This window comes from Pinus tabuliformis, chromosome 1_2, assembly GCF_031772625.1.
Source record: "Pinus tabuliformis cultivar Carrire ecotype Pingquan chromosome 1_2, CPIR1, whole genome shotgun sequence".
Lineage (NCBI taxonomy): Eukaryota > Viridiplantae > Streptophyta > Pinopsida > Pinales > Pinaceae > Pinus > Pinus tabuliformis.
In genome coordinates this window covers 20,848,533-20,920,621 of record NC_142298.1, presented here as the reverse complement: position 1 = coordinate 20,920,621, position 72,089 = coordinate 20,848,533, and positions in this window count along the sequence as shown.

Below are 72,089 nucleotides of genomic sequence, written 5' to 3'. Positions count from 1 at the left end.
GACTCATATTGCAGGGAGTTGCCCCTCCCTTTATACTGTTGTGCATTTCTCTTGTATAATGTTGTTTATGTGAACGTTATGGGCTTTCACTTGTATAAAGGAACATTAATAATACTTGGTAACAAGAAATATACTAAGTATGGAATGTTACGCGTAGTCTACAATTGTAAGTATTGGTGAAAAGAAATCGGTTGGTAGTGCCGCACCTTGCTATAAGCAGTTGAAAGACCACCGCAAGTGTAGGGGCATGACAAGTGGTATCAGAGCTAGTGTTGGGGAGCTGGTGCTGGTGTTGAAGCATTGACGCTGATACACACTTGCACTTTGTGACAGGTGGTATCAGAGCTGGTCAAAGTTTTGCAGGAAACTTGGTGATCTGAATCAAGCAGTTGATTCTACGAAGACCGCAGACTTGGCAGGGAGTTCAAGTTTTGCAGGTAACAGGTGGAATATCAGGGTGATTTAGGTAAATGGTGAAATAGGTTTAGCAAAGGTGAAGCTTAGTGCTTAGACCAAGCTGAATGATAAGGCATGGCAGGTTTGGAAGAATGTGAAGGGAAGCTCTTGCTTACCTTATACAGGTTGAAGCGGATGAAAGAAGAGAACCCCCAGATTCGAAAGGAACTTGAAGTCTTCGAAAAGAATGTTGAAGACAAACTTCTTCAACTTGGTTGGACAATGGAGCAAGATGAAGTTGCAGATTGTGCTAACAAGGAAGAGGAAGCTATGATAGTTGAAGATGTTGCAGATGTGACAACAATGGAGGATGGACTTGAGATTAATCAAGTTGGACCAGGATCGTGCAGTTTGCAGACATGGGTGGATGAGGATACTCACATGGAGGAGCCTCATGATAATCATGTAATTAATATTGATATTTGTGTTTCATTTGAGCATTAGGTGGATGGACCGTATGCAGGAAAGGGCAAAATTAGTTTGCCAATGCTAGGGAGGATCTTACCATGGATGCCTATGATGAGACCTTGTATGGAGAAGCAAGGATTGTTGACAGTTGCAGGACTTGTTGGGGTTGTTTGTGACCTTATGGTAGAAGGTACAAAGGCCTGTGACAAGGGAGGAACATGATGATCATTGCGGAATATTGGGTCATACTTTAGCCACATGGAGAATTGGCTAAGTGCCCAGCATGACTCATGGACAGATTGAAGGGCGCACACTTGGGTATGATGATGCTTGGGTGGACTTCTCATGGATGAGACCAAGAGCAAGTCTTGGTGGAACCTTCAGTGGGGGAGCTATGATGGATGGGACTCGTGATGATGATGACATGGTTGGGTGACCGAGTTCACTAAACCAGAATTGCAGGCTTGGATGGGATGACCGATTATTGTGATGGTCTACTTGGTTGGACTACATGGGCAACTTAGTCATGGACATCAGGCTAGAGACATGGAGCATGGCAGTGTTATGCAGGGACATTATGTAGAAGCACTTGTAGAGGTGTAATTTATGGGCATCCAATGAGGAGTGCCAAGGCAAGGATGTTGTGCAGATGGATTTGCTGACGTGACATGGAGATGTTTTACTTATGAGCCGATGGAGAGGTTGTGCACTTATGTACAACAAGGCCATGGACTTGGATGGAGTTGTGAGCAGACTATGGAGCATTCCTACTACATGGAGAGCTGAGGCATCTTACAGAGACCTTTGGGCCGAGACTTGTATGCTTGCTGAGATGTTAGTTGGAGATGACTTATGGAGCTCACGATGACATGAGGTTGTGACTTCCAGGGAGACTTCATATATGGTGGACTTGGAGGATCTGATGCATTGAGGAGCTGAGGTCAGAGACTTTGATGCAGAATGGGATGCATACTTCCGAGTACATGTATGGGTGTGGCTTGGAAGAGTGACTTGATGTGGAGGATCGATATGAGACACTTTGGAGTGATGGAGTTACAACGATGATGATGCCTTGGTGGCAACACTTGGGCATGGGTTGAGCCAAGACTTAACCACTTTTGACACATGGGAGCTGATTGATCTATGATCATGGGTAGCACATGGATAGATGAGACAAGTGTATACTTGTTTCTATGGCAGACTTGAGGGATGGCACATTACAGATATGATGGAGGTTGCTTCATGGACCTGGATGTGGCACATCGAGAGTCGGGTGATGATCTCTTCACTTTGAGGAGATGGATATTTTGCAGATGGATGATGATGTTGGATAGAAAACATCATGGACAACATGTTGCAGATGAGATGGAGACTACTTCATGGACCTGAGCATGGCTTATACTTGTATGGAGATGGATTCTTGATCGAGTTGAGGATGTGACAGGATGTTCTGAGAAACAACTGATGGTGGCATGAGGATGTTCACTCTCATGGTTTGAGCGTGATAGTTGGACTGATCACCCGACTAGTTCAAACATGGGGACTGGTAGTGCACAGAGATGTGTTAGCATTATGTTGGAGTATCATGGCAGCAGTTCACATGAGGACGACACATGATGAGGTCGACACGAGATGTTGCAGGAAGCATGTAGCTTGAGATGGAGGGGCCAACCTTCCACGATGGGGAGTAGCATGTGGAGATTGTGACAGGGTGCTTGATGGTCATGGATTGAGATGATTTCTGATATATGACATACTGATGGGGTGTATACCTTGGTATGGTGATCTTAGTGACAAGTGGTTGCCAGGATGAGATATTGTCAAGGACGACAATGATTTTAAGTGGGGGAGGATGTAAGGACCTGCGGTCCTTGGCATGCCCACGGGCATGAAGTGCGAAGACTTGTTGGAGAACAAGCGGCTTGAATGAACAAAGTGTGAGCTTAGACTTAAAGTGCGATGGACTTAGGTGATAATGCGCACGAAGGAAAGGAGAGCGAGGAGTTTATATGGCGTGGGGAGCGTTTGGACACACCCACGGCCGACCTATGCTTACAATGCATTAGAACAAAGGCCGACATGGTTGGAGGGCGTTTTGTGATGGAGGTATAGGGCATTGGCAAGTCGGCTGGGCAGCCAAGACTTGCCCAACGCACCTTATATATATGCGATAAGTTTGGAGCGAAAGTTCATCATTCAAACTCGACCATTCATGGAGTAGTGCGAGTGAGAAGTATATGATAGCGAGGGAAAGGTGCGAAGGGTGGAGCAGGTCGTAGGAAAAGGCGCAGGTCATAATGCACCCACTCTTGGGCAGGCAGACACGGTAATATCGCATGGGTTCTAGTTATCGGTTGAGGTGTGCGGGTGACCGGTGAGGGCGTCCGGGTAGGCGTGCACGACGGGCGACCGGTGAAGGCGTCTGTGCAGACATGCATGACGGGCGACCCGAGTAGGGCATCCACTGAACGAACAAACTGAGGTGTTGAACAGGTGACCCGGGTAGGGGTGCTATGCACGGAGGTGAGTTGGTTGACACGGTGAGGTTGTGTGAACGGGCGACCGAGATGAGGGCACGTTGTGCATGACGAAACAGTGGAAATGGTGAAGTGTTGAGATTGTGAACGGAGGTGTGATTCGTGCAAAGGCGCCTATGTGTGGCGACTTTGTTACGACGAGGCGTGCCCAAGTTGAGAAAACAACACGATCATGCGACAAGGTGAACGAAGGGTTGATGAGTCGTGTGGCAACCTTGCAGAGGTGCTGACAAGCTGGGCAACCGAGTTTGTGAAGTTGAAAATTAGCTAAGTGTAAATTTGGGGTTTCCCAAGATTTAACTTGTACTTCTAGAAAGGATTATATATATTGATTCGGGTAGACTCGTATTGCAGGGAGTTTCCCCTCCTTTTATACTGTTGTGCATTTCTCTTGTATAATGTTGTTTATGTGAATGTTATGGGCCTTCACTTGTATAAAGGAACATTAATAATACTTGGTAACAAGAAATAAACTAAGTATGGAATGTTAGCCGTAGTCTACAATCGTAAGTATTGGTGAAAAGAAATGGTTGGTAGTGCCGCACCTCGCTATAAGTGGTTGAAAGACCACTGTAGGTGTAGGGGCATGGCAACCAACCTCCTTGAATTGTTCAGTCAAGAGAGCTACAGTGACCTCAAAATGCTTCTTTCTCTCCTTTTTATCAGAAAAATAAAAGTAAAAATAATATCAATTATCCACTTCTTTCTTAAAATACAATAAATTATATTAGTTTTAACATATGTTAATCATCATTATCGTCATCAATATCTATATATAATTTTATATTTTAAAAATCAATGTTAAACTCAACGTTAATATTATAAATACCATATTATTATAATATTATTTCAAAATTATTTATTTTTAAATAAAGTTGAACGACTTTGGAAAATCAATGAAATATACTAATTATTTTTATGAGTTACCTATTAATGGGAAACATGATTTGAAAAATGAAAATCATATAATATAGTATTTCATATTATTCAGGGCTAAATAAAAGTTAGCAATTGCGTCATTTAAATTATAATTATATCACCGTTGGGATAAAGGCCTTCAATATCAATAATGAGTGATTTCCATTTTTATCTCAATATAGTAACATGCGTTGTCGAAGCTCAATGACCAATTTCCTTTTTTAGGTAAATTTAATGTGTTATTATTTTTTTGAGTCGAAATAAAAGTTTAAAGTGTATATTTATTTAAGAGTAATTCATAATTACTTTATTTTCAATTTGGGGAATTTAAATTGACCTAATTAGTTTTTTATAATTTAAATCTATAAAATTACAAACCTTAAACTTAAACTTAAACGTATAAAATTTAAATGAGAAGAATCATACAAAATTATCCAATCATTTGATGTAAATTTATTAGCCATTTTTTTATATTAGAGTCCATTGGTTAAAAATTAAAAATTTATAATTTTTTCTATATGTTTTTTCCCAATCATCTTATCATTAGAACCTTGATGCATTCAAAGATATTTTCACCTTAAGTTTTAATAAATGAACCTACATGGATCAAGGAGCTGAAGAGATGGGGAACCCTAGATGGATGACACCTGATACGGGCTATGGCTAGCTGCAGAACCTGCCCTGACGGACGCTGCCCTTTCACCGTAACGACCTGAATGGAACCTGAAGTTGTTTACCTCTTAAGCCATCACCCGAATCTCGTTTGGTCTATGTGGCTGCCCTATTATCCCGTGACCTAGTCACGACTCCCTTGTTTCTTTTCTCCATAGCTCGGTTATGATATTATCGACAGATGTACTACTCCCGGTGGTAGCTGGTGCATCACTCTCAACAGGAAGTTATGGAGTTGGATGCGGTTGACTATTTTGAAACCCTCTTGCTGATGTCTCCATCTAGAAAAGCCATGCCATTAGCTCAAATGAAATGTTTCCCCTCGGCAGCAAACTATCAGACGTTATTGCCCATCTACCATCGATTTCGAGCCCCTTTTGTCCTGTTGTTACCCTACCGGAGGACCCCCCTCCTGGCCCGTTTTTGCTACTCGTTCCCCTTCGTCAGCTTCCCTACATTTTCTGGCCCATTGCATAGGTCTTCACCACATCGCGGGCTCCTTGGGTTACCCACCTCATATTCTGTCTACTGGCTCACATTTTCCCTCATCCTCCCATTCCGGTGAACCCTCGGTCCCTCCTCCTACTACCTCCCATTCTACTCCCCTCTCTAGCTACTACACAAGATTTCCCCCAAATCTGGGATCAAACCCTACTGGACCTGGACCGAATACACCTAACCCTAATCAGAAACCTCTTCACTATGGCACACAGGCAGATCGCAACGATAAGGATCAGAGGTCAGGGAAGAAACAAAAGTGCGTCAAGCCCAGATCTTAGGATGTTGCACTCTGACTGGGAGAAGACATAGAGTGGGGTCAAACCATGGATACTGCTTACAGAGTCTTGGTTGGTAGGGTTTGTGGGAGAAGCTATACTGTGGTGAGGCTTAAATAGTAGACAGTGGAAATATGGGGGCAACACATGGCATATCTCCCCTTTGTGCAAACTTTCATCCAGGGATGGTTTGCCCAACGTTTTTTTAGAGCCGAACATACCAATTGGGTCCTATCATCCTTCTGGCACATTGAACAGGTCCCCATTCTTCTCCGTCGATGGGATCCTCTGTTTGATCTTGAGAGAGAACAACTTGGTACGAGACCACTACAGGTAAGATTACCTCGACTACCCATGCATTTTTGGTAGGAGGATATCTTCAAGTGCATTGGAAACACCCTGGGCACCTACTTGGAGCACGATAAATAATATCTAACCACAGGCATCATGGCATATGTGAGGATACTTGTCTATCTTGACAGCATGGATGGGTTGCAGGGGCATATTACTTTGCTGCGGAGACACTTCTCGTGGGTTCAGATCCTCGATTATGAAGGGGTTCCTTTTAAATGCAAACAATGCCACAAGGTGGATCACTTATTCAAGGACTGTCCCCTGAATGGAAAAGAAAGGGCAATGGACAAGGGCAATATGATTCCCTCCAAGGTTACCGCGGAACCTAAGCACCATACTTCCACAGAGGTAGGAGTGGCAGTAACAGTCAAGGGAACACTAAAGAAGCATGGAAAATATCCATATTGACCTCCGTCTCCACCTTTGACTAGGGCTAGGGTGGCTACAACAGCTGTACTTACTTCAGGTATGCTCATATCAACCCCCTATACTTTGAATTTCTCTAATTCCTCATGTTTTATTGCATCATCCATTGCATCATCTATTGTTGATCATCGGGGCATCGCTTTTTCCTCTCTTCTCCTAAAATATTTGGCATGTTACCTACAACCTCCTCCACCCACCTTCTCCTGCACCCCCGCATCCTTTCCAGATCTGACCCCATTTGTCCACTCCTCGGACTCTGACCAAGGGTCTTTCACCCACAGTTACCCCCTCCACTCACTCTCCAAATCACAACCCCCTGGTACTATTGGCATTGGCATGGTAACTCCTACCATCCTACCGAAACCTCCTCAAGGCAGAACCTCCTGCTTATCCAAAGAAAAGCAACAGGCAGGGGAGGAGGATGTCTCGAGTAGACAACTCACTATTAACCAAGTTCTTAGAGCACAGAACTCCCTGGTGTCATCTCCTCCATGAAGCTTCTCTCCTTTAACTATAGAAGGTTAGATAGTCATGAGAAAAAACTAGCTCTTCGTAGGCTCCTGAGTACTAAATAGAAGAGGTCATTCTCCTTCAAGAAACCTTGGGCCTAGCCGAGGTCATCACACACCTTCTAGAATCCATGTTACCTAGTTAGACGTTCCATGTCCTCGATGTTAATGGACGATCTGGTGGCATTGCTTTGGGCATCAATTCTAGGACTATCAGACTATGTAATATTTGGGGAGGTATCAGACACATCGGGGCAGACATTTACTCATCTGAACTTGGCTTTGACATCAAACTCCTCAATGTTTATGGGCCATTTCAAAATCGTGGAGAACTCTGGGATCACCTTCTGAATACTAATCTATTGCGAGTGGATAATCTAATACTTAGAGGAGACCTAAATTTCTCAATGGGATACTATGAATCCTGGGGTGATCATGCCCAGATCAGCCCTCTGTCTACTTTCTTTGAGAACATCTTGGAGGACCACAGTCTCATTGATATCCCATCTATGAGAATTCAACCTACATGGAGGAGAAAAAGAACTGGGAAAGAGAGGCTTGCTAGAAGACTAGATTGCTTTCTTACCAAAGAGCGATTGTTGAGCATGGACTATAACTTCAGATAGTGGGTTGGATCAGGGGGTATCTAAGACCACTCCTCGATAGTCCTCAATATAAGAGGTGGCCTAAGTAAGCCAAAATCTCCTTTCAAGTTAAACTCATCATGGCTAAATGATGCAACCTATATAAATATGGTAACAGATTACTGGAGGACACACCCTCTTGCCACCTATGGGAATATAGTTCAAGGTTTTTCTCATGACCTTAGAGAACTGAAAATATTATCAAAAATTTGGGCACACAACAAAAGACTGAGGGATCACCAATACCTAAGGGGCACTGAGGTGGAGATAGCTACTATGGAAGAGGAGCAAGGGTGGGGTCATTCAATGCCTGAGAAGAAGGAGAAACTATCAACCTTAGTAGCACAGAGAAGAAAAATATTAACGGACAGGGAAGAAACTTGGAGGATGAGAAGTAGAGCCATTTGGCTTTTGGAAGTAGATGATAATACTAAATTATTCCACAAATATGCAAATGGGCATAAAGCCATCAATACCATCTGGCATCTGACAAACGAGCAGAGGATCTGAGTAAACACTTTCCAAGAATTAGCTACCATGGCCACATCCCATTTCAAGTAGCTATATAAAGCACCCCCCAATGCTACGGTTGCTGAAATCATGAGAGTGGCACAACACTTACCTCGATTCATGGATCAGGAGGATGTAATGGAACTCAACAAGGAGGTCACTATGCGCAAGCTTGAGGCTACTTTGAAATGGTTAAAGCACGACAAGAGCCCTAGACCAGATGGATGGTCGGTGGAGTTCTATATTGCCTTCTTTGAAATTTTGGGGGCTGACCAGCTTAAGGTTAATGAAGATTATAGAATCTTTGGGAGAATGTACGAGGCATTCAACTCCACTTTCATTTCCCTCATCCCCAAATCGTATAATCCTGGTTCATTTGATGACTTTCACCCCATCTCCCTCTATAACTGTGTTTATAAAATCATTGTGAAGATCATTGCAAATTGCCTTCATCCCATATTTCCTCAGAACAGTTCGCATTCCTCCAGGACCGAAAAATACATGAAGTTGTTGGAACCGCTCAAGAAGTGATGCACTCCCTCCAGATAAAGAAACTGAAAGGTATGATCCTCAAGGGATATCTCTCCAAAGCATTTGATTGTACTAGCTTGTTATACATCCAAATGCTCCTAACACACCTCGACTTTCCCGTAGACTTTATTGAATGGATTATGTGCTGCATAACCAACATATCTTTCAGTGTACTCATAAATGGATCAGCATCACCATTTTTCCACTCAGAAAGAGGACTCAGACAGGGATGTCCTTTGTCCCCGATATTGTTTCTGCTTATTATGGAGGGGCTCAATAGACTGATAAGGGAAGAGCACAACTTGGGCAGACTACAAGGAATTAGGATTGCTAACAGATGCATTCTCACTCACTTACTTTTTGTAGATGATGTAATGACTTTTTTCAACCGTGGCATTGGGGACTTGACACACCTATAGAACACCATGGCGTTATTCAGAACTTCCACAGGAATGGAAATCAATAACTCCAAATCCACGCTCATAGCATCGGGGTGCTCACCACATGAGATTTAGTTTTCATTACATAGATTTCCATTCACTCTACTACAAATGGAGGATGGACTCAGGTACCTAGGGTACAAACTGAAACCAATTGGATACAAAATAGATGATTGGACTTGGTTAATCTCCAAGCTTGAAAAAAGACTCAACATTTGGCATCATAAATACCTCTCAAGAGCAGGTCGACTTCTTCTCATAAAAGAGGTACTTGAAGCTACCCAAGTATATTGGATGTCACTGGCATGGATCCCTTGGGGCATTCTCACAAGAATACAAAACCTTTGCTACGGATTCCTTTGGAAAGGAAAACAGGCTGGGAGAAGTTTTTCTTGGCCAAATGGGAATCTCTCGCCCTACCTAAGAAATGGGGAGGATGGAGAATCGAAAGGCTAGATGATTTATCAGCTGTGCTGGCAACCACACTTGGATGGCACCTGATTACATCTAGCAGCTTATGGAATAGAGTAACTTTTTTGAATTACATATCCCCCCTCAACCTGATGGATTGGATCCGACTACCAAGTTGGAATAAGACTGGAATCTCGCTCATATGGAAATATGTGATAAAATCCATGCCAATTATACGTGACGGTATCACATGGAAAATCCAATCAATTACATCAGTCTGCATTGGAATTGACCCCTGGATTGGTTGTGGTAATGCTCACAGACTTCCACAAGATCTTCTGCTTCATCTCAACAATTCTGGCATCTCTCTTATCAGTCACATAGCAGACCAGGAACACACCACTATATTCCAACATGCATGGAAATCTGCTCGGAGGATCCCTTTGACCTGGCACAACCATTGGAATCAGTATATAACAGCACTCACAGAATTGAATGCCACAGTCACTAAAGGGGAAGACAAAATTATTTGGGCTCACACAAATAATGTCTTATACTCCCCTAAAGAGGTATATATCTGTATTATTGCTGACCATCAACCCCCGACAGTATATCTATGGTGGAAGAACCTTTGGAAATTAAAGGAAACCCCCCAAACCAGATTATTCATGTGGATTTTTCTAAGAAATAAGGCACCCATGGGGAACAATCTAAATAGACGAGCTCTTGAAGGACAATCGTGGTGTTTTCACTATAAAAATAGTTCTGAAACTATTGATCAACTTTTTCTCACTTTTTCGATTATTCTAGACCTCTAGGACTCCATCGTCTCAACCATCAACTCCCAATGCTCATGGCAGGGTAGGACTGCACTTGATGCATGGACTGCATGGTGGTCCACTGCGACCTCGAACAAAGCAAGGAATCGCCCCATTCTCACTTTCTAGGCAATTTGGGTTCTCGTAACCATTGCATCTTTCATGATATTATTCCACATTGGCCATCCATCATTGCTGGCTTGTTCGCTAACTACAACTCCCTCCCAAAAGATGATAAAATACCTCCTTCCAGGAACATTGTCCCTCAGAACATAAACAGAGAACAACCCTAGGCATACTTTGATGGCTCATCATAGGAAGATTGGTGTGGGGGCGAGTGCATTACTATACCTTACAGACTCTCATTTTTATAAAATACAAATGGCTCTAGGAAGGGGAACCAACAACTTCACTGAGCTGCTCACTCTAAAACATCTCATACATTTTTCTCTTCAAAAAAATTGCAGGAACATCCAAATTTTTGAGGATTCAAAAATTGTATGCAATTGAATAAACAATAAATCAATCTGCACTACATACTCTCTGAGGCCCATTTAGGAATAAGCTCATACACTCATTGCACACTTTGACCACTTTGTTTGTCACCATATCTACAGGGAAAGGAAACTATCGACCAACTTTCCTAGGAAGTTGTGAACCGGCCTCGTGGCTCATGGCTGATCCTGGAGCAGAGGGATGGTGTACACTACTAGCACTATCATCGTCCATACATGGATTTTACTGCATAACTAGCTCTGAAGGAACCATTTTATTTACTTGTTTATAGTATTTGTATTAAGTTATCAAATGTACATAGATGACCGATATAAATACTCCCTACGTGGCGAATTTTTTTATCTTTATTTTGAACACTACAAAAGAATTATTTTCCATGTGAAAAGAACATAGATCCACATTTTTGATACTCTCTATGTTGACACTCAACAACCACTCATACAACATATGCAGAATGCATCTACAATATGTAATTTTCTATTATTAATAAAAATTACAATTTTTCCAAGGAGAAAAAAATTAGAACCTCGAAGATATCTAAATATTAATTTTGGAGCCTTAAATTTAAATCTCTAAAATTTAAAGGAGAAGAATCATAAAGATTTTATCCAATCATTTGATGTAAATTTATTAACCATTTTTTTATATTAGAGCACATTGGTTAAAAATTAAAAATTTATAATTTTTTGATATATTTTTTCTCAATCATTTTATAATTAAAACCTCAAAGATATCTAAATATTAATTTTGGAGGCTTCTTCTTGTGGATTTACCAATTTTCATGTGAACTCATATTTAAATAAAATTGATAGAGAATATGAGGTGGAATTAAGTTATTCTGGAATTTTCATGTGAACTCGTATTTAAAGAAAATTGATAGAGAATTTGATATGGAATTAAGTTATTTGAGTAATTTATATTTTATAAAAATATATTAATAACTTAACTTTTTTAAATCAATGTTGACATTACTATTTCAACACCTAATCAAATTTAGTACCTAATCACTAGCTGCACTAAAACAAAATGATTTGATAAGCTAAATAGAAGGAAAATGGTTTATTGTAAAAGAGAAAATGGTTTATTGTAAAAGTTTTATAATCTAAAGGGAGAAATTTTCATGAGTTTAAAATAGAAATAAAAATATTTCATTGAGATAATGAAAAATATAAATATGGAGAAATCCAAAGTAATTGTTAAAATAAATTATGGTAAAAAAAGATTTTGCATGATCATTTGTATATATCTCAATAATACTTACATGAGTTATATATGTATGGAAATTTATATGTATATCAAGTTTATTCATTTATTTTTTAAATGCAGACAATTGCATGTTTTGAAAATATACTTAATTGTGTACCAATATCAATTGTATTCATTTTTTTTTTAAATTAAGTGTAAGTTATGGAAAGATATTTAGTTTTGTACTAAACTCTATTCAATGAGAATTATATAATATAAAATTATAAAATATTTTAAAATATCTAATAACAATTATACAATTGTATAGATAGTTTAAAAAACAAAATCATTTTATAATGGTAAGGGATTTTCAAATAGTTAATAACAATTATACAATTATAAACATAGTTTTAAAAGTTAAATTTCATTTTAAAATTATAAGGTATTTTAAAATAGTGAATAAAAATTATACAATTGTAAACATGGTGAATAGGAAAACCATTTTCGAAAGCCTAATGCCAAAAATTATTGACGGTATGGTCAAAAATCTATGGTAGAAGAAAGAATATATGTAAAGTGAAGGATCATATGGAAAATACTTGTGGTAGGGTATTACAAAATATGAAAATTACCCCTTACAAAGAATGGTAATTAATGAGACGTAGGCCTCCCATGGCAGCACTCCTTTGCTATTTGGGCCAAGTATCCATTCTCCCTTATGCATGTTATTTGGACCAAGTCTCCATTGCCTCTTGTGCATGTTATTTGGACCAAGTTTCAATTCCCTCTTGTGCATGTTATTTTCTCCTGTAGCCTATCCAGATTCACATCCCTCATCCTCGCCCATTAGTCATGATTGAATTCTTTTATATATTTTACCAAATGAAAAAGGTTTTGGGAAAATGAGAAAACTATATATTTAACTATGCGGAAAGAAAACAAACTATATTCATTTCAAATACAACTCAACAAATGGTGAAATTGATTATAGTGGTCAAAAGGCATTCTTCTTTATCTCATTTTCTTCGAAACCTGAAAATAAAGCTCAAATAATACCATTAAGAAAAAGACAAAATAAATTATTCAAAAGTCAAAGTATTTTTTACGGCGTTGGTGGCATTATTGAAACACAAATAATTCACTAAGTGAATCAAAATGAAAGATTTCGATGGTATTTGTGTGCTTCTCACCTTTATGGTAGATCATAAATTAAGCTGATAGAGTACCTCAAAAGCGATTGTTTCTCGTCTAAGAAATGTTGTTGTGCGGATATTGTAGATTTTTTCGTGGTCTTGTGTGTCCCTTAAGTCCTCCACTTTCCTTCTACTATGAGCTTTGAGAGCTTCCACTGCAACACATTGCATCCAAATGCTATAGTGTCCCTATGGTTATGAATGCAGCCATGATTTGTAACGCAAAAGCCAATGTGAATTTGTAATATGGCCAACATATGTGAGGAGGAAGTCTTGAATTTGTAACACCAAACATGATGCTAATTATTAACACCAATGTAATTATTAACACCAATGTAAGAGGATAGAACGAGAGGAATTTCATATGTCTTTAATATATATAAAACCTCTAACCGGCATTTCACATTAAAAGCATGTGCTATTATAATTACATTAAAATTTAAACCCAAATATTATATCTATTACATCTATGACCACAATAGTTCAACCATAAGCTGCCACAACATGGAATTATTTGAGCTGTAAGGCATGCTTCAAGATAAGAGGCACATGTTTTATGTAATGAGAACCGCTTTTCAATGTATTTCTCATTTCTAATTTGATTTTTCTTTAATCTTTATTACTGTCATTATTTTTCTTTAATCCCGATTGATGGTGATAAATAAAAGGTATAGTAAAATGATAATTATAATTTAGTAAAAAAAATATTTGTAAAACGATAATTATAATTTAATAAAAAAATAATTTAAACATGGTTTAAATATTTAAGGAAGTTATAACTTTCAACTACATTCATTGATAGGGTGGTGGAAATGAAAATACACTGCCATCTACCAATTTAAACCATTAGATAAAAAATATGACTCTATCAATTTAAACCATGAAGTAAAAAAGATTAATTAGAAAAGTGATTAAAGTGGGTAATTTCAATAGGGGATGCCTATTGCGAGAGTAAAGAATTTATGAAGAAAAAACCTGCAAAGAGTGTGATGTATAGATTGAGATGTAGTTTAGTGTGGGTCATATTGTATCTTCCATGATTACTTCTAAATAGCGAGAAAACCAAGATAAACAATTAATTTTGTTTCTTTTACCAAATTCTAAAATATTTTTAAAATATACAATAAAATTTTCATTGTAATTAACACATTCCAATTAACTTATTATTTTTTTAATATGGTTTGCTTCATCGTTAAACTCGCTATCTCGACCTCTTCGCCATTTTCTATGTGAAACAATCGATTATTATTGATAATACTAACTATATATAGACTATATATTTAACTAAAATATAATACATTACTTAACATTAAAAACTCATTACTATTACAATGAATTAACCCAAGGGATTACTAATAATATAAAGCCAATGGATTGATATTATAAACCCTTGGGATGAATATTATAAACCCAAGAAGTCAAAGGAACTTAACCAAAGTGGAATGGTTCACGATTAATTCTATAAACCCAAAATATTATTAGTAACATAAACCCAAGGGATTAATATTATAAACTATATTACAAACCCAAGGTATTAATATTAAACCCTAGGATTCATGTTATAAACCGAAGGGATTATAAAAAATAGGATTAATATTATAAACCCTACAATTACGAACCTTGAGATTATAAACCCTAAACCAAGTATTAAAAATAAGAATAAACACTAAACTCAATATTATAAAGCATAATCTGAAACCCTAATTTATTCGATTTCACAATCCGACATTGAATATATTGAAATGTAATGTATCATTGTGACAATGATTTTCGCATCATTTTTCATATAGAAACGATGCATGTCACACTCCGACATTGGACAAATTTTTGCACCTTTCCAACATCATAATATTACACCCTAATATTAAACAAAATATTATAAAATCTAATATTATAAAACCAAACATTTTGACCCTTCAAATTATTATTTAATCCATAGAATTGATATGATAACCCTTACGAAAAATATTATTAACTATATGATTAGTATTAGAAATCATAAGATTATTATTATAAACCAATATTAAAAATCTCATTATTATAAATGTAATATTAAATAATAATATTATTAAACGTAATATTATAAACTCCAATATTATAAACACATTATTAGAAACCCTAATATATCCCCCTTGGGTCAAAAAATGGAAGAGGTTAATATCATAAACCCTTGGGATTGATCTTAATATCTCAAGGAACTAATTATATAAACCCTTGGAATTAATATTATAAACCTAAGGGATTGGTAAACCCAAGAGATTAATATTATAAACCAAAGGAATTAATAAACCCAAGATATCAATATTATGAACCCAATGGATCAATAAACCCAATGCATTAATATTATAAACCCAAGGGCATAATGAGACAAACACAATAATATTATAAACACAAGGAATTAATATTATAAACTCAAGGGATTAATAAACCAAAGAGATTAATATTATAAGAACTTGTGGTTAATAAAACCAATAATTTAATATTATAAAGACAAGGGATATTAATAAATCCACGTGATCAATATTATAAACCCAAGTGATACTATAGACCCTTGGGATTAGTATGATAAACCCAAGGCATTAATGTTATAAATACTAGGTATTAATATTATAAACCTAAGGCATTGGTCAACCCAAGCGAATAATATTATAAGACCTTGGGTTAACAAACGCATGAATTAATATTATAAATCCAAATGATATTAATAAATCCAAGATGTTAATATCATAAACCTAGGGGATTATTAATAAACCCAAAGGATTAAGAAATCCAAGGGAATAATGGTAAATCCTAGGATATATCTCATAAACCCAATGAATTATATACCCTAGGATTAATATCATAAAACCTAAATTTATAAACCCTAAGCCCAACATTATAAATGAGAATAAACCCTACACTCTAAAGCTAATATTGTAAACTAGAATATCAAACCCTAAATTTTATAATGTCACAATGCAACATTGAAAAAAATTGCAATATAATGTATCATTATGTCAATGGTTGTTGCATAGCGATGGTGTTTTTCACACTGTGACATTGCATAGATTTCCATACCATTATAATGTCACAATATTAAACCAAATATTATAAACCCTAACATTATAAAACATGACATTTTAAACATTAAGATTAACATTATAATTCCCACGATATATGTTATAAACCCTACAATAAATATTGCAAATTGTATGATTAATATTATAAATGTTATGACTAAGATTATAAACCATTGAATTTATATTATATACCCTAAGAACCCTAAATTATAAGCCCAATATTATAAACAAGAATATTAAACCACTAATTTATTTAATGTCATTTGTGTCATTGAATAAATTGCGATGTAATGTGTCATTGTGACATTGATTTTCACAGTACTTGTTTCAAAATGGCAATGCTTATCACACTATGAGATTGGATATATTTCCATACCATTTCAAAGTCACAATATTAATCCCTAATATTAAACCAAATATTATAAATTCTAACATTATGGAACCCAACAATATAAACATAAATATTATAAACTGTTAAACACACATGGACAGCAAACAATGTGAAAGATAAATCATGTGAGTTCATTTTTTTATTAACATCAGATATACATTTATAGTACAACATATGACTCTTGGGTTTCAGATCCCAAGGTCTCTTGGACTGCTTAGTCTTTTCGGCTTCCACACTAACCCTTTAGGATTAGGTGTCCAACATTCCCCCCCTTAATCCGAAGGGTTATGTATGAGTCCAAGAAAAGAGCTGTAATACAAAATGTGCAAAAAATGCATGGCAGCACTAGGCTGAATGTGCTCTATGAAATGTTGGTATAAAGGGCGGTGGTTTAAGGATGACCACCAACACTGGAACGCTTAGTGCAGTTCCCGGAACTCTTCCAAAACTGGCAAGAAACTGAAGTTTTCTGCTAGAGGAAGTGTTCTCAATCTGTGATGGTTTAAGGATGACCAACAACTCTGGAATGCTTAATGCAATTCCTGGAACTCTTCCAAAACTGGCAAGAAGTTGGAGTCTTCTGCTAGAGGAAGTGTTCTTAATCTGTGATGGTTTAAGGATGACCAACAACTCTGCGATTCCTGGAACTCTTCCAAAACTGGCAAGAAGCTGGAGTCTTCTACTAGAGGAAGTGTCCCAGATTGCCAACTGAAGGCATGTTCAGGCATCTTTGTCTCTGGCTACAACTCTGAAACTGGTGTGGCAGGTTGTGGCTCAGGCTCGCTTGATGTGACTTTGAAGCTTGTAGATGACCATCATTTCCCCCCCTGTCAGGTACAAGGTGAGAAGATGGAGAAAACTCAACTGCAAGACTGTTCAATATTCTGGAACAAGTTCTGACATGTGTTTGGAATATCTTCTTGGCTGTTGATGCCCATTGCCAAGAAGCGATCCATCCAAGATGAATCTTTGTTCTTGCAGGACGTTTGTTTTTGAAGCATATGTTTGAAGAATGGCTGGTTTTATGACAGTGCTCACATGGATGAAGATCAAAACAGTGATCTTTCAAATGGCCAACTCGGTCACAGTGTTGGCATTTCACGATCTGTTGTTGTTGTTGTTGTTGTTGTTACAGAAGAGGGGCAGATTCTGGAATAGTTGAAGCTGAACTGTCATGAGAAGCAGGTGAACTGTCATGAATGAATCCAGCACTTTGAAACTGAATGGGCTTGGCATAGTCTGGAATATGAAAGGACAAGTCCTTGTCATATCCAAGACCAGTTTTGTGCTTGTTGTGGACAAGTTGTTCCCAAGGTCTGATGATGGGCTTGGGAAGTGCAGACTGAGTTTCTGCATCTGCATATACAACTGCTGCTTTATTTGAATGAACTGTACCATTATTGATTTGCTGTTCATGGGAGTCTGTTTCATTGTTCTGGACAGAAACAGGTTCAGAATGATGACTCCACTGCTGTAATTCTTCCTGCTGCAGTTGTGATTCAAGCTGCAAAAACTCTATCTTTTCTTGTGCATATTGCAGACATGTTTGAATGTCTGAAAGAGAGGCTTTGTTAATTTTGACTGTGCTGTTAGCAGTGGACATGATTAGAGTTCTCAATAATTCTAATATTCTTTCAAGCTTAGCCATTTTTCTACACCTTAAAAATCTCCAAATCCCACAGAAAAATGTAAACTGCTAAATATCTTCAAGTTGCACAAGAGAGCCCTATAGCTTAAAGGGAAAAATCAACCAGAGATATCTTGAAACTGTCAAAATTGTACAAATATCACCAGACTTTTAGAGATTCTGTTCTTTAAATTCAGCAAATGTTAGGAAGAACAGTGGCTGTAGATAAGTGTAACCACAGAAAATACAAGTTTGTAGCCTTGGGGCTAGATCATTCTTTATGGAAGTCGCTGTAGAAAATACAAAGTTGGCCTATGCAGGTCACGAACCAACTTTAGAAAGATTGCTTAGCGCTGCTCAATTTTAACGTTACAGATTTAATGGAGCACGAAATATGGCGATCGGTCCCTCCTTTAGCGCTGGGTTACCTCGCGTTCCGAGGTAAATGGAGCAGGTACTGTGGCGATCGCTCCAGCCTCCTTCAGCCGAGGGGTTACCTCTTCAATCTCAGTTTTGATGTCAATCTGTTGAGTCAATAAATACACTTATAATGTTGCAGGAAAAATTAAATAATGAAGTGAGTTGTATGATCTAATAACGTGCATGTGTGAGCAGAGGATGCATGATTAGAGCGCCAAATATGCGTCTGAACAATTTGATGACCGAATTGTTTACCGAGATTCGGACTGCCTGGAATCACACAGAGTTGACTGCTGATTCAGAGTTCACTGCGCAGTGTTTGAGCCGCCGAGATGTGCATGCATGGGAGCGTGAGGCTCCATGTGTAAATCTCAGAGGGCACGAAGAAGAGCAGCAAGGACGGGTCAAGCCTCCATTGCTGAACATACGTGGAAATTTGGCTAGTTGTTTGAAGTCGACGAATTTGATCGTGGATTATTGGAACATTTCCCTTGAGCCAACCACAAGTGATGGGTGTTGCAGAGACCGGTCCATAGTGTGTTGGATGCTCTTGTGTAATAAAAAAGAGATATGCCACAATTTAGGTGACTTGTGTATCAATGTTTTTGCTGTGTGAATAAAGGATACACCGGTAGGGAAATGTGAGCACAGATTTGGCATATCATCATTATATACTCTACTTCAACTTCTCATCGCTTTTCGATTCAAACATTTATCCCTCCATTTCTCCCCAATCCATATTGCAGGCAAGAAATTTAAGGGACTACAAAGGTTCCTCAAAATAATTAGTGAAAATTTTAAATTGCTTTAAAGAACGGCCTGAACAACAAGACTTCGATGACCTTGCTTCTAACAATCCAACTGCAACCAGAATTGCAGAAAATCTTCACAAGTACTCGTCAAAACAGAGATCCCTAAAAATCACGGATTTGAGCTCGAAATTTAAAGGAAAATCTTAAATGCCGAGAATTATCAGCTTCCGATAGCTCAAAAGCTTTGCAAACACAAATTTCACTCAAAATAAACAACCGAGACTCAATTTCTCGTAAAGAAGCCACTCAGCAGACGAGATTTTCACCAGACCTCTTTCTTCCACCACGATGAACTGCAATATATCTCCTCAAGAACTTCACACCTCGAAAAAAAACGTTCAATAACGCCTCAACTCCACAAAATTTTCAGAAAAATACTACTTTCCAAGCTTCAAAGATTGAAACTTTCCTCAAACACAAAACCTTCCCCAAGCGGAACGGTTCAAACCACGAGAAAAGCCAGTGTCTGTGCTGGGAACAAACCCCAAAAAAATTCCTAAAAGGCTGTTACTTTACGGAAGAGATTCAAAACAAAACACCGCGAATTCGTAATCTTGCATCCAAAAACAAGAAAAGCTCAAGGCATAAGCAGCGGATTTTACCAGTAATTGCGTGCTTTCTTCTTCCTCTTGTGCTGGAAAGCCTGAGAAGCAAAGTACACCATAATAACCCTACAGCATGCAATGAATGCCTTTGCCTTTGGCTTTGCTATACTGTTCTTCGAGACCTTCGGCCACAGCTATGAATGTAGAGACCAAACCCTTTGAAGCGCAGGGGCCTCTGAGACAATGAAAATTGAGCAGCGTATCATTAAACACAGTTTTGTCAGGGAATAATGATAAATCCCAGGTGGTGCAGCGCTTTTAAATGGTGCGTATATGGACAGAGAACGCAGGTCTCATAACGGCTTGGACAGATGCGTTATATGGCAGAGGCAGAGGCAGCATGTCAGGAGAGGAATATGCACAGCCCAGGGAGTGCAGAGGATATGAAACGGTTTTGGAGTCAGAGCGCATTCAAATGAATATGTCAGGGCAACGCTCAGGTATGAGCAGCTCAGACACATAATTATGTGCAGAGGTGCAGGACAGGCCACAGAAAAACAAGCGGCTCACAAAAGATTGAGCATATTATGAACGAACTAGCTCTGATACCATGTTAAACACACATGGACAGCAAACAATGTGAAAGATAAATCATGTGAGTTCATTTTTTTATTAACATCAGATATACATTTATAGTACAACATATGACTCTTGGGTTTCAGATCCCAAGGTCTCTTGGACTGCTTAGTCTTTTCGGCTTCCACACTGTGACATTGCATAGATTTCCATACCATTATAATGTCACAATATTAAACCAAATATTATAAACCCTAACATTATAAAACATGACATTTTAAACATTAAGATTAACATTATAATTCCCACGATATATGTTATAAACCCTACAATAAATATTGCAAATTGTATGATTAATATTATAAATGTTATGACTAAGATTATAAACCATTGAATTTATATTATATACCCTAAGAACCCTAAATTATAAGCCCAATATTATAAACAAGAATATTAAACCACTAATTTATTTAATGTCATATGTGTCATTGAATAAATTGCGATGTAATGTGTCATTGTGACATTGATTTTCACAGTACTTGTTTCAAAATGGCAATGCTTATCACACTATGAGATTGGATATATTTCCATACCATTTCAAAGTCACAATATTAATCCCTAATATTAAACCAAATATTATAAATTCTAACATTATGGAACCCAACAATATAAACATAAATATTATAAACCCTTAGGATTTATATTATAAACCCAAGGGAATAATAACAAACCCTAGGAGTTATGTCCTAAACTGAAGGGATTATAAAACCTAGGATTTATATTGTCAAGCTAACATATTAAAAATATTAAGACTAATATTATAAACCCTAAACCAAATATTATAAACCAAAATAAACCCTAAACCAAATATTATAAAGAAAAATATTAAAATGTGATTTACTGAGTGTTGCAATGTGACATTGAATAAATTGCAATGTAATGTCTGATTGTGACAATGACCTCTAATCTGCATGTCGCATAACGATGATGCTTGTCATGCTGCGACATTCGAAATATTTATGTACCATCCCAATGCCACAATATTAAACCCTAATATTAAGCCAAATATTATAAAGCTTGAGATTAATATTACTTTCCCTAGCATTAATATGGCAAACCTTATGAAAAAGATTATCAATTGCAGGATTAATATTATAAATGATAATGTTAATATTATAAACCCATTATTAAAAACCGTATTATTATAAAACTAATATTAAACCTTAATATGATAAACCCAATATTAAACACAATATTATAAATGTAGCATTAGAAACCCTAATACTAATCCCTTGGTTTGACTAGTTTTCCCATTGTTGACTAATTTTCCCAATATAACATTCAAGATATATTATAAACCCCAATATTACAAACTCGTTACTAATCCCTTAGGTTTATGTATAAATAGAAGGGATTAACATAATTAATATTATAAACCCTAATATTATACCCAAATATTAAAAACCCTCATATTATAGACCCAAATTATATGAAATCTAGCACAAACACATTAGTCAATGTGGTTGAGACATATTGCAGTGTAATGTAATAATCTAACAATTTTTTTCGCTACGTCACAGTGTTTGTCACATTGAGACGTTCAATATATATCTTCAACAATGTGACAATGTTTGGAATATTGTGACAATGTTTTTCATATTTCCTAAGATTTATAAAACAAGGAAACATAGATTATTCTAACATCCCAAGCCTATTATGCTAAAATGCATGGTCATTAAAGAAATTGTTCGATGAACTCCTAAACCTCCATAGCATGCTTGATTTAGAAGCATGCTTAACTAGAAAATGTCAATCACCAAATAAGCATATGATCTCTCTAATTTAATATTATTAAATCCCTAATGTTGTTATTATACTATTCATTGTTATTATACCCTTTGTATGTGGAAATTTAGTAGATGTTATCTAATAATGGGAGATAAGAGACAAATGAAGACTATCCATGAGATGGCCATTGCCATCGTCACTGCTATGTGGTGCTCTATTCAAAACAACACGAGATTGATGAACACTAAGAACTATTTGCTTCATTGAATATTTTTTCTATTCTTTGTACATTACTATAAAATGAGTTGTCTTCACCTCTCATATAATTATCTCCATGTATCCTCAGCAAAGTAAAACTCGAACTCTTTGCAAGAAAGAGTATGAGAGCATTCAGGGATTTGAGAATTAAAAACCTATGGAAGTATACAATCCTTCAAAGTGAAAAAGGACATCAAAATGCATCCATGAATTAATCTCCATTGACTAAAGACAAATCTATAAGTAGTAGATAAATAACGGTAAAGGGAGATATTAGGACAACTCCCGCTATAGGTCGAATATCTTATCCATAATGTTGGCTCTGTGGGGACTCCTTTTCTCAGGGGTTTCAACTCCCTAGAGATGAACATTAAGTACATGCACCTAGTGTTGATCCTTAAATTATGGAGCAAGGTGATAACGATAATGGAAGTATCTTCTAGGACATCATAAGTGCAGGGAGTAAGGAAGAAAGTGAAAATTGGTAGTGTTTTGAAAGGATTTGAGCTTCTCCCATAACATCCCATGCCAGATAGTTAAGAAAGTGTTAGTCTATTTTCTGGTGTATAGGGTGTCTTCATGTTGTGGAATTTCTTTTATGTACCCAAGATTTTATGGTTGTTCAACCCTTCCTCACGAGTCTCTTTATTTTTTTATCCCTTATCTCAATATGATAATCTAATTTCTAGAACTTTTTGGTTGGTGAGTGTTAAAAATTTTCTATTATTCTCCTAGACCTTATTGACAGTTGTTTCACTAGTTCTCCCTTCTACTAGGGGATATCTTTAACTAGGAGTTTCATATCCCTCAGTACCACACTCCACAAAAAAAATGATCTCGCCCTGGTTCTAGAGGCCAAGGCCCTCAGGGTTGGCCTCACATTCAATCGTAACCATATAATGTTGCAAGAATATTCCATTCCTCCACGCTTACATAAATCCAAGAGGACATCTGATAGTTATAAGACTTGACTACAAATGACTACCAAGCCTATTATCATTATGAAAATCAAGAAAAAGTAGGGAATTGGGTTCTCAACCCCAATGAAACTAATGGATAATAGAGATAATGTCTCAATTCCATTACCCTCCATTGGTAGATGAGAATTCTCCTAGGTGGCACCCTTAAGGAGAAGAATGAGGACCATAGTGACATTATCTCTTGTCTTAATGAATTTAAATGAGTCCAATGCCACCAACTCTCCAAACGTTTCAGGTTGGACACTCCCCTTGGCCCGTATAGAGGGGTATCCCTAGTGAAACCTGAATAGGTAGGAACAAGTGCCAAGGATCTAGCCCCAATCACTTCATCAGATAATCGGTGCTTCTTCTAGCCTCTCAACTTATGTTTTTCATTTCCAGAAGCATATATTATGTAAGTAGTTATGTAGTTGGCAGTAATTGGCACTTCAATTTCTGTATATCTAGACTAGGACATGTTAGCAAATTTTATTGTAAGTGAGTTTTCTTTAGGATGGTTTTCATTGATAAGATGTTTGTGAGCAGTTTTGGTTTCCCTTGATGGAGACTCGGAAAAGACTTAGGATAAATAATGTTCTATGATTTCATATGATGATATGATAAATCAATAGAAATATTAATCAACAAAGAAAAAAAGTGGCCACAAATGAAAATGATATGTGAGCACCATTTTAAAACTAGGTACACATTAAAATAATAAGTATCCACTACTTTAAAAGTGCACACACATTATTTTAATGCATGTGCACTACTTGCACGTTTGTTTATGACAATGGATGTATGTTCCTAAAAAGTATTCCTTACATGCTCCCTTTGCACCAAAATTGGGCAACATCTTCATGGAATCTCCTAGCATCTATTTTAACTCTTGTCATGTGCTAATATATTTCAGTGGAAAAATGATGCTTGTCATATGTTGCCTTGCCTCTAGAAAATGATTTCTTGTTGCTTAGGTGTTGAGTCCCTCCTTAAAAATCCATGCTTTTAGGCTTGCATCAAATAAGAGAAGTTGGTGGCCAACTAAAAGATCGAGGAACTTTCAACTAAGGAATGGGGTTTCCCAACTAAATTAACAAGTGGACCTTTAGATAGAGTATGATGAATTTCAAAAAAATCAAAAGGGATTGCATAAGCTGAAAGATAGTTTGGGTCAAAAGGATAGAGTAGTGAATCTGCTCCTAACAATTTTGACAGATTGAAAGATTCACTACCAGAGATTGATGCCACCATGGGCCATATATAAGTGTTGTAAACCTAGGGAACCATGATTTGAAAGAACTAACGATGCCTTCAAATAGGATAGGTGAATGAAGCTACATAGAGTTAGTCTTCGTAAGAAAAGAAAGTATTGAGGTATCTCCACTATTATATATATTAATGATAATTAATTGTGAATCTTTTTAATACAAGGAAATATATTAATGATAATTAATTGAAAATAAGATTCACAATAAATTATTACTATTAAAAATATAGTAATTATAACAATTTAAAAAACATAACATCATATAAATGAAAAATATAACTATATCAAATTAAAATCCACTTAATTTTTTCACATCATAATTTAAAAGAATAAAATTAAATAAATTGATTATAAATGAACAACCTATAATCTATATAATCATTTCCCTTATTTTTAGATAAAAACATTTATAAAATTATCCATAATTATCTCTTAAATCATTTAAGACCAACTAATCTATATATACATATAAAGATTTCCGAATTGATCCATATACACGTTGAAATATATCCAAAATAACATTACTCATTTGGCAACTAAAAGTAAAAATATTATAAAAATATGTATCAATTTCAACGACCTTTGCGTGTAAATAGAACTTCTTGCAACCATGCACGTAATGGTATTCTTATTATAAATATGATACTACAATCAACATGAATGTAATACTCTTATTATAGATATGATACTACATAGAATTATTCGGTTTACTAGTGATGGAGTTTATGTAACGAATAGATAATTCAGTATGATAAACTTATCATAAAGAGAAGAATATAATGTTTTAAGCGAGTGTGGGTTTTAGTGCCATCAACGGGATATAGGTAGGCATATGGGCACTCATCCATTTTGCAAGTGGGTGCATAGCAACTATCGTCAGAGGGAGTTAGGGAGAGAGGGAAATTGAAATCATCAATTACAGATATGTCATAGTAATCTTGATGGTTTCCCCCATTCAGAGTATATTCAAACAATGTTGTAGGAGACTGTCCTAAGAGTGTACAGCTGAGCACGCCGCTGCGGTCACCAATTTTCAGCTTCCTTTACCAGAGGCATCGAAGGAGAAGTTCGTACGTCCCCAAAATCTACCTGAGCTTGGATCTCCAGGAACTTCAACAATCCATGATTGTCCCTACCCCAGTGCTTGACCACCACCTATAAGAATTCCTACGACCCATACCGTGTATCGACATTGGTTTTGCATCACAAACGTCGCACCCATAGCTCCTGCACTTACCGAAGCAAACAAATATTTCTTTATCATATCTTACCTCATTTATGTACATCAAATACAATGCAATGTAGTCAAGGGATTACTGTAACCTTACCTTGAAGATAAACATTAAATATTAGCGCTAGTATCGCTGTAACATAAATCGAAACTGCTAATATTCTTGCCCCCATTGCAACATCCACCAGCAAGTAATTAAAGACAACTAGAAATCAATGCAACACAAGAAAGGAATGAAAGTTGAGATTATTTCATGTTGTATACCGTAGGTGAGACTCTTTATATATGCGGGGCTAGGTCTTAGGGTAGCGAATACCACACTAAATTCTTATGACGGTTGACCACCACCGCCCCCAGTTGGATGATGTGGGAAATTAATTTGAGTGTGATGTATAAGAAGGCGTGCTAATCACTCCCAGACATCCTGGTCATGTCCCTTTATTGTTCTAGATGTTTCGGGTCGTCTTAAACTAGCACTCACGAATATACCAAGAAATGCTTATCGAGACTGACAACGTGAAATATTTACTAAAAGTGTGACGTACAATAGGCCATGGCAGTAGCTACTAAATAAACTGGCGTGGTAAAATTCTGAAGAAAAAACAAGAACCAGAGTGGAAGGAAATTTCCTGAAGAAAAAACAAAGAGCACAGAGCGTCATGTAGAGAGGAAGTTGTAGGTTAGGTTTCATATATCTTGGCACATTTCATGCATATTTCCGAATACGATCAAACAAGGTTAAATAATTAATTTTGGTTTTAATCAATTTTTAAAATACTCTTAAAATCTACATTGAAATTGAAATTAAAATTAATAAATTTTAATTAGTTTATTATATTTTTCCATTTTATCAAATTAAAATTAATAAATTTTAATTAGTTTATTATATTTTTCCATTTTATCAAATTCTAAAATACTCCTAAAATGCACATCAAAATTAAAATTAACACATCCCAATTAGCTTATTCTTACGATGTTATGCTTCACCCTTAAATTGGCAATTACAACCTTTGTCCCCCCTTACTGTGTGAAACGAACGATTTAATTCTTGTCTCCATATTCAAGACTAACATGTGGATTTTGTTCATCTAATTTATTTAGTCGCCAAAGATGATTAACGAGTAAATTTATTTATCCTCTACATGCAAAGCAAATCCAGTCCAAAGATAAACCCTTTGATAATGCTAACAAATCCAGTCCAAAGATAAACCTTATGTTAATGTTTTTTTGAACACAAAATTAGAGTATTCCTAAACCAATACCTACCTATCTTCATGTCTCAGTATTCTCATATTTATCTTCATGTCTCAATATTCTCATATTTTACAATTTTGGAGGTCACTGTGATGAATTCAAGGGAGCTCAGATGACCATAAACAAAATAGAAGACTTGAAAATTTTAGAGATAGATCAATACATTATCAATGGACGACATAATACATTATCAATGGAGAATGAAATCACACAGCACATTACAGGAGAAGCCTTGGCTTGGATTTCTCAAGCAGAGGAGATAATACAAATTTATAGATGAGGGAAGCTCTAGAATTCTCCAATTCTCTCATGTGTAATACATGACTAAACATTGAAAATCTAGAAATCAATGGGCGGTGTGGTAGGTTTGGGGTCGGTGTGGCGGTGATGGCGAAATATGGTGTCGTAAGTAAATTTCGGCATAAGACAATGCCAATATCTTCATTATGGCTTCATGTTTAATAGTCTCCCACTTGAAGCCAAGTAAAAATCATAAATCAAGTAAGACTGAGTCTTACCATCCCTCTACATAACTCATGTTTATTTCTTGGTAGAAGCTTAATGCGCATATCAGCAGGGTTCTTATTTGTATATATATTTTCCAAGGATAATTGTACTTCCTCCAACACATGCTAGATCCAATGATACCTTAGGTCAATCTATTTGGTTTCTGAGTGAAATGTTGGGTTTTTCGGCAAGTTAATGACACTATGACTATGAAAATATAGCACATACTTGTCTTTATTTATTCCTATCTCTTCTAGTAATCGATGCATCCACAACATCTCTTAACAAACCTCTATTACAACTATGTACTCTACCTTTGTTGTAGAGAGATATACTATTCTTTGTAGCCTTGATACCCAAGATAATGTTGCCCTTGCAAATGTATACAAATAACATGTAGTAGATTTTTTGGTGTCCATATCTCCAGCAATATTTGCATCTGTAAATCCTTCAAGCACAGTCTCATTATGGCCAAACATAAACAATAATTACTAGTACCCTTAAGATTCCTTAAAATCCATTTTACTACTTGTTAGTGTTGTTTTCCTGGATTGCTAAGGAACCTGCTCACTACTCCCACTAAATATGCAATGTTTGGGCTTGTGCATACCATGGCATACATCAAGTTGTCAACTATTGAAACATAAGGAATATTACTCATTTCTTTATTTTCCTTGTCATCACTAGGATATAACTCAGTACTTAGCTTGAAGTGAGCTACAATGGGTGTACTAACTAGCTTGGTATCCTTCATATTATACATATCAAGCACCATCTTGACATATTTTTCTTGTGACAACCAAAAAGTTTTGTTTTTCCCATCACGAAAGATGCTCATGCCCAATAGTTGTCATCTTGGACCCAAATCCTTCATTCCAAATTTGTTGCACAAATCCTTATTCAACCTATTGATCATATTCTTATCATGCCCAATAATCAACATCTGATCCACATATAACAATAGTATTATATACTTTCCTTGAAGGAAGATGCATTTGTGAAGGCTTATGAGGCCAAGAAGATCTACGATCTAGTTGTGGTGGTGAATTATCATGTTGAATCTCATGTAAATGTTCCTGCAATATTCCTTCTTCTTGGTGTTCATCATTTTCCACTTGGTTCCCTTACTACTCTTTACTTTGTTGTTTGTTTTATTGCATTGGTGGGATGTTATCATGCTTCTCTTCAAGCCTTTCAATAACTTCCTTGACCTCCAACTCACCTACAATCCTGTTAAACATTTATGACTCATTAAATATAACATCCATGCTTCTAATAATTTTATGTTTGATTGGATCCAGTAGACGATAACCAAATTCTCCATCTCCATATCCCATAAAAATGCATTTCATAGATTTATCATATACCTTAGTTCTATTTTCTTTGGTAATATGTACAAATGCTTCACATCCAAATATTTCCAAATGAGAATAATTCAACCTCTTATGAATCCAAACTTCTTCAGGGATGTCACCATCCAAGGCTGTAGTGGGAGATCGATTTATAAGGTAGCATGTTGTCCTTACATCCTCTGCGAAATAATGTTTTTCCAAACTAGAACTAGATACCATACTCCTCTCTTTCTCCATAATAGTGTGATTCATGCTTTCTGCAACACCATTCTATAAAGGATTACCAGGCCCAACCTTCTCATGCTTTATGCCAAACCTATTAAAATATTCCTTTAATAGATCTCAAAAATATTCTCCACCATTATCTATTCTCAAGAACTTGAGCAATTTGTTAGCCTCTCTATCAACAAGAACATGGAATTTATGAAATATTTCAAAGACTTCATTTTTACTTTTCATAGGTTAGGCCCAAACATTCCTAGATGCTGTTGGAAATAATACTGAGAGTGGGGGGGGGAGGCGGGGAGGGGGTTGGCGGGTGAATCAGTATTAGAAAATCAATAACTTTTTATTTTCATAATCAGATTCATATATGCTACTTCAGTTAAGTGAACCCGCGTGTACACACAAGTGCATTTAATGCAGCTAGCGTATATCCAGCAAACTTATGATTCAGTTAGTTCATCATATGTTGATCTTCAATCAGTGCATTAGAACTTCGTTAACCATGTAAACAGTAACCAGGTGTAGTAAAAAATAGAACAGATCATCACACATAAGAAACACTCATGAACACCATGATATAAGGTGGAAACCCAATGTAGGACAAAAACCACCTGTTGCCGTCTTCCTTTAATATAAGAAAAACCTGTTTACAATCTTGTACTGGCACAGACTCATACCAGTACGCAGGCACCCACCTGCAGAAGGATGCAAGCTTCTCTCATTCTCCAACTGCTACTGGAAGGGAGCTACAACCCCCTAGTTCTTGTACTAGCTGATATGTTTACTAGTACGTAAGCACCGGCCTACTGAAGGCTACAACCTTCACTCGTTTTCCAGCTGCTACTGGAAGGGAGCTCCAATCCCCTGGCTCTTGTACTGGCCAATATGGTTACCAGTACGTAGGTGCCAACCTATAGAAGGCTATGACCTTCTCTCCTCCTCCAGGGACCACGTTTCATAAATTTTCATAGTGGATACTCCTAAAGCACAACACCATAATCTGAAGGCCACATTTCATCCAATTTTCATACCAGACCCATCAACAACATTGAGGCACAAAATCAATCACTAATGCAATACGACTATTGCATCAACCAATCATCAATCTTTGAATCACCCAATACTGAATCACGAAAAACCTGTCAACAAAACACAGTCACCAGAACATAGAACAAACCACAGAACTTTGCAACAAAAACCAGATCGAATTGCAATTTCAAATATCATACTTCATATTGTATATGCTACTTTGATGAGTCAAACCAGTGTCTGTACATGCTTTTACAAAAGTGAGCCTGCGTAGAGATCTGCAAATATTTACTCATAACTTTGAAGATATTCCAGACATCAGTTATACCCAGATCATAACATTTATACAATAAAACATGTGTCAATAATTCAGATCTAGTCTATCCATGATCTAACCACATAATGATAATACATTCCAAGCCTTATGATCCCGATCCATCATCCATCATCAACCGCATAGGTGCATCCTTGGTTCAGATCAAGCAAAGCATCACAAACCCATAACCAGCATACTAGATCTCGCACTTCATCAGATATTCATCACTTGCACACTTGCACTTTGGCCTAATGATCTTCTTCTCCTTATATAGGTTTAGGCTTCTGTCAATACCATGGCCTAAAACCACGTAGGACTGATACCTTGGACCCAATACCTGGGGTCAATACCTCGAACCAAATACCATGGTCCAAATACCATGGACCAAAACTCAGTTTTCCAACATGTACGCGCCTTTCCTTTTGTGAAAGTGCATGTGTACATTATACGTGCCTTTGTATATAGTGAACCTATGTGTATATGCAACATGGTATATAGGAAACTTGCATATAACTTTCTTTCTTCATTCTTGCTGTTTACCTGTTATACTGTGATCTTTCATCTAAGAGAGTTGCCATCAAGGACAACACTTGTGTCATACCTATATCATAATGCCAACAATCTCCCCCTTTGGACTTGATGGAAACAACCACACCAAATTACTCTCCCCCTTTGACATCAAGGGCAAAGAGCGGACCAAGATATTCTCTCCCTTGATATACATTCTGCTGTCCATACTCCCCCTAGGTACATGCTGAAATCTTTGATTGAGCTCCCCCTTTGTACATGCTAAGATGTATCAATCCATCCATGCTCCCCATGAGCACATGCTGAGTCTGCAAAAATGTTTTTCAAAAGAATAACATGACTCAAGAACTCAACTAAGTGAGTATGACCTTCCTATCACCAATGACTCATACATACATCAATCTCCCAACTAAGTGGGGATACACCATTTTGACTCATCCACCCAACCAAGTGAGGATATACCAAATGTTTACACATGTCAAAACAAGAACATTACTTTATCTGTCCCATGCATAGTGGGGTAACAAAATAGGTTGTTTCAAGACCTTTACATCAAATGATATACATGACTTTTATAACAAACACCAACTACACCATATATGATCTGGACCATAAGCATCTGTCAACAGCATCCAAACCTGTAACCTACAATACCATTCTCTTGACCAACCAACAATAAGTAGCAAGATGTATCATTTAGCCACATAAGCATTATCACCAAAGACTTCTAACCATAATTCCAGCAATTCATTATTCGAAGCATATCCTCCTCCCTGAACCTATTCCATCTGTTCACTATCAGATCTGATCATGCATATAACAACAAGAAGTATAAAGACATCATCATCATCAAGTTAGGATCAAAAGTACTTCTAAACAACATCATATGATTACCAACATGTTTCCACAAATCATCAACAGATTGTACCCATTATCAAATAGAGCAAATAATTGACTGAATCATATCAGACCCATTTTCTTGAGTCTGTCCCACTACTTTTTCCTCAAACTGACATATACATGACTATGTAGCTTCAAACTCGCGTATATACGTGACTTGTCTTCATGAAACTTGCGTATGAGATTTAGAACATTGAGGTTCCACAATTTCATCTCCATCTGAGTCTATCATGTCTGTATACTCTGCTATGCCACATCTTTCTAACTGTACTTCCCTTTTCTTCCATACCTTCAACTGTGATGATGTTTTCTCCTTTTGGTATGGTGCCCAAAGTCTTCTCCTGCATTCCTTTGCTATATGTCAAAGTTTGTTACATGCATAACATCTTACATGTTTCATATTCCTTCTATAACAGTCAATAGCTTTGTGACTAAACATATTGCAAGAAAAACAATACCCCTTAAAGTACTTGGAAGGTGATGCTCTTTCTGTGTGATAGCCTTGAACCATTCTACTTCTGCATCTTGCTGCAACATGTCCAAGATTATGACATACATGACATTCAACATTATTCATCGGAGGAAATAACCATCTATCATCTCCACATTTAGGAGCAAAAGATTTTCTTTGAAGACTATCTTTCCTTGGTTGTTGATGGGTTTGAACTCTCATCTCCTTTCTAAGAATTTGTGATTTTGCATTAGAGTTCCTTGCCTCACCTTGTGAGCTAGATTCACCTTCAACAGATTCATAAAAACCAAGACTAGTTTTAATAGCAAGCGACCTTTGACTACTAAGAATATCATCCAAAATCTTAGTACTGTCTTGAAATCGTAATAGTCTTTTTTTTTTCTTCTAATTTACCTTTCAAGATATTTACCTCAACCTGGTGTTGTTCTTCCTTTTCTAGATATTGCTTCTTCAAGATTTCTTCAAACTTTCTTCCTTCTTCCACTTGTTGCCTTAGTTTGAGAACCTAATTTTCATGTTCTTCATTCTGCTCCTGCAGCATTTGACGTACTCTGAAGGCACACTCCAGCTAATATTTTAAGCTGATAACTTCTTCTTTGAGGGCACTCTCCCTTTTGTTCAATAGATCTTGTTGATCTATGATTTTATCTGATGCTTCATTTTCTTGTTCAACTTCAATCTGAGGTGATTCAAAATCTGAATACTTGCTTCCACCTAATGGTAGGCTGTCACTGTTCCTTTGAGTTGTCTTCTTCTTCTTACGTGCTTTCTTTCCCATTGTTCTACGGATCTCCTTCAAGCGATCAAGCTTCTACCAAAGGACCTACTCTGATACCAATTGTTGGAAATAATACTGAGAAGGGGGGGCTGAATCAGTATTAGAAAATCAATAACTTTTTCTTTTCATAATTAGATTCACATATGCTACTTCAGATAAGGAAACCCGCGTGTACACACAACCATATTTAATGCAACTAGCGTATATCTAGCAAACTTATGATTCAATTAATTCATCATATGTTGATCCTCAATTAGTGCATTAGAACTTCATTAACCATGTAAGCAGTAACCAGGTGCAGTAAAAAATAGAACAGATCATCACACATCAGAAACACACATGAACACCATGATATAAGGTGGGAACCTAATGTGGGACAAAAACCACCTACTGTCGTCTTCCTTTAATATAAGAAAAAACTGTTTACAATCTTGTACTCGCACAGAATCATAGCAGTACACAGGCACCCACCTACAAAAGGTTGCAACCTTCTCTCATTCTCCAACTACTACTAGAAGGGAGCTACAACCCCCTAGCTCTTGTACTAGCCGATATGTTTACTAGTACGTAAGCGCTGGCCTATTGAAGGCTACAACCTTCACTCGTTTTCTAGCTGCTACTAGAAGGGAGCTCCAACCCCCTGGCTCTTATACTGGCCGATATGTTTACCAATACATAGCCACCTACCTACAGAAGGCTACGACCTTCTCTCTTCCTCCAGGGACCATGTTTCATAAATTTTCATACTAGATACTCCTGAAGCACAACACCATAATCTAAAGGCCACGTTTCATCCAATTTTCATACTGGACCCATCAACAACATTGAGGCACAAAATCAATCACCAATGTAATACAACTATTGCATCAACCAATCATCAATCTCTGAATCACCCAATACTGAATCACTAAAACCTTGTCAGCAAAACACAGTCACCAGAACACAGAGGAGACCACAGAACTCTGCAACAACAACCAGATCTAAGTGCAACTTCAAATATCATACTTCATACTATATACTCTACTCTGATGAGCCGAACCAGCGTCTATATGCACTTTTACCAAAGTGAACCCGCGTACAGATCTAAAAATATTTACTCATAACTTTTAAGCTATTCCAGACATCAATCATACCTAGATCATAACATTTATACAATAAAACATGCATCAATAATTTAGATCTAGTCTATCCATGATCTAACCACATAATGATAATACATTCCAAGCCTTATGATCCCGATCCATCATCCATCATCAACCGCGTAGGTGCATCCTTGGTTGAAATCAAGCAAAGCATCACAAACCCATAACCAACATACTAGATCTCTCACTTCATCAAATATTCATCACTTGCACACTTGCACTTTGGTCTAATGATCTTCTTCTCCTTATATAGGTTTAGGCCTCTCTCAATACCACGGTCCAAAACCACATAGGACCAATATCTTGGACCCAATACCTTGGGTCAATACCTCTGACCAAATACCATGGACCAATACCAAAATACCATGGTCCAAATATCATAGACCAAAACTTAGTTTTTCTGCATGTACACGCCTTTCCTTCTGTGAAAGTACATGTGTAAATTATACACACCTTTGTATATAGTGAAACTGTGTGTATAGGTGACTTGGTATATAGTGAACCTACGTATACCTTTATTTCTTCATTCTTGTTGTTTACCTGCTTTACTGTGATCTTTCATCTAAGAGAGTTTCCATCAAGGACAACACTTGTGTCATACCTATATCATAATGCCAACAGATGCATCATTTATAAACGTTTCAAAATATGTTTCTCCTTCTAATGAATTGATGTTAATGGACCCAAACACATCTGAGTGTACCAATTCTAACAATTTTTTCTTTTTGTGATGGCCACTTTTATGGAATGTAACCCTTATTTGTCTATCATATATATATAATTCTCACAAACATCAAGATTATAGGATTTCAAACCTAGTAGTAGATTTTTACCAACAAGAATTTTTAAGCCCTTCTCTCTCATGTGACGCAAGTATTTATGACACGGATCTGCTAAATTTCTTTTTTTTGTGGCAACAACTAAATCTTATTTTCCTGTCATTGCCTTTAATGTATATAATGTTCCTATCTTGGGTCCTCTCGCCATGACCAATGATCCTTTGCTAATTTTCTAGCCTCCTTTTCCAAATCTTGTGGAATAACCTTCATCATCCAGTCGTCCCATTAATATCAAACTCATGTGCATTTCTAGTATGTATGTATTACATTTCTCAACAATATATCTTTTCCATCCTTCATATTTATTTGGACATCTCCCACTCCAACAATACTGCAAAAATGATTATTCCCCAAATGCACCATACCATAAGCACCAAGATTCTATACAACAAAAATATCTTTGCATGGGTCTACATGGTGATATGCTCTTGAGTCAGGGATCCAATCAAAGCTACTATTAGATGTATATAAACATGCATCCTCTACTGAAAAAGTAAACAATACATCACTATTTGTGACTACAGTAGTAGTCTCACCTTCATTTGTGCTAGATGACATGTGATTTGTACTCGTTGGTCTTTGATCCTTTTGTCCTTTCTTCCAGACTTCACATTCTTTTTTCATGTGCCTGATTTTTCCACAATGAAAGTAGATGATCCTTTCCCTCCTTGATTTCAATATCCCTCTCGATCTTGAATGCCCTTGTTGGCCTTGATCAATTCTCCTACCATGATCACCTAGAGCTAGAGTTTATCCTCCGTGGTTTTCAATAATTTACTTATGTCACAACTCTCCATTCATTAAATTGTGGCTGACATTATCAAAATTTAGGGTCCCTACAGGCGCTGAAGTTCTCATATCTACAATTAAATATTCCCAATTGTCTAGCATAGAACACATTAACAAAACAAATCTAATTTCATCATCTAGAATGATTTTTACAGAGGCAAGCTAACTAATGATAAGAGTGAATTCATTCAAGTGGTTAGCAAGTAAAGAACCCTCCTTCATCTTGATATTATAAAGTTTCTTCATCAATAACACTTTGTTTCATGTTGTGTTATTCTCATATAGATCATGGAGCTTCCTCCATAATCCTTCTTCTGCCTTTTCTCCAGACACATTGAAATGCACATTCTTTGCTAGATATTGGTGGATTCTTGCAATCTCCTTTCTATCTAGCTTATTTCACTCTTCATCTATCATCAATGAGGGTTTCTTTGTTGTCCCCTCAATCGGTAAATATTGATCTTTTAAAATCAGTATATCCTCCATTATCCTTATTACACCACATCCTCTGCGAAGTCCACATCGAAGCCAGTGGTGGCACCAGGTGGAGACAGTGTTGAGGGCATAGAAGACAGTAAAGCAAGGGGGCCTTTTTTTATGTTTCTCACTCTATGGGATCCCACTCCGAGAATCCATTTTTTTCCCAGGTTGGTTGGTATGCTTTTCCAGCACACCTTCCCTAGTAGTTATCTGCTACGAACTTTTCAATTTAGAAAATTGAACAAAAGAAAGAGATTTTTGACTTGTAACACAGTTCCCTCAAACAATAGTCATGAAGTGTTCCAGAGGTGAAGTATCAAAGCTTAGACTTTTCAGAGAAAACTATATGACATACACAATGCCATGGGTCATTGCCACGACCTATTAGAAATGGGTTATTGACGGATCATCTACAAGCATACAATATTTCTTTGAAAACCGAACAGAGCAGAAATGGTTGCAGGTGGCGAGGAGCTTATCTTTGGCCAGAGCCAAAGGGATCTCCACAGGAGGACTAGAAAACAACATATGATTGAAGGGGTTTGAGGTGGAGTGGTAATTGTTCAGGCACGTTGCGAGGAGATAACTCGAGCTCTGATAGCAGTTGATGGGTTCAAAGGAGTGCAAATGAAGACAAGCATAACACAAGACTTGAAAAATTCAGTGACAGACCAATACATTATCAATAGACAACATAATACATTATCAATGGAGAATGAAGTCACACTTCACATTACAGGAGAGGCCTTGGCTTGGATTTCTCAAATAGAGAAGAGAATACAAATTTATAGATGAGGCAAGCTCTAGAACTCTTCAATTCTCTCATGTGGAATATATGACTACACAGTTGAAATCTAGAAATCAATGAGCGGTGTGGTTGGTTCGACGTGGGTGTGGTAGTGATGGTTAAAGATGGTGTCGGAAATAACTTTCGGTGTAAGACGACCCTGATGTCTTCATTATGGCTTAACCTTTAACACACCGAGCCACCATAAAATGAATCAAGATGATGTTTAATTGTGGTAACCATAAAAGTGGAAAAGATAGTTGTACACGCAAAAAATGTTAACTTATCGGCACACAAAGAGGTAGATGACTTAAAACATATTTAAGTAACCCCTTTACTCCAAATCCCCTTCTCGAGTTAATTTGAATTTAAGAAAAGATTAGTTTTAATATTAAATGAAACAATGATATCATTAAAATTCTGCAAACTATGATTTTATTAAATTCAAATATTTTATAAACCAGTATTAACCATAATATAATTTATTTTATTTTACATTTATAAATAAAAATATAACCATTCACATAATTAAGTAGATTATATTGTCCAAATCAATTCTTTGATGCTATTATTTTCACATCCTTTAAATCCAAGGAATTGAGAGTAAATCTCTTTGATTTCATCGAATATCTATGATTTATAAAAATAACAAAAAGCGCTATAAAATTCGTTGTTGCCATCTAAACTTGGTTGTTACAAGAATTTGAATTGAAAGACGTTCAACAGATCATTGAGGTTTGCAAGAGAGATTATATGACTTTGATTGCTCAATTTATATCTCCATAAAAAGAGGGCTATAGAAATTGTTAAATAAATAATTAATAAATTGTTCAAATGTGGATAGTTATAGAATTACGATGGTTATAAGTTTAATTATAATAATGATGGTTTGTAAAAACGAATAATTAATAAACCTTTCAACTGTGGATAGTTATAGAATTAGGATTGTTACCAATTTCATTATAATTAATATACTTATTTTCTGGCCTATTATTTTTAAGATATTCTGGCGATCACGACCTATGTCCCCACTTCCTGTCTGAAAGAAGCGATTTAATTCTTGTTTCCATCTTCATCATTACCATGCGGATTCTTTTCGGAGTTGTCTATAATGCGACTTTTTGAGATTCCGGTGACGGAATCCGGCGGAAGAAATTGAGATGAAATCATGATTTGTTGCAGTTAAAATGGTTTTTTAACTGCATATTCGGATTCAGCACCCTGAAAAACCCCTGGGACGGTTTCATTGTGCAGAAATTAGCTATCAAACTTGGATTCCGATAAATTACTGCCGGATTTTCACCGGAAAAAATCGCCCAAAAAGCTTTCAAAAAGTCTCGTTAAAGACTACTGCATTCTTTTCATCTAATTTCTTGATTCGCCAAATTCGACTAACGTGACGACTACGCAAATTTCGAGGACAAACACGACCCGTGGGAAATTTTAATTTGGTCGGTAATTCTGCAAGGCTAATATTAAATGAAACAAATTTTACCCTGAGATTTGTGCAAACTAAGATTTGATTAAATTTAAATATTTGATTGAACAATTTTAATTCTAATTCTAATATAAGTTAACTGATTTTACATTTATGAATAAAATGATAATCAATGAAATTTAAATATTTCAGAACTATTTTAACTCTCATATAACTTAATTAATTTTACATTTATCAATAAAAAGATAACGATTCAAATAATTAAGTGGATTTTAGTGTTCCAATCAATGCTCTGTTGATATTATTTTCACATCTTTTAAATCCAGGGGATAGATGGTAAATCGCTGATTTTTCCGTTATTGAAGTTTTTAAATCCACGTCACATATACAAAAAGGTGAAAAAGGTAAGAATTTTTCGGTCCCCAAGAGCATGAGCATATTTCGATGAATGGGTGCAAGGTTATGCATGATTTGGGTTTACGTGGGTTTGGTTAAAAAAAAGGCAACGTTTTCTGGTCACTAGCAAAGATGGAACTTCATTCAGTGTTTTTCTTTCCTCGATCACAAGCTTTCCGGTGTGTTATGATCGTTTTCCATAGTATAAGTGTTTTTTGGTACTTCACTCAGTTTTTTCTCTACTCGATCACAAGCTTTCCGGTGTGTTATGATCGTTGTTCATAGTATAAGTGTTGTTGGGTAGTGTAGGTGCTTATACCTCGGGCATTCCATTTATAGTATAGCAGTTTTTCAGGGATCCCCCATTTAATATGCCGATATTTTATTTCCTCTCATCGACTCGGAACTTCTCCATACCATCCTGTTATTTCTCACAGCTGTATACATTCTTGTATGTATCATTACGACACACTCTACTCCCCCTCCTCGACGTTCAGATTACTGTTTGGACTAACTTTGCGTCTATTACATGCCCATTTCAATCCTAGGTGGCGGATAAATGCTTTCAGACTCGTAGCTTCTATTCACTTTGGTGTAAATGGAGTAATTCTTTCATCATTTGTCAACCATGTAAGCGTTTTGGTTTTGGTCTGTGCTATGGGTGGCGCTCTTGTTGGGGCCATTTCTATATTTCCTATTGTGAGGGCCTCTAGTTTTACAATCTGATCCTGGTCTGGATTGTATCTACTTCGCCCCCCATGCTCTGGTTTTTCTACGAAAGGGGAATCGATGTTCGGATGCTCTAGTTTTCCGGTGATTTTTGAACTTTGATTTTTGGCTGGGTCTACATTATCACACACACATAAGCTCCCTCTGACACCCTGGGCCGTGTTTGCTTACGTGTTGATCCTCTTGATCAGGTTATATTTATTTCTGGATATTTGGAGTACATTCTTTCCCCATCTCGTATCAGTTTCGGCAGGAGTCTTGTCCTCGGCTAGCGGGATCCAGGTTGTTATGGTGTGGGTTCTGACATTCTCACTGCAGGTGGTGGATCCCGACATATTCTTGTAGGGTATTATCTCTGGTGGCACGACCTCACTTTCCCAACACTGTTCCCTATTTTGGTGGGTCCTCGATGGACCCATTCGCATCCGACACTTCTACCCACGAGGCTTTCATTAGAGCCACCATGGATGCTGAGTCACTTCACCATTCATTCCTGGGGACGAAGCTAGACATGGGCCACCCGCCATAGGTGGCGATCCTTGGGGATGGGCGGGATCTATGGACAGATGGCAGACATGCTCCATATGTTCCACACAAGGCACGTTACAAGGGTGGCAATCAGCGGGCTGGCCAAAAACATCGTGCTATCCAAATTACATCCCCAACACCTTTCTGGTGTTTTGGCTGCGATGTCCTCATTGATGAGCTCTCGTTGGAAAATGGTATTTCACAGAGGTAGAATAAGGTGAGATGACAAGCTGGGTTGCTGCTAAGAGGAAGTTTTTACTAAGATTTATACCTACGATGGTTTGTTTAATGGGCGATTGGTACAGTTATCATTTTCTCAGCGAGGATGATTTACAGAAAATACTGGCACTTTCTTAGGTTAAGGGTCACGAGTTCATTGCTCTTCATTCCTAGTATGTGGGCTTTAATCCTCTGAAAGAGACACCGAAGAACAAGCTTCTCTTTGTTAGGCTACCAGGACTTCCAATTGAATTTTGGACTAAACAAGTTCTAACAGATATTGGGAATGCTATCAGAAAATTCATCTATGTCGACCCTAAGTGCCTCGGTGCCCGGGACAAAAGAGTTGCATGGATTCTGATAGAGAAGGATTTTGGTGAATAATTTCCTGATCATACTGAGTTGAGATGGGAATACACGAATCTAATACATCGTCTGGACTTCTGGGGCATTCCTTTTAGATGCCTAATTTTCCATCACATAGGCCATCTTATGGCACAATGCCCAAGAGGAAAGGGGGGTCGGAGAATACCTCATGGCTGACATCAGTCTAACTCGAATTATATCGTGGAGGCCAGACCTGAATATTACAACCTGAGTCTGTTGGAAATAATACTAAGAGGGTCGGTGAATTAGTATTATCAGATCAATTATTTTTCATTTTCCAAATAGATTTATAAACACTACTTTGGTGTAGTGAATAAGTGTGTACACACAACAGTGATTAGAGAAACCAGCGTATACCCAGAAAATTTGTGATTTATATAATTTATCATGTGTTGAACTTTAATAGTGCATCAATAACTCATTAAATACTGCAGTGAAAACAAAATAAGCCATCACACATAAGCAACACACATGAACACCAAGATTTAATGTGGAAACCCAGTGTGGGTGAAAACCACCTGTTGTTGTCATCTCTGTCTTCTTTTAATAAGAAGAAACTATGTTTACAATCTTGTACTAGTGCAGACTAATACCAATACGCAGTCACCCACCCACAAAAGGCTACGACTTTCTCTCGTTTTCCAGCTTCCACTGGAAGGGAGCTACAACCCCCTAGCTCTTATACTAGCCAATGTGTTTACTAGTGCGTAAGCGTTGGCCTACAGAAAGCTACGACCTTCTCTCTTCCTCCAAGGACCACGTTTCATAAATTTTCAGACTCGATGATCCTGGTACATAACAATTCACATGAAGGCCTTATATCATCAAATTTTCATACTGGACCCATCAAAAAGTTTGAAACTTAAACTGCATCAACTAACTTTCAGTTAATTTGAACAATCAGATCATTGTCACCAAAACATTTTGCTGAACCCAGAAACCTGCATCATCATTTAGAACTAGCTATAACCTTAAAAATCATGTATCTGAATGTATACACTACTTTACTGAACCCAACCTGCGTGTATTCACTACTTTCTTTAATCAAACCTGCGTATACCTTCAAAACTAAAGAAACCTAAAACTTGTGAATCAAGTTTGTACCAACCAGCAATATACTGAACATCTATTGTCAACTTACAGACCTTTATACAAGCAGCAATAGAGATCACTCATCTCACTTATACAATCAATCAATCAGATACCAACCTCCTTATTCATTCAGTTTTACATTCAAATCTAGGAAGATTTCATTGACAGCCAGCACTAAAAGAACATAAATGATCAAATAGATTAGTCAGATCTGAAGAAAAGGATTTTCTTTTGTATACTCTACTTTGAAGAGTAGAACCTGCATACACACGTGCTTTTATTGAGACGAACCAACCTACAGATCTGCAAATAAACTCATAACTTTGCTGCAATTCTGGATTTAGACAAATCCAAATCATGACATTTAAAGAATAAAACAGGTGTACATAATCAGATGTAGCCCAACTAATATTAGATCATTCAATGATAAGCCTAAGGCCTCATCATCCTAATCCGACATTGAATTCAAGTTGCACAAAGTATTTCATATCAAATCACAGACATAGCCCCTGCAACATAAAATATAATTTAGATAGAAGTATTCCTTAGAAACCCATTCACTTTCACTGATTGGCGTAATGATCTTCTCCTCCTTATATAGTTTTAGGCCTTTCTCAATACCTCAAACCAAAACCACTTAGGATGAATACCTTGCAACAAATACCTCGGACCGAAAACCTCGGACCAATACCTTGATTTTCCAACCTGTACGTGCTTTTCCTCTTGTGAGAGCGCATGTATATGTATACACTATTTTTCTTCTGTGTGCCAACGTGTATACAACGTTTTGACTAAGTGGACCTACTTACACTTCTTAAAGTGCTTTACATCAACCTTTTCCTTCACCTTCTTCATTCTAATCAGTAGACCTTAGTTCCATCTTCTTGTTCTTTTGTACCACTGCCCTGTTACCTCTGAATATACGTATTGTAATGAGAGTTTACGTTTATCAAAACTGAATTGACTTATGAGTGAGTTGCCATCAAGGACAACACTTGTATAATAGTGCCAACAGAGTCGAGGGAAGAACGTCTCTGAGGGTGGCGAGCATACTTATATAGTTAATCCTAATCACCCTTCACTGTGTTTTTTTGAACCACCTCCTCATCTGGAGAATGACATGTATGTTCCCATACATGTTCCCTCATCTCCTTGGATGTCGAAACACTTTGGCTCCCCTACCATTGCTGACTCATCCCCACTAGAACATATCCCACTTCTCTCTAGCCCAATACCACCTCCCTTGGCATTTCTTCCACCCCACAAACCACCTTTTGACATTCACCCCACATCTTGCTTCACATATACCTAGGCTCACAAGCACTCCCCCACTACTAGCCACCCTATTTTGACCTCTACTCAGCATATTTCTCCAAGATCTTTGGTATCCTTGCCAAATAACTTGATTGATAGTGATTTAGACTTTTTACTTCAGAGGAAGACTCTTGACCTCCATTCTCTTACTATCCATAAATCGCTTGAGTCTTCATCTCCGGTTACTAGCCCTTCCTCGACTAGAAACATTACTATAAGAAGGAAACAAAATAGAGGAAGCCGACATTTTCAGGGGCGCCGCCACCAAACCAGTACCACTCTAACAAATTATCCTTCTCTCATCGATGTTCCTATTTCCTCCCCCATCTCTCCCTGGGCCCTTAGACCAAGCATGCCCGTATCATGCCCTACATGAATTCCATCCTTTCTATAAACATTCGGGGATTTGGGGCCCTGCCAAAATTCCTTGCCCTCAAGGAGCTTCTCCTTTCTTCTTGTCCTATAATCATCCTCATTCAACAAACCATGCACCCAGCTCGACAATCGATCGAATACTTCTTGCAGATGCTCCTTACCTGGTATATGGTAGCTACTGATGCTACTGGGAGGTCAGGGGGGTTGGCTGCTTTATGGTATCCCCGCTGGGTGAGGATGAAGGATTTCTATTGTTCAACGGGTATTTTTTTGGCCACAAACTTTCGGGGCCTTTTGGGAAGGACTCATACCCTAAACGTATATGCCCCTTACAGGGAACGAGACCTCTTTTGGAATAACATAGAAGCTTCTGGAATATTGCCTTTGATTTCTCTGATACTGGATGGAGACATAAATTGCACTACTGGGCTAGATAAAGTGTGGGGCTAGTCTCGTAGTATTGATCATATGGCATAAAAGTTGAAAGAGATTATCTTTGAACATAATTTGATCAATATTTGCCCAAATAGGATTGCACCTACTCAGGACAATGGTAGGGACGACATGGATTACATTGCAAAGAGACTGGATCGTTTCCTTATTCATGGATAAATGGTCAAAAAACTCAGATATGTGAAATCATGCATTGTCAATAATTACATATCAAACCACTGGCCTATTATTCTCACATGGCACCGTGGGGATACTATATTTGGCATGCCTTTTAAATTTAATAGGGTATGGCTAGATGACCCTGAATTTGAGGCACTAGTTTGCGCTCACTGGACTAGAGACACCATCGTTGATCTATCCCACATGGAGGATATCTTTCCCAAACTACTTGCCTTAAAAGTAGTGGTTAAGAGCTGGGAACATAAGAAGAAGGCACTATGCCCTCGTGCCTCTCCATGACCATATGGCTTCACACTCCCCATCTATTTATGTGCGAAATGAAATACAAGCACTTGAAATGAAAAGGGAGAAGATCCTTCAGCAAAAGGGAACAACTTTCCTTCTAAAGATCCACGCTTTATGGATCCAGGAGGGTGATAAGAACACCAACTTCTTCCACTGTTATGCTAAACATAGAAGAAAGGTAAATACTATCTAGCAGATATTAGATGATGAAGGGAATTGCTACCGCTCACAACAGGAGATCACAAATCTTGCGGTCACACACTTTAAACAAGCCTACAGTTGTAGGGAACTAGACTATGGAGAGGGAAACGTTGGGGTAGTAAGTGAATACCCAAGGATATTTGAGGAGGAGGCGAACTTGGAGCTGTACAAGGCTGTCATGGGGAAGGAATTACTACAAGTCATAAAAACGTTGAAGGGAGACAAAAGTGCGGGCCTAGATGGCTGGACGGTTTGAACTATTTTTCCATTTCTATGATATTTTCTAGAAGGACCTTCTAAACATTGTTGAAGAGACGAGACTTTGGGGGTATATTCATCCTCACATTAATTCTACATATATTGCCCTCATCCTGAAGAAGGCAACGATGCTTGCATTTTCAAATTTCCTACCTATTTCTCTTTGCAATCTTATTTATAATATTATTTCAAAGACTATTGCCATGACGATGAAGTCAATATTATCAAGATATATATCCCCAGAACAGTATGGATTCCTACAGAACAGAAAAATTCATGATGTTGTAGCCATAGCTCAGGAGTGCCCGCACTCTATTCACACAAAATAAATGAATGTTGTTGTTATGAAGGTTGATCTCAAAAGGCATAAGACTATTTATTTTGGGGATATCTCCAAATGGTTCTACACAAAATTGTGATTCAACCAAATGCTGCTAAATGGATTATGGCATGCGTCATTAATGTCAAGTATGTTGTGATTATAAATGGATATCCATCTAGTTTTTTCGGAGGTAGGAGTGGTCTCAGACAGGGTTGTTCCCTATCCCCCCTCTTATTTATTCTTTCTATGGACAGTCTAAGTCTACATATTAAGAAAGTTGTGGTGGAAGGCTAGTTTGATGCATTACAAATAAGTAGCCAAATCTCTATATCCCATTGTTTTTTTGTCGACGATATTCTGATAATGGGTATGATTAACAGATAGAAATGGCTCACATTATCTCAAATTTTTAGAGATTTTGGATGAGCCATAGGTCTCTTATGAATGATTCAAATCCTCTATTTTATATGGTACTTGTAATTTAGAGGACATAGGGTATATAGAGACAAAATTTTGGGGTTAGTGTTGATCAACTAGGGGTGGGCATGAAATATCTAGGATATCACTTAAAGCCATGTAAAAACAAGAAGATCGACTGGATGTGGTTGATCGATTGATTTCATAAGAGAATCAGGAGTGGGAATTCTATTGCCTCTCACTGGGAGGTCACATTACCCTCACCCAGTCAGTGCTCACCCAACTGGACGTCTACTAGGCTCATTTATTTCGACTTCCATAGCTCATCATAAACTCTCTTAATCGTATAATGACACACTACATTTCATCTAGGGCTGAAAAAAACTACAAATACCACCTTTCCAAATTGGAGATGATTACCAAACCAAAAAATCTCAAAGGATGGGGTATAATAAATCTTAGGTGTTTTGGTTGGGCGCTGCTGCTGAAGTCGTTATGGTGGGGTATTCTTGGAGAAGGCATTTGGGTAGTGTAATATGTTACAAATACCTCAAGAACAAAGGTTTTATTTGCTGGATGCACCATGGATCTATTGGTAAGACTATGGGATCGAAGATATGGTGTAGTTTTAACATGATACAAAACATTTTTTTGCAACATTTACGCTGGTAATTTAGTATTAGACACTAGATTATAATAGGTGGGGATCGGATCTTGGCTATGAGCAAGGAGTCAATGATTTCTATAGAATTATTAAATCATTTCAATAGTAGAGGCATCTTCTTCTAGAACAAAGTCATTCAAGAATGGATTGGTAGCATACCAATTTGCAAGGATCCCAATTAGTTGGAACTCACCAGAAAACTCACACTGGAATGGGTGCGAACCACTGAAATGATGGAGAATGCTGGTTTTTTCCATGACGGTAGGGGCGATTGGATCACTTGGGTTGGGAAGAAAAAAAAAAGTTGGGGAGATCGAGGTAGTGGACACCTATTTCAACCTATGCATAAGGGATCTATTTCTCATTGAAAGATGTTGGTTTTACACATTCTAGCATACGAATATGCCTTCCAAGCTCATCATGTTCCTGTGACTATCATGGAAAAATAAAAACCTTACCTGGGACAACCTACAAAAGAGAAATCGACAAGGGTCAAGGATCTGCTACTATGTTGGAATGAGGGGGAAGATAACAGTCATCTATTTCTAGAACGCCCTTGTTCTATCTGCATACGGAAACATTATTCTGCTAACATGAACATTCCATATGTGCAATACAATAATATAAATGACTGTTTAAAATGGTGGAGTGTTCAATGTCATAGATGGAGGATGCTTTCCTTGGCAGTTTTCTGGGAGATGTGGAAATGGCGGGAGGCATCCTCTTCTGGAAAAAAGTCATTCGAGAATGGATTCATAGCATGCCAATTTGCAAGGATCCCAATTAGTTGGAACTCACTGGACAACTCGCACTGGGATGGGTGCGAACCTCTGGAATGATGAGGAATACTGGTTTTTTCCATGACGGTAGGGGCGATCGGATCACTTGGACTGGGAAGAAAAAAAAGTTAGGAAGATCGAGGTAGTGGACACCTATTTCAACCTATGCATGAGGGATCTATATCTCACAGAAAGATGTTGGTTTTACACATTCTGGCATACGAATATGCCTTCCAAGCTCATCATGTCCCTGTCGCTATCATGGAAAAATAAAAACCTTACCTGGAAACATTATTCTGCTAACATGAACATTCCATATGTGCAATACAATAATATAAATGACTGTTTAAAATGGTGGAGTGTTCGTTGTCATAGATGGAGGATGCTTTCCTTGGCAGTTTTATGGGAGATGTGGAAATGGCGGGAAATGTTAAGGTGAAAGAAGATATGGTTCTTACTCACATAAATCAATGGATCAATGTTGATAATTACAATGGAAACTTGCACAAGGATAAGGCTGACAAGGGAACGGATCCACGCATTACTTACCGAGAGGGCTTTTTTGATGGGGCATCACAAGGAGGGAGGTGCGGTTGTGGCATGGCATTCGGATTAAGTTACCTATAGACCAAGAGATAAGAGATAAGAGAGTAGAACTAATCTACACTATTTCATGTGTAGAACACGGTCATAAGAGATAAGTATTTTCATATGCTTTTTCTCTCCCTTTTTTTATATGGTATATATGGTATATATGTAAACAATGAGAGAGTGAGCTTTCGCATATAGTTGATAATGTTGGATATTAGCACTTCCCAGTGTCATATAGTTTTGTAAATAATATGTGGAATGGGGTTAGATATACAAGCTAAATATAGATAGGATTCTGTAACAAGGTGGCTTTGATAGTCCTATCATCAGAAATATGTATCGTATTTTATATAATAAAAAACATCCCTTTTTTCTTACTGAAAAATATAAATTAGTGGATTAGTAGTTGGAGGTGAATGTTAGGATTACCGTTTAATCCCATTCATGTTTTTTAATTGGTCAAATGCTCATTTTTCATTTTGAAACCTTATAAATATCTTATTTCACTTTTTCTTTAGTTAATGAGATATTTATTAATTGATATTTTTATTAAATCATTAGGTTGGGGAGTTCAAAATATCTTTTCATTTTGGTCATAGAATTTCGTCATAAAGAGAACATAAATTTTAATTACAAATAAATAAAATAAAAAGATAAATTTGTTTTTCTTCTTTATTTTAATATGATATTATTGTTTTTATTCTTAAATATCATCATCATTTTCATAAACAATTGTATTTATAGAAAAATTATGACACTGAAGATATGATTATTTAAATTTTAAAGATTTACTAGATCTAGGAGGGTCTTCTTATTTCTGAGAATTAACTAACTAAATGTAATGGTTGTACATTAAAAAAAACAACATAGAAACTAATTTTCTATAAGAACATATAAAAAGAAAATACTAAACCAATACAAATGAAACCATTTTTGGAACGTCTTATTTTCTTATCTTCAATCGTGATAAAACAAAATTTCTATGGATTTATTTTAGAAGAAAAAACTATGTGATTGAATATTTCAAAGAGTTTGAAACATGGTTCAAAAGTAGATCCTTAGGTTAGCACAAGTAAGAGAATACACTAGTTAATTTCATCATATACTACAAGGACAATAGGATTAAAAAGCAATATATAATTTCGCATACTCCTCACGAGAATGGTGTGGCTAGGAGGGAAAACAAAACCCTAGTTGAATATACCCAAATATCATTACAGGTAAGAATATTTATAATTTGTATCCTAAAAATAAAACTCCAAAGAAAATCTGAGTCCAGACAATTTTTTTATATTTTCTTAAGACTAAATCATTTTCTGGTATTCTAAATGAAAATCATTTTGTCACATTCCAAATAAAAATAGAAAAAAAAATTGATGCGCAATTCATCAAGTGTGTTTTCATTAATTATTGTAATGACCATATAACTTACAAAACTTATAATCTCGTAACTCATAAAATTTTTGCTAGGATCATATAACCTACAAAACTTATAATCTCATTACTCATAAATTTTTGCTAGTATCATATAACCTACAAAACTTATAATCTCATTACTAATAAAGTTTTTGCTGATGCAGCTGCTATATTTCATGAGTTTATAAATGAGATTAAAAAGAAGATGATCAAGATGTATGCGAACCTAGGAACAAGAAATTGAAAATCAACAAAATGTTTTTGAGGATGACACTAGGTGGGGCTAGGTCTTAGCTATTGTATACCGCACAAAATTAAAAGGATGGTTGACCCCCGCTGTTTGGCGGTGTGGAAAAAATTATCTGATGTATAGTAAGCCACTGTGTGGGAAATTAAATTAATTTGACAGTGTGATGCAGGAGACGACGCCTTAATAACTCCCGGACATCCGGGTCACGTCCCCGTTTAGGACATTACTTCGGCACTCCCTCACCTTCCCCACCTTGTATTGTTGTAGATGTTCCAGGTCGTCTTAAACTAGCCCTCTTGTTCTAGAATATCCCACGAAATTCTTGCCTAGATTATCAGGTGTGGAAAACTTTACGGATGGAGTGTATGACTGACTATCAAGATTGATTGAGGACTTGAATTTTCATTTAGTGATTCACCAAGAATACAATTTAGCACATGTCCACTGAACAGACCAAAAAGACAAAAATATAGCACCTGTACCCTAAATTTTAATTCACCAAGAATACAATATAGCACGGGTCCCCTAACTTTTCATTTAACGATTGACCAAGAAACACAATATGGCACGGGTCCCCTGGACTTATTAGAACAGATGCGTCGTTTGGTACATCACAATTACTTCCCTCTTCATTTTGTGTGTGAAAGGATTAATTTTATTTCCTGTCTTCCTGGTTCGTACATGAAAATCTGAATGACAAATACGATTGACTGGAAACATTCAATGTTTGCCTTAGAAGAGGTTTGATTTAATCTTCGTATTCGTTAGGTCTCACATAAATGTTTTCTTTAAAAAGAGGTTTGATTTAAGGTGACATTTTAGAATGGCATATTTCATTGTGGAATCTGACAGACTTGTGTTGCTACCCGATTTTATTTTATTTTATTTTTCATTTAAAAATAAAGAGATATTTAGATTTTATAAATGAGTGTTAATTATTTTATCTTTTAATTTTTCAATCTATTATAATTTCTTATATTTAAAAGAGAAAATATTTTAGAGAAGGGTTAATATTAAGGGAGACATTTATTAACAAGTGTACTCAGAATTTTTTTTTTTGCAAGAGTTGCTATAATCATATAGGGACTAGCCTAAAAAATTACCACTTAAAAAGAAAGCGGGGCATATGATCTTTTAAACCAAATTCTTATATTTTCCAATATACATTGTCGAAAAATTTACAAATAAAAAATACACCATAAAATGTGTGATGTACAATAAGGTACCACAATTGCTACTAAACTAGAACAACCACACTACATTTATCAATGTGATTGAGATACGCTGATAAAAGTATATGAAAGACATCTACAACAACATTAGTAAATGTGATTAATATAAACATATAAGCTTATATTAACCACATTAATAATTATTAGCTCTATTTTGTTAAAGGCTAACTATTTTTTATTATTAATAACTACAACCATATTATCACATATTTATATATTATATTGTTATTATGTTATTATGATTATTATATTTATCATTATTAAGTTATAATATTATATTTATATAATATTATGATATTAAATAATAGTGTATTAATATATTAATATTTATATTTTAAAATACAATATAATTGATATATAATATAATAATAGTGCTTAGTTATTATTAGTGGCACTTATTTATCTCTCACCATTATGTTAGTTTCTCACACACACACATATATGGAGTTTATATCAATAATATTAACTATCCAAATATATTAACTATATTAATAATTATTAAGTGTATGTAGTTAACAACTAATTATTAATAATTATTAATAACTACAAATAATAATAACCATATTAATATATATTTATTACTATTATAATAATCATGTATTATATGTTTACATAATATTATGTTATTATATGATATTATATTAATATATTAATCCATATATTTCAAACTACAGTATAATTGACATATAACATAATAATAATATTTAGTTATTATTAATAACACAAATTTATCTCTCACAATAATAAACGCAATGAACCACTTCATTCACACATAATCATCATCCACTTAGGGGATTATAGTAGTATCATCCGCTAAAAGATGTTGTCTCGAGGTCACAATGCCTTCACCTATCAGCCACTGAATGATTTCACATTATGAAGGGGATACATCTTTTTATGTTGAGGGACTTAAAATAAAACATTTCAGTATCTCTAGGCACTTGCATACAGAGAGTCTCAACTCAAATGTGGAGAGAGATATATAGTTAATAACATGGACGATTTATTAGCTACATTACATTTGAAGGAACAAGAGTGCACGATCCAGTAGCTTAGTAGAATCTTCCACTTGTGTTCTTAGCCCAAGTCCCATGGAAATACCATATATGTTTATCATCCCAGAAGAACTTGGTGTCTACACCTGTCAAAGGCTATCAACAACATATTCTCCAATGGATTAATTAGCCCTGTAAGGAAAAAGCATTTCTTTGTGATTATCAGTCAGATAGCTTCATGGGTTTATCAGCTACATATCATTATATATTCTCTTCTCCATGAATTCATTGCATCATCATAACTTTTCCTTCCCTCTCAACAATTTAACTTGTTCATTAAGAGCCTCTCAACCTCCTCCTTTCCATGTTCCCTTATTTTCCTATGTGCATGAACCATGTATGATTTCATAGACCTTCTTGGAATCCTTTCTCTATTCAACGGGAGCCTATCGACCTCCTTTCTCTATGTAGCAGGAGTCCCTTTGCCTCCTTTACTCATCTTCCATAGGAGCCTCCTGGCCTCCCATTTTCATAGTCATTATTTTCTATGTGCACAGACTCTCTTCCTTCAACGCATGAGAGAGTTAATAAATAATGATATCCCTTCATTTCTATGGTTGTGGTAGTCAAAAAAGGAGTATATCCTCCTCTTTTTGGGTCACGACATTTATGTATTCTTACAAGAGGTTTACGCGGATGAACTCATCTAGATAGTCTAACCAATACTCTTGTGTGCTTTTTCCATACTGTCCTCTTCCGGTGCTATCATTTTTCATTAAAAATTGTGCTTTATTCGCTTGTAGTTTTTTCCAAAAGAGGCATGGGCATGTCCTTCATTTTCCCAAATGAATTTAATACACAGTCAGTGAATTAAAATCTACTCAGTTAGCCCATGACTGATATTTAAAAAAATCCACTACCTCAAGCAATGGAATCCATGTTGCTCTCTCAACCATTTTTATTTTATAGTTACATAATCACAAAGAATTATTTTAAATATTTACAAGGGGAATTAACCCATAGGGGATGTCACAATCCCCACCCCCATAAATGAACGATGACCTTGATGTTCTATGAACCAACACAAAAAAACACGCCTTAACTAAGAAGAATATTTGAAGCTTTATGTTTACAACTTGAATACACTTGTAGTTCACAGATACAGTTTCTTTCCCAACAACTAAAGAATCATGAAAATTATCCCATGATCAACCACTTTATGTGGCTCCTTTTCCATCTTCATGGTCTTTTTACTGTGCACTCTGATATCTTGAAGTCACATCCACTACTTTGTGATTAGCAATCACCAAGCCTGATGGGTTTCTCAACTAGTTATCATCAGAGCTTCTCTTCTCCTTGAATTCTCTCACCCCTCATAACCTTTCCTACCCTTTAATCAATTCAACTTGCTCCTTAGGAGCCTCTCAAACACCTCTTTTGTATGTTCCCTTCCCCGCTTATGCGCATGAATAACATATGATTTCATATACCTGCTCATCTTCCTTTATCTATTTAGAAGAAGCCTATCAATGTCGTTTATCTATGCAGCATGAGCCTCTCAACCTCCTTTGCTTGTCTTCCACAAGAACCTCCTGACCTCCTTCTCTCTTCTGCACAAGAGCCTCTCGACCTTCTATTCTCATGGTTGTTATTTTTCTATGTGTATAGGATCTTCTCCATCAATGCATGAGAGAGTCAATCAAGACTGTTCTCCCTCCCTTTCCATGGTTGTGGTAACTCTATGAAGGAGTATGTCCTCCTCATTTTTTATCATGATGGTTCCATCCTCTTCTAAGTGGTATACACGGAAAACATGCCTTGAAAGCACAACCTATACTCTCTTGCGTGCTTTTTCCATACTACCATCTTCTAGCACTAGAATATTTCATTAAAATTTTGCCTTTATTGGCTTGCAGTTTTTCCCAAAATACACATGGGTTCGTCCTTCATTTTTCCAACTGAATTTAATACATATTCATCCCATTAAAAAATACTCAGTGTGCCCATAACTAATATCTAAAATAACCCACCACCTCAATAAATGGAATATGTTTCCCTATCTCATCGAGTTTAATTTTATAGTTACATAATTGCGAAGATTTTCTTTTAATATTTACATGGGGAATTAACTTGGAGGGGATGTCACAATCCCCTCCACCTTAAAGGAACACCATCCACTGTGCTCTATGACCAAAAACAAAATACAAAAATTCCTTAACTAAGTAGGAGATTTGGAACTTTATTCCTACATCACAATTACAATTCCAGTTCACATACATAGTTGATCTCCCAACAACTAAATAATCATGGAAATTATCCTTGGATAAACCACTTTATGTGGCTCCTTTGCAATCTTCTTGGTATTTTTGTTATGCACTCTGATATATTATATCAAACTATTGTAGTCCTCTTTTCAACCAACTTCATTGACCCAGATCGAGCAATTCCCATGCTTACCTATAACATGGCATACAATATCTCATGACATTAAAGAATTTGGAAATATTTAAATAATATCTCTTGTTTTATCCTTTGAATGGTTTCTCAACCATTCACACACATTTCTTTAACAAATCCCATCTATCAGGCATTCTCAACAACTCCTCACCATTACATCACATTGGCCACAATTCAGTCGTTGAAGAGCCCATTTATCAAGTGTTATCAACCACTCCTCAGTGTTACACCATAGTAGTTATAAATCAGACATTAATGATTCCCATGTGTCAAGTGTTCTTAACCGTCATCACTATTACACCATAGTGGCTAAAAACCAGCACAAAGGTTCATGGAAAGCACAAATAGTCTTAGTCCAACCTTGTAGAGGCAGATATAGGTAATAGTGATGAGGTTTTAAAAATTGCATTACTCCTGAAGGAATAAGAGTGTACTCTCCAGTAACTCCTCAATGGAAGCTCCACTTATGTTCTCTACCGAACATCATGGAAGTACGATAAAGTGTTATCATCCCTCTAGTCTTGGGTTCTGCAACCTCTGAGAAGTATTCAACCAGCATAGTCTCCAATGGATTTATTAGCCTGTAAGGCACAACCACTATGTTGGGCCTCCAAATTAGATACAAATTAAGGCCCATCTCACCATCCTTCAACAAATTTAACCTCTCTCTTTGCATTTGATGACATGTTTTTGAGCTAAAATGTGTTCATTAGGAAGCATGCCTAATATTGTTTATTTTTGTAGAATATTGAGTAAATTTTGAATGAGATAATACAGGGAATTGCTCCCTTCTATAGGATGGACAAAGATTACATGATAAATAAATAACATATCATGAAATCATTGATATATTCTGGAGTTCCGCTAATTGAGAAAATCTAGGAACGTGTCCCCTATCATTAAATCAAGATTCCTATTGTTGGGAACCAGACCCACTTTTTAAGGGATGTTTTAAGGGAAGCCTACCTCCTTTCAAGGAGAATGCTTCCCCATTAATTTATGTAAGTAGCAATTCAAATTTTCCAAGAGGGGAATGTATTTCTTAGTATTCTTGTGAAGAAAACTTTTTATTTAGCAGTTATACTTCCATTTCTATCAAGGATGTACTTGGACTCTGTAGCATCCCTCCTCCCACACTTATCCAATCTAATGGGTCCACAGGGGTAAATATGTCATGACGAATTAATATTATATGATTCAACTCCCCAAGTATATTTAAGGAAGTGGAATCGATAAAACAAAACCAAAGTGACCTTCCTCAGGTGCTACAGGAACCCTAGGGGTGAACCAACCACTCCAGGTGCCCAACCCCTGAGTTAACTTTGCTTTTAACTGAAATAGAGCCACATTTGCTCCCATAAAAATCGTACAATTTTGTTTTAATCAATCCTAATTGAACGATACTGCAACATTTATTTTCCAACCGAAGGTAGTTCTTGTTGTTTCAATGGAGTTCACATTATCTCTGGTGATACACTACAACCAAGAATGAGAAAATGGAGAAAAAAGTACAAGATGTCGTTGAACCAAATTAATGAATCAAATCATTCATGTGGACATAAAAAAAACTCTATGGAATTGAATCACACTTCGCAACTATCAAAGAAAGGGTGTGCCACACAGTGACTAATATCTACTCTAGCTGGTTACTACCATTCTGTTGATTAACTCGATGTAACATCATAATATAAATTGGAAAAACAATGAATGTAATTCACAATTTGTACTGCAACAACAAGAAACCATAAATAAATTAGCGAAACTAGAATGTACACTTCCTCTTCATTGTAGTCCCTTCCAAAGAGGAGGGCCTTTCCTCCTCAGCAGGGCACAGGAATAACACAAAAGTAATTAACGAATTAGGGGAATATGTACAAATGCTTCACATACAAATATTTCCAAATGAGAATAATTCAACCTCTTACTAGTGCAAACTTCTTCAGGGATGTCACCATCCAAGGCTATAGCGGGAGATTGATTTATAAGGTAGCAAGTTGCCCTTACATCCTCTACCCAAGAATGTTTTTCAAAACCAGAACTAGATAACATACTCCTCTCTTTCTCCATAACAGTGTGATTCATCCTTTCTGCAACACCATTATGTCGAGGAGTACCAGGCCCATTCTTCTCATGCTTTATGCCAAACATATTACGATATTCCTTTAATACATCTTAGAAATATTCTCCACCGTTACTTATACTCAAGCACTTGAGAAATTTTTTAGCCTCTCTTTCAACAAGAACATGGAATTTATGAAATATTTCAAAGACTTCATTTTTACTTTTCATAGCTTAGGCCCAAACTTTCCTAGATGCATCATTTATAAATGTTACAAAATACGAATATCCTCCTAATGAATTGATTTTAAAAGACCCAAACACATCTAAGTGTACCAGTTCTAACAATTTTTTCTTTTTGTGATGGCCAATTCTAAGGAATGAAACCTTCTTTGTCTACCATATATACAATGCTCACAAACATCAAGATTATAGAATTTCAAACCTAGTAGTAAGTTTTTACTAACAAGAATTTTTAAGCCCTTCTCTCTCATGTGACCCAAGTGGTTATGCCACAGATTTGATAAATTTCCTTTTTTTGTGGCAACAACTAAATCTGATTTTCCTATCATTTCCTTCAACGTACATAATGTTCTTGTCTTGGGTCCTCTCTCCATGACCAATGCTCCTTTGCTAATTTTCCAACCTCCTTTTCCAAATCTTGTGGAATAACCTTCATCATCCAGTAATCCCGTTAATATCAAACTCACATGCATTTCTAGTACATGTCTGACATGTCTCAACAATATATCTTGTCCATCCTTCATATTGATTTGGACATCTCCCACTCCAACAATACTACAAAAATGATTATTCCCCAAATTCATCGTACCATAATCATCAAGATTCTATACAAAAAAAATATCTTTGCATGGGGTTACATGGTGATATGCCCCAGAGTTAGGGATCCAATCAAAGCTATTGTTAGATGTATATAAACATGCATCCTCTACTAAAACAGTAAAGAACATATCACTATTTGTGACTACGGTAGTAGTCTCACCTTCATTTGTGCTGGATGACTTGTGATTTGTACTGGTTGGTCTTTGATCCTTTTGTCCTTTATTCAAGACTTCACATTCTTTCTTCATATGCCTGATTTTTCCACAATGAAAGCAGATAATCCTTCCCCTCCTTGATTTCAATCTCCCTCTCGATCTTGAACGCCCTTGTTGGCCTCAATCAATTCTTCTACCACGATTACCTATAGCTAGAGCTTCTCCTCTGTGGTTTTCCGCAATTTACTTACGTCACAACTCCACATTCATTAAATTATGGCTGACATTATCAAAATTTAGGGTCCCTACAGGTGCTGAAGTTCTGATATCTATAACTAAATATTCCCAATTATGTATCATAGAATACACTAACGAAATAAATCTAATTTCATCATGTAGAATGATTTTTAGAGAGGCAAGCTAACAAATGATAATATTGAATTCATTCAAGTGGTCAGCAAGTAAAGAACCCTCCTTCATCTTGATATTATAAAGTTTCTTCATTAATAACACTTTTTCTGATGTCATGTTATTCTCATATTGATACTGGAGCTTCCTCCATATTCCTTCTTCTGCCTTTTCTCCCGACACATTGAAATACACTTTTTTTGCTAGATATTGGTGGATTCTTGCAATTGCATTTCTATCTAGCTTATTTCACTCCTCATCTCTCATCAATGAGGGTTTCTTTGTTGTCCCCTCAATTATAAAATATTGATCTTTTAAAATCAGTATATCCTCTATTACCATTATTGCATAGCATCCTCCCCGAAGTGCACATCGAAGCTAATGGTGGCACCAGGTGGTGACACTTTCGAGGGCAGGGAAGATAGCAAAGCAAGGGTGCTTGTTTTTATGTTTCTCACTCTATGGGATCCCACTTCGACAATCCATTCTTTTCCTAGGTTGGTCGGTATGCTTCTCCAGCACACCTTCCCTAGTAGCTATCTGCTACGAACTTTTCAATGTAGAAAATTGGACAAAAAAAAGAGATGTTCGACTTGTAACGTAGTGCCATCAAACAATAGCCGTGAAGTGTTACAGTGGTGAAGTATCAAAACTTAGACTTTTTAGAGACAACTATATGACATACATAATGCCATGGGTCATCATCTCCACCTATTAGAAACGGGTTATTGACGGATCATCTACAACCATACAATATTTCTTTGAAAACTAAACATAGCAGAAATGGTTGCAGGTGGCGGGGAGCTTAACTTTGGCCAGAGCTGAAGGGATCTCCATAAGAGGACTAGAAAACAACAAATGATTGAAGGGGTTTGAGGTGGAGTGGTAATTTTTTAGGTGCTTCGCGAGGAGATAAATCGTGCTCTGATACCAGTTGTTGGGTTCAGAGGAGTGCAAATGAAGAAAAACATGACACAAGACTTGAAAAATTCAGAGACAAATCAATACATTATCAATACAGAACATAATACATTATCAATGGAGAATGAAGTCACACTTCACATTATAGGAGAGGTCTTGGCTTGGATTTCTCAAGTAGAGGAGAGAATACAAATTTATAGTTGAGGGAAGCTTTAGAACTCTCTAATTCTCTCATGTGGAATATATGACCGCATGGTGAAAATCTAGAAATCAATGGGCATTGTGGTAGGCTCGGTGTGGGTGTGGCGGTGATGGTTAAAGATGGTGTCGGAAATAACTTTCGGTGTAAGATGACGCTGATGTCTTCATTATGGCTTCACCTTTAACACACCGAGCCACCATAAAATGAATCAAGCTAAGGTTTAATTGTGGTTACCATAAAAGTGGAAAAGATAGCTGTACATGCAAAGAAAGTTAACTTACCGGCACACAAAGAGGTAGATGACTTAAAACATATTTACATCACCCCTCTAGTCCAAAACCCCTTCTTGAGTTAATTTGAGTTTAAAAAAAGATTAGTTTTAATAACAATGTTATCATTAAAATTGTGCAAAATATAATTATATTAAAGCAAAATATTTTATAGACCAATATTAACCCTAATATAATTTAATTTATTTTACATTTATAAATAAAAATATAACCATTCACATAATTAAGTGGATTATATTGTCCAAATCAATTCTTTTATGCTATTATTTTCACATCCCGGAATAGATAGTAAATCTCTTTGATTTCATTGAATATCGAAATAACAAAAAGCGCTACAAAATTGGTTGTAGCGATCTAAACTTGGTTATTACAAGAATTTGAATGCAAAGACGTTCCACGGATCATTGTGGTTTGCAAGAGAGATGATATGACTTTGATCGCTCAATTTTATATCTCCATAAAAAGAGGCTATAGAAATTGTTAAAATAAATAGTTAATAAATTGTTCAAATGGGGATAGTTATAGAATTACGATGGTTATAAGTTTTATTATAATCATTGATGGCTTGTAAAAATGAATAATTAATAAACCATTAAAATGTGGATAGTTATAGAATTAGGATTGTCACCAATTTGATTATAATCAATATACTTATTTTCTGCCCTATTATTTTTAAGATATTCTGGCGATCACGACCTATGTCCCACTTCCTGTGTGAAAGAAGCGATTTAATTCTTGTTTCCATCTTCATCATTACCATGTGGATTTTATTCATCTAATTTCATGATTCGCCAAATTCGATTAACGTGACGACTACGCAAATTTCCAGGATCGATGAAGAGAATTGAGGTCTTCTGTCAACTACAAAATGGCTACTCAATCCAGTACATGGGCAGATCTCAAAACTATCAAAAAAAGATTTGTCCTAAAAACTTGGTAAATGGTATATGAAAATCTACTGGGAGAACAACATTTATGTCATAGAAGATCTTATTTTTTCATAGTTATAGGATCTTTCTTGTGTAATTATAAAGTTTGTTTTAGTTTTTGTTGAATAATAATCAGTTGCCTGGTCACTAGGCATAAAACAGTATCCTCTATGAGGTGCGATTTTTTCCTCTATCATAGATGGTGTTTTTTTCTTTCTCAACAAAGTCACACTGCATCCTAAATTAGGCATACCATTGATGATTGTAATTTCATTATTTCTGTATCTAGTTTATATCATACAGTCCCCTATACATAATTTATTCGGAGAATAGATTTATCACTTTGCTATTAGTTTATATCATACAGTCCCCTCTACATAATTTATTCGGAGAATAGATTTATCACTTTGCTATTTTCTTATTAAGGGTAGGTGATACCTGCAATTATAGCATTTTTTTAAAGTAATAGGCAATGACAAAATGGCTTATGCTTTTGAACAACAGCTGACTTATGTAAATTTCTTCTTGGATATTAATACAAATTGTGCTTTTTTTGTACTGGGAAAAAAAATTTCCAGGACAAAGACGACTCGTGGGAAATTTTCATTTGCTCGGTAATTCTGCAAGGCTATAATATGAGCCCTTGACAATTAGCTCACAGTGTAAATTTCTTCATCGTCTACAAATAAAACAAATCCAATCCAAAGGTAAAAGTTTAAACACAAGATCAGAGTATTCCAAAACCAACATGCGCCCATCCTCATGTCTTTAGTAACGGTAACGGTGCCACCATAAAATGAATCAAGCTGAGGTTTAATGGTTATACCCACAATGAAATTTAACTTAAGGGCACACCAAACGTGGATAAGATATTGGTTTTTTGTACCTACAAGGAAAGTTAACTTACGGGCACACCAAAAGTGGAAAAGTGGTAGGTGACTTAAAACATATTTACATTATCCTTTTAGTCCAACTGATCGACCTCTTTCTCTAGTTAGCTTGAATTTAAGTGGAGGTTAGTTTTAAGATCGACCTCTTTCTCTAGTTAGCTTGAATTTAAGTGGAGGTTAGTTTTAATATTAAATGAAACAAATGTTTACCCTTAAGTGGAGGTTAGTTTTAATATTAAATGAAACAAATGTTTACCCTTAAGTGCAAACTAAGATTTGATTAAATTTAAATATTTGATTGAACAATTTTAATTCTAATTCTAATATAACTTAATTGATTTTACATTTATGAATAAAATGATAATCAACTAAATTTAAATATTTAAGAACTATTTTAACTCTAATATAACTTAATTAATTTTACATTTATGAATAAAAAGAAAATCATTCAAATAATTAAGTGGATTTTAGTGTTTGAATCCATGCTCTGTTGCTATTATTTTCACATTCTTTAAATCCACGGGATAGATGGTAAATTGCTGATTTTTCCGTTATTGAAGTTTTTACATCCATGTCATATATACAAAATTAGATGATTTGAGTTTAGCTTCCTTTGGTAAAAAAGGTAAGAATTTTGTGGTCACCAAGAGCATGAGGATATTTCGATGAATGGACGCCTGGTTATGCATCATTTGAGTTTAGGAGGGTTTGGTTAAAAAAAGGCAGCGTTTTCTGGTCACCCAGAGCATGAGGATATTTCAATGAATGGGAAGTGTCGTTAGCAAAGATGGAACTTCATTCAGTTTTTGCTTTACTGGATCACAAGCTTTCCAGTGTGTTATGATCGTTGTTCATAGCATAAGTGTTTTTGGCTGGTGTAGGTGCTTATACCTCGGGCATTCCATTTATAGTATATCAGTTTTTCTGGGATTCCCCCTTTAATATGCTTGCATATTACCCCGATATTTTCTTTCGTCTCATCTACTCGGAGCTTCTCCATATCATCCTGTTATTTCTCACAGTTGTATACATTCTTGTATGTATCTTTAGGACACACTCTACTCCCCCCCTCGATGTTCAGATTACTGTTTGGACTAACTTTCCGTCTATTACGTGCCTGTTTCAATCCTAGGCCGCGGTAAATGTTTTCAAACTCATAGCTTCTATTCACATTGGTGTAAATGGAGTAATTCATTCATCATTTGTAAACCATGTAAGAGTTTTGGTTTTCCTTGATGTTATCAGTGGTGGTCTTGTTGGGGCCGTTTCTGTATTTCTTGTTGTGAGGGCTTCTGGTTTTACAATGTGATCTGTTAGTTTGACAACAAATTAGTAATTTTTGGTAAAATGTAAATAGACAGTTGTATACGGAATAATTAGTTATGTAACGATAGTTGGTGATATAAAACTATCAAATGCCCATGAAATGTAATGCGGAGATTCATTGTTAATTCCAATTCAGTTTCTTACTCAGTTTCGTGTCTTGGCTGTTGAGTTTCTTATTTTCTTCATTATTTCACTTATTCATCCTATTTCCAATTCAGTTTCTTACTCAGTTTCGTGTCTTGGCTGTTGAGTTTCTTATTTTCTTCATTATTTCACTTATTCATCCTACAAGTGGTATCAGAGCCTGGGCGTGAAAGAAAGCGAACCCGCGTTGAAGAAAAGGCATCCAGCGAGAGTCCAGAACGCGTTGAAGAAAGGGCCTGCTTGTTGCTGCGTGAGAGCTTGCAGCCAGTTATCTCTGTCTGCATGAGGGAAGCTTCAGAACCTGCGTGAAGAGCCAGAAGAGCGGCTGTGAAGTTGCTGCCTGCGTGGTCTGCTTCAGAACCTGCGTGAAGAGCCAGAAGAGTGGCTGTGAAGTTGCTGCCTGCGTGTGGAGACCAGAACGTATCCTTTTCAGCCTGCGTGAGAGGGAAGATCTGAAGTCGGTGTGATTTGAAGTTTGTGTGAGTTGTTCGCACCGTTCAGAATCTGCGTTGGAGCAAGTGGTCTGCGTTGGAGCGAGGGAAGATCTGAAGTTTGCCAGAATCTGCGCTATTTGCCAAAATTGTCCGCCTGTTGGTGTTGGCTGCCAAACCTCTGCTGTGTTGGAGCAAGTGGCTCTGAAGTCTGTGTGTTGCTGCCCAGGACTGTTGCCTCTGTTCTGCGTGTTGGCTGCCGGAATTTGTTCGGAAAATCGCAAATCCGGGTTTTTTTTTTAAAGAAATTTGTCTCAGAACTTTTTTTTCGAAAAGCAGTGAAAGTAAAGTTCTTTAAAAAAAAAAAAGGAAACAAAGGATCATAATTTTTTTTTATTGAAGAAAAACAAAGGCTGAAAGGAAACAAAGGATCTGAAATTAAAAAAAAACTCTTGAGTTGGGAATTATTTTTTTTTTACAGATTTTAAAAAGACAAACAAAATTATAAATAATTCCTAGAAAGAATGAAACCCTAGGAAGGAGGAAAAATGGCCAAGATGTCGAATGCAAAATTCGAGGTGGAGAAATTCACCGGAAAGAGAAATTTTTCTCTTTGGAAACTGAAGGTTAAGGATCTACTTGTGCAACCAGGGTTGCACAAGGCATTGGATGGGGCAACTAAGAAACCCGCAACCATGACTACTTCAGACTGGGAGGACTTGGATGCCCGAGCTCTCAGTACCATCTGGTTATGCCTAGCGGATGAAGTTCTCTTCAAGATTGTTGAAGAGATTACGGCGTCAGGATTGTGAGAAAAACTTGAAAGCCTCTATATGACAAAATCATTAACCAACAGAATTTATCTGAAACTATAGTTATACAGTGTTCGAATGAAACAAGGTTCAAGCGTTGCAAAACATTTGAATGTTTTTAATACACTAATTTGTCAATTAACAGATATGGAAGTCAAAATACAGGAAGAAGATAAAGCCATAACCTTGCTGTGTTCTCTGCCTGAATCATGGGATCACTTCGTAACTTCAATCAGCTTTAGCTCTGCTGATTCTTTGAAGTTTGAATTAGTCATGGGAGCTCTTTTGTCTGAAGAAGTACGAAGGAAATCCAGCACTGAAACGGCTGCATCAGAAGCCACGGTCGCTATAGGACGCTCAAAGGAAAGAGGAGAAAAACCAAGGGGGTCTTCCAGGTCGAAATCGAAGGGCAAGAAGTGTAAGGCAAAATGTTGGAACTGCAGTAAAGTTGGACACTTGAAGAAGGACTGTTGGAAACTGAAGGAGTCTGAAAACCCGAAGAACGAAGCGAATTAGGTCGATTCAGGTATGATAGACGAAGTTTTATCTGCTGAAGAATTATATATGATAGATGAAACTTCACCTGAATGTAATGTCTCTCAGAGTTTTGATAGTTGGCTGTTAGACTCTGGTGCTTCGCTTCACATTTGCCCACATAGAAATTGGTTTACCTCGTATGAAAATGTAAATGGTAGTTCTGTGTTTATGGGTAACAATGTGTCATGTGACTGTTGGGATGGGAGATATCAGGATTAAGATGTATGATAACACATTTAGGACATTAACTAGTGTTAGACATGTACCTGATTTGAAGAAAAATTTAATCTCTTTGGGAGTGTTGGATTCATATGGTTATAAGTTTACAGGTGAGGATGGCGTCTTGAATGTCTTTAAAGGAGCCCTTGTGGTTATGAAGGCAGAAAAGGTCAAAAATCTTTAGAGGATAAAAGGAAGTACTCAGGTCAGTGAAGCAGCGGTTGCGTCAGAAAAGGAAGAAGCAGGTACTCGTTTGTGGCATCAGCGTTTGGGTCATATGAGCGAGAAAGGTTTTCATATACTGATGAAACGTAAATCTCTTCGAGGTCTGAAATCCTTGAATTTAGATTTCTGTAAACATTGTGTGTATGGAAAATAGTGTAAACAGAGATTTAAACTTGGAAATCATAATAGTAAAGATGTTTTAGACTACATTCATTATGATCTGTGGGGGCCTTCCCCTGTTGTGTCATATGGAGGTGCATTGTATTTTTTAACGTTCATTGATGATTACTCCCGTAGAGTTTGGGTCTATATGCTAAAAAGGAAAGCTGATGTATTAAATGTCTTTAAACAATTTAAAGTAGTGGTAGAGAAAAGAACAGGCAAATCTATTAAATGTCTAAGAACTGACAATGGTGGTGAGTTCACTTCTGTTGAATTTGAACAATACTGTAAGGATGAGGGCATTTTTAGACACAAAACTGTTGTTTATACTCCTCAGCAAAATGGTGTTGCTGAGCGTATGAATTGGACTCTTATGGAAAGAGCCAGAAGCATGATCAGCAATGCTAACTTGCAAAAGGAGTTGTGGGCAGAAGCAATATCTACTACTTGTTATTTAAGTTAACAGATCACCTTCAGTAGCAATTGATTGTAAAATTCCTGAAGAAGTTTGGACAGGTCAGTCTTGTGACTATTCTCATTTGAGGATATTTGGCTGTGATGCTTATTCTCTTATTCCGAAAAATCAGCGTTCAAAATTAGATCCAAAGTCGCAATGTTATGTCTTTGTTGGGTATGACTATGCAGTGAAAGGATATAGGTTGTGGGATCCTACATTGCGGAAGATAGTCATTAGTAGAGATGTAACATTTGATGAATCCTCTTTGTTAAAATCAAATTTTGAAGGAATTGAACAGGAATAGGTATCGCCAAGTCAACGAGTTCAGTTGGAGGCTAGACATTTCGGTGACAGTCGAAAGGAAGGAGAGACTTCTGGAGAAAAAGGTGTTGAAGACACAAAGGAAGTCGTTGAAGCTTCTGAACGAGTGCAAGTTTCTGAACTAGTTCAGCAACTAGTCGCTCTGAGAAGGTCTACAAGGGAAAGGAAAACTCCCAAAAGGTATGAAGATTTTGCTTTATCTTTTGCTTTGATTACTGAAGATGGGGAACCTTCTTGTTATATAGAAGCAATAGATGATACAGATAGCGAGAAATGGAAAATGGCTATGGAAGAAGAAATGGACTCCTTAGCCAAGAGCAATACCTGGGATCTTGTAGAGCTTCCTGAAAGGAGAAGTGTTGTTGGATGTAAATGGGTCTTCAAGCTGAAACGGAAAGTTGATGGTAGTATCGAAAGGTATAAGGCACGACTGGTAGCAAAAGGGTATTCTCAGGTTGAAGGTATAGACTTTCATGAGATTTTTTCTCCAGTTGTAAAACTTGTTTCTATACATACTGTGTTGGCACTAACTGCTTTGCTTAATCTTGAGTTAGAACAGTTAGATGTTAAAACAACTTTTCTACATGGTGATTTGAACGAAGAGATATATATGGAACAACCAGAAGGTTTTGTACGAGGTCGCAGCAGAAGATTAGTTTGCAAGCTCAGGAAATCATTGTATGGTCTGAGTCAGTCTCCCAGACAATGGTAAAAGAAGTTTGATTCCTTCATGGTGAGCCAGAACTTTATAAGAAGTGAGTATGATCATTGTGTGTACTTCAAAAGTTTCAATGGCATATTCATTATCTTAGCTTTGTATGTTGACGATATGCTTATTGCAAGCAAAAGCATGGAAGAGATCAACAGGTTAAAGGCTCAACTCTCTAGGACGTCTGATATGAAGGATCTTGGAGCAACAAAACATATCTTGGGCATGGAGATACACAGAGACAGGAAAAATGGTAAGCTTTGGTTGTCACAGCAGAAGTATGTGGAGAAGGTACTTGAAAAGTTCTCTATGAATAATGTGAAACCTGTTAATGTTCCTTTATCTTCCCATTTTAAGTTGTCTTCAGTTTTGAGTCCTAGAGCTGATGAAGAAAAGCAGTATATGTCTCATGTACCATATGCAAACGCTGTAGGCAACTTAATGTATGCGATGGTATCTACAAGACCTAAAATTTCACATGCAGTTGGAGTTGTTAGCAGGTTCATGGAAAATCTAGGTAAAGAACATTGGCAAGCAGTGAAATGGGTGCTTCGATATCTAAGAGGCACAAGTGACCATTGCATCGTCTTTAATGGTAGTGAAGGATCAGTCTGCGGATATGTAGATGCTGACTATGCAGGTGATTTGGACAAAAGAAGATCTACTACAGGTTATGTCTTTACTCTTGCAGGTGGAGCAATTAGTTGGATGTCAAAGCTTCAAGAAATAGTTGCGTTGTCCACTACCAAAGCTGAATATATAGTTGCTTCAGATGCCAGTAAAGAAGCAATCTGGTTAAAGGGTCTGCTCGATGAGATTGGAAGGACGCAAGAGAAAGTGAATGTACTTTGTGACAGTCAAAGCGCTATTCACTTGGCTACAAACCCTGCCTATCGCAGCAGAACCAAGCACATTGATGTAAGGTATCATTTTCTTAGACATGTGATCGATGGCGGAAAAGTAGCTCTTAAAAAGGTCCATACACGAGAAAATTGTACAGACATATTCACAAAGCCAGTTATAGTAGAGAAGCTGCAGTGGTGTTTAGCTTCTCTTGGCTTGCAAGAAAGATGATGAATGGGAAAATTGTTGTCAAGGTGGAGTTTATTAGTTTGACAACGAATTAGTAATTCTAGGTAAAATGTAAATAGACAGTTGTATACCGAATAATTAGTTATGTAACGATAGTTGGTGATATAAAACTATCAAATGCCCATGAAATGTAATGCGGAGATTCATTGTTAATTCCAATTCAGTTTCTTATTCAGTTTCATGTCTTGGTTGTTGAGTTTCTTGTTTTCTTCATTATTTCACTTATTCATCCTACATGATCCTGGTCTAGATTGTATCTACTTCGGCCCCCATGGTCTAATTTTTCTGCGAAAGGGGAATCGCCGATATTCGGATGCTCTAGTTTTCTGGTGATTTTTGAACTTTGATTTTTGGCAGTGGGAATTCATTTCTGATTAGACATGGGTCTACATTATCACCCACACACAAACTCCCTCTGACACCCTGGGCCGTGTTTGCTTACGTGTTGATCCTCTTGATCAGGTTATATTTATTTCTGGATATCTGTAGTACATTCTTTCCACATCTCACATCAGTTTCGGTGGCGGTCTTGTCCTCGGCTAGCAAGATCTAGGTTGTTATGGTGTGGGTTCTGACATTCTCACTGCAAGTGCTGGATCCCGACATATTCTTGCTGGATATTATCTCTGGTGGCATGATGTCACTTTCCCCAACATTGTTCCCTATTTTGGTGGGTTTTCGATGAACCCATTCGCATCCGAAACTTCTACCCATGAGGCCTTCATTAGAGCCACCATGGATGCTGAGTCACTTCACCATTCATTCCTGGGATGAAGCTAGACATGGGCCATCCACCACAGGTAGCGATCCTTTAGGATAGGCGGGATCTCTGGACAGATGGCAGACATGCTCCATATGTTCCACACGAGGCACGTTACAAGGGTGGTAATCGGTGGGGTGGCCAGAAACATCGTGCTATCCAAATTACATCCCCAACACCTTTCCTGTGTTTTGGCTGCGACATCCTCATTGACAAAGTTATCAGTCTACATAAGAGAGCTCTGGTTGGAAAATGGTATTTCGCAGAGGTAGAAGAAGGTGAGATGAGGAGCTGGGTTGATGCTAAGAGGAAGTCCTTATTGAGATTTATGCCCACAGTGGTTTGTTTAATGGACGGTTGGTACAATTATCATTTTCTCAGCGAGGAGGATTTACAAAAAATACTAGCACTTCCTCCTGTTAAGGGTCACGAGTTCATTGCTCTTCATTCCTGGTATGTGGGCTTTAATCCTCTGAAGGAGAAACTGATGAACAAGCTTATCTGGGTCAGTGTACAAGGACTTCTAATCGAATTTTGGGCTAAACAAGTTCTAACAGATATTGGGAATGCTATCAGAAAATTTGTCTATGTCGACCCTCAGTGCCTTGGTGCGAGGACAAAAGAGTTGCATGTATACTGATAGAGAAGGATTTAGGTGAATAATTTCCTGATCATATTGAGTTGAGATAGGAATACAATGTTGAATCTAATACATCATCTGGACTTCTAGGGCATTCCTTTTAGATGACTAATTTTCCATCACATAGGTCATCTTATGGCATAATGCCCAAGATGAAAGGGGGGTCCGCGATTACCTCATGGCCAACTTCAGTCTAACTCCAATTATATACTGGAGGCCAGACCTGAATATTACAACCTGATTCTGTTGGAAATAATACTAAGAGGGTGGGTGAATCAGTGTTATCATATCAATTATTTTTCATTTTCCAAACAGATTTATATATGCTACTTTTGTGTAGTGAACAAGCGTGTACACGCAACAATGATTAGAGAAACCAGTGTACCCAAAAACCTTCTGATTTGTATAATTTATAATGTGTTGAACTTTAACAGTGCATCAGTAACTCATTAAATAGTGCAGTAAAAATAGAATAAGCCATCACACATAAGAAACACACATGAACACCAAGATTTAAGGTGGAAACCCAATGTGGGTGAAAACCACATGTTGTTGTTGTCTTTGTCTTCTTTTAATAAGAAGAGACTATGTTTACAATCTTGTACTGGTGCAGACTCATACTAGTACGCAGGCACCCACCTATAGAAGGCTACGACCTTCTCTCATTTTTTGACTTCTATTGGAAGGGAGATGCAACCCACTAGCTCTTGTACTAGCCAATGTGTTTACTAATATGTAGGCATTGGCCTACAGAAAGATACAACCTTCCCTCTTCCTCCAAGGACCACGTTTCATAAATTTTCAGACTCGATGCTCCTCGTACATAACAATTCACATGAAGGCCTCGTTTCCTCAAATTTTCATACTGGACCCATCAAAAACTTTGAAAATTAAACTGCATCAACTAACTTTCAGTTAATCTGAACAATTAGATCACTGTCACCAGAACATTGTGCTAAACCCAGAAACCTGCATCATCATTCAGAACCAGCGGTAACCTTAAAAATCATGTATTAGAATGTATACACTACTTTACTAAACCCATCCTGCGTGTATACGCTACTTTCTTTAATCAAACCTGTGTATTCCTTCAAAACTAAAGAAACCTAAAACTTCTGAATCAAGTTTGTACCAACCAGCAATATACTAAACATCTATTATTAACTTATAGAGCTTTATATAGGCAGCAATAGAGATCACTCTTCTCACTTATACAATCAATCAATCAGATACCAACCTCCTTATTCGTTCAATTTTACATTCAAATCTAAGAAGACTTCATTGACAGAGAACACTAAAACAATAGAAATGATCAGATAGATCAGTTAGATGTGAAGAAAAATGTTTTCTTTTGTATACTCTACTTTGAAGAGTAGAACCTGCATACACACGTGATTTTATCGAGACGAGCCAACATACAGATACGCAAATACTAACTCATAACTTCGCTACAATTCCAGATTCATCAAAACCAAGATCATGACATTTAAAGAATAAAACAGGTGTACATAATCAGATCTAGCCCAACCAATATCAGATCATTCAATGATAAGTCATTTCAGGTCTCATCATCCTAATCCAACATTGAATTCAAGGTGCACAAAGTATTTCATATCAAATCACAAACATAGCCCCTGCAACATAAAATATACTTTAGATAGAAGTATTCCTTAGAAACCCATTCACTTGCACTACTTGGCCTAACGATCTTCTCCTCCTTAGATAGTTGTAGGCCTTTCTCAATACCTCAAACGAAAACCACTTAGGATGAATACCTTGGAACAAATACATCAAACCAATACCTTGAACCAAATACCTCGGACCAATACTTTGATTTTCCAACCTATACGTTCTTTTCCTCTTGTGAGAGTGTGTGTATACGTATATGCTATTTTTCTTTTGTGTGCCAGCGTGTATACAACGTTTTAACAAATTGGACCTATGTATTCTTTTATTAGATATCATTTTTGGGATTCAACTGCGTTAAGTAAGTCATTCAAACGTATGAACATTTCCATGAGAGGTAGTCGTAACTGACTAATTTCTCATGATTTTTGAATAGTTCACTTAGCACTCATTGCATCGGGTGATGCTCACAGGGGTGAAGAAGTGGGATTGAAACTAGTGAAATGTGGAGAACGAATCACATAGCATCAATCATCACTTCCGGGGCTTGCACCCGGTAAACCAGGACTTCCCAGGAGGTCACCCATCCCAGAACTCCTCTGGCTCAAGCGCGCTTAACTGTGGAGTTTTCCCCACAATCAAGCCCACTTAGCTTGCTACCCCATTTGCAAAACCTTAGCAAGTATTGTGCCTCATGAACCATTCAAGTAGAGATCCCTTGATTCAAGTATTCTTATTAAAGTGCTTTACATAAACCTTTTCCTTCACCTTCTTTATTTTGATCAGTAGACTTTAGTTCCATCTTCCTGTTCTTCTATACCACTGCCCTGTTACCTCTGAATATACCTGTTGTAATGAGATTTTCCTTTTATCAAAACTGAATTGACCTATGAGTGAGTTGCCATCAAGGACAACATTTGTATAATAATGCCAACAGATTCGAGGGAAGAACGTCTCTCAGGGTGGCGAGCATACTTATATAGCTAATCCTAATCACCCTTCACTGTGTTTTTTTGAACCACCTCCTCATCTAGAGAATGATGTGTTTGTTCCCATTAATGTTCCCTCATCTCCTTGGATGTCGGCACAATTTAGCTCCCCTGCCATTGCTGACTCATCCCCACTGGAACATATCCCACTTCTCTACAGCCTAGTACCACCTCCCTTGGCATTTGTTCCACCCCACAAACCACCTTTTGACATTCCCCCCACATCTTACTTCACATATAACTAGGCTCACAAGTGCTCCCCCACTACTAGCCACCCTATTTTGACCTCTACTCAGCCTATTTCTCCGAAATCTCTGGTATCCTCGCTGA